The 58947-nt window shown below is 43.0% G+C and overlaps 2 protein-coding genes across 2 annotated transcripts; one reads left to right on the top strand and one right to left on the bottom strand.

Moving 5' to 3' along the window:
• Positions 1–367: 367 nt before the first annotated feature.
• On the top strand, positions 368–7863 carry LOC311100116 (amyloid-beta A4 precursor protein-binding family A member 1-like; the record flags this gene model as incomplete). Its single annotated transcript, XM_084140871.1, has 12 exons — positions 368–2266; positions 2479–2646; positions 2793–2832; positions 3071–3216; positions 3886–3918; positions 4076–4159; positions 5229–5441; positions 5591–5770; positions 6010–6222; positions 6572–6691; positions 6865–7005; positions 7247–7863. 12 exons carry the CDS (start codon positions 368–370, stop codon positions 7316–7318), a joined length of 3309 nt encoding a protein of 1102 aa, XP_083996997.1. The 3' UTR covers positions 7319–7863.
• A 573-nt stretch (positions 7864–8436) lies between these two features.
• LOC311100115 (tight junction protein 2-like) lies at positions 8437–54529 on the bottom strand. The gene is made up of 24 exons (XM_084140870.1): positions 54380–54529; positions 36333–36471; positions 29236–29289; positions 28295–28419; positions 28066–28168; positions 24652–25372; positions 24397–24500; positions 24004–24157; positions 22925–23036; positions 20948–21090; positions 20691–20775; positions 20389–20539; positions 20139–20247; positions 19814–20033; positions 14774–14958; positions 14443–14538; positions 14139–14218; positions 13734–13944; positions 13383–13483; positions 10272–10499; positions 9939–10040; positions 9521–9793; positions 9191–9276; positions 8437–9015 (listed from the first exon to the last, which is right to left on the bottom strand). Exons 3-24 carry the CDS (start codon positions 29278–29280, stop codon positions 8856–8858), a joined length of 3594 nt encoding a protein of 1197 aa, XP_083996996.1. The 5' UTR covers positions 29281–29289; positions 36333–36471; positions 54380–54529; the 3' UTR covers positions 8437–8855.
• Between the last annotated feature and the right edge of the window lie 4418 nt (positions 54530–58947).

Below are 58947 nucleotides of genomic sequence, written 5' to 3'. Positions count from 1 at the left end.
ATCTATCAGGATCTTGTGTGTGTGCGTGTGTGCATGCGTGCTTTGTACTTTGTAGATGTGTGGGGGATTGGCAGATCTCAATATTTTCCTTTTACCGAAATGGAGGATAGAATTGACATTAACATGGATATTGGGAGAGTGATACATAGATCTACTTCATAACCACAGGGGTGCTCTCTCACTCTCACAATCACAATCTCCTGTTTGTAGACATGCCTTCCTGATCCTGCTGTTTCACCCATAACCCCTGAACTATGACCTATCTGTTCACATTCATTTCCTCTCTCCCTGCAGGCAGTGTTGTGAGTGGTGTTTCCTAGGAGACGGAAGGACCATGTTCTAAAAATAAACAGACCACAGCAGAGTGATGAGCTACAAGCAGAAGGGGGAGGGGCTAGGTGATTCTGTGGTGGGGGAGCATAAGGCTTCACCTGCTCACAGAAACTGGCAGCCCAATGGGACAGCAGGAGGAGGGGGGGGAGGAGGAGGAGAAGGAGAGGGGGTCACTGTCCGGAGAAGTTGGAGACCCTGCCAAATGCTCGGTCAGGACGGGCAGGATCCTCACCATCATCACCACCACCATCATCATCCTCCTATTCCGCACCAAGGCTCGGGCCGCGGCCCCGCACGGCACCGTAGGCGCACTCCCTCAGGGCAGAGCCCGTCCAGACAGGGGGAGGGAGCAAACATGGAGCCTCCTCGCCACACCCAGCCGCCCCGCTCTGGCGTGGGCCGCTACCACCGCCAGGGAGAGCCCAGGGTCAGAGTTCACAGACCGCTGCTGAGAGACGTCCAAGACACCCACGACCCGCCGTTTCAACAGCAACGGTCATCTGGCGGTCCCCTGACTGAACAGAGAGACATGACTGGTCCCGCAACAATGAAGCAGCAGCACCCACCACACACTCGTCCACCCCACCACACACAGGACAGTGGAGCACCTGACATTACTGCTGGTACCTCTCTTACCCCCACACACCACACACCATGTCCTCCTGCCCCTGATCCCCCTTCCCAAGACCTGCCACTGCCCCTTCCCAACATAGAGTCTCCCCAGCCTCAGGAGGATGCAGAGGAGGAAGAGGAGGAGGAAGAGGAGGAAGGGTACAGCTCATCCATAACTCAGTCTGTTAGTACTCAAAGTGGATTTGACAACCAGACAGACCTAGAGAACCAGAGGGAGGGGGGCCATGGAGAGGGGGACCTAAAAGAGACAGGTCTGGGAGAAGAAGACAAAAGAGAGAGGGATCTGGGAGAGGACGACCAGGAAGATGGAACAAATGAGCACTGTTCTGACACTGAGAGTGCTGCCTCTCTAAGCATGGAGGCTCCACCCTTGAGTTCACCTCCTTACCAATCACCACCCACCTCTCCATCCCCATTCTTGCCCCATCCACTTCAGTCTGAAAACTCTGACCAATGTAGTGACGAGTGTAGCCCAAGCCCCATCTACGAAAATTACATAATGGCTGATGATGAGAGCTGTGCTAATTCTCCACTGTCCCACCCCAAATCCTTCACTTTCACCGACTCGTATCCTAAGACCTATGCAGAATTTTATAATGAGTCCTACCCACAGGCAGAATCTATCACAGAATCCTACACAGAGCCCTACGCAAAATCCTACCCCCAGTCCTTCCCTGAACCCTTGAAATTGATTAATTATCCAGACAGAGAGCCCCACAGGAGATCTGATGAGCCATATTCAGAACCCTACCCAGAGCCCTACAGTCGTAGGCAGAGGGAGTATGTTTATAAGGGAGCTCCAGACACTGATCCACAGCCACGTGCCTCCTGGCCAGGTAGGGATGTGGGGCTACCACATACCAGCCCCCATTGGCAGGGTTGCTCAGTCGGCTCAAGACTGCACCACTACGATGACACTACGTCTGACGGGGAGGGCGACAGCCTCAAAGAAAGCCCCAGCTCCCAAAGCCTGGGGCCACCTCCCAGGAACGTGCAAGGTGAAGCCCAGTCAGAGCGTCCCAGCTCTGTGCAGCCTGGTTCAGGTGAGTTCCAGGATGAGCAGGCCGGGATGGAGCGCCGACCTCCAGTGGAAGGCCTTTCAGAGGACAGTGTCATAGGTTCAGGGGATGCTATCTCTCTAGCCATCAAGGACATCCGAGAGGCCATAGAGGAGGTGAAGACTAAGACGGTGCGATCGCCGTACACTCCTGACCAGCCCACAGAGCCTGTGTGGGTGATGAGACCGGAGGTCAGTCCTACTGAGGACGAAAACTCCCCAGAGCAGCCACCGGGAGGCGATGTGAGTGTGAGTATGAGCCAGCTCTGGATCACTACAGAAATCACTGTTTTGAAATGTTTACATAGTGGAGTAGAATGGACGTTAGTCCTATTATTGCATCAGTGATAAGAGTGAACTCGGTGGTAATAATGTTATCTACTCTGATCTGTTTAAATGTGCCACCAGAAATCAACTGATGTTTAATCTCATGTATCTCTTAATCTGTCCTACAGCCTGTCTCTCAGTCTCCTTCTCACTATACCCCAGTTCCAGCCCAAGTTCCAGCCCCAGTCCGAGTTCCGGTGCCAGTCCCAGAGCCTGTCTGTCCTGTGAGGGCAGAGTCCTCCAGAACACACCAGGTTCAGCAGAGGGAGACACCTAGGATACAATCCATTGAGGAGGTAAGCGACTGCTCTGCACTGTCACATGCACCACTGTGAAAAGAGATGACTGAGGTTTAAGGAAGTGCTATTCTACTGTTACTGTCATCATCACCATCACCATTACTGATATATAATAGTAATATTCCATTCTATTTTCATTTCAGATCCAGAGGCATATGCCGGCCTTCCCTACATACGTGGAAGGTGAGTGTCTCAGTGGTTGGGGGATCATTAGTGAGAAAGAAGAAGGAGTGTGTTTTTGTAGAAGCTTTGCTGTGGTATAAAATGCATTTCAATTACTTGATGGAAAAAGTTAGGCATCAGTGGCATGTTTTCGCTCACTTTCTTTTTCACTCACTTTTGATTTAGTTTTCACTCAAATCAAAAGTCATTTATGATGACTATTGATTGTAGCTAACCTCAATGACCGTCTTGTCCACAGTCCCAGGGCCATGTGACCCAGAGGACCTGATCGATGGCATCGTTTTTGCGGCCAGCTACCTGGGCTCCACCCACCTGCTGTCAGAGAGGACTCCCACTAAGACTGCCCGCATGCAGCAGGCCCAGGAGGCTATGAGCCGTGTCAGGGTGAGCCACACATAGGGGTCATATCAGCTAGGACCGAATACTCTTCCCTCATTTTCAATTCTCCTTCCCTCACTTTTCCATCTTTTAAGTGACCACTGATCAGGCAGTAAGATTTTTGAGAGATAATCATTCTCATGTCCTTAGTTTCATATAATTATGTGCATTACATTTTTACTAAATAGCTATTGATAGATCTGCCAAATAACATTATTTAATGTCCATAAAGAAGCATTGAAGAATGCCTAGGGCATCTGTCTGTTAGTCTATGTTGTTAACACATGCAGTCTGTTTGTTTCTTGAGGGATGTTAATGTCACATTGATAAAGGGGCAACTTTTGAGGATGTTTGCTTTATAACCTCTGGGCCAGTAACTTTTGTCAGATGTGATAGACAGCTAAAATCACCACCTGCCCACACAAGGCACGTGTGCGCGCACACACACACACACACACACACACACACACACACACACACACACAAACACACAGCCCTAATACTCCATAATATCTCAAATGGGATGGCCAATCTTCTGTGAGCCAATCGAGTGTCGTCCATACCCTTGCCGCAGCTTACTGTTTTTGACGGAGCACTGTCTCTCTCTGTCTCTCTCTGTCTCTCTGTCTCTCTCTGTCTCTCTCTCTCTATTTATTTTGCTATTCCATATGGCAGGCCGCACAAAAGCAAGCTAAAAACAGAAAGAAGGTACAGTGACAGTGCTATGGCTGTATCATATTTTTCTACTGTCTGTTCTGTGTCTTTCTTTATTATTATAAGTAAGTCATATTTACTGTTTGTCTGTTATGGTTGTTTGAATGTCTTATGTTGTTGAAATTATGCTCTCATCTCCCTAAATGTGCAGACTGAGGGTGAGATTCCTTCCTCCACTGAAGTGGATCTCTTCATGTCTACACAGAGGATCAAAGTGCTGAATGCAGACGCTCAGGTAAATAAATACTGTATAGGACTGACCTTTACATGGACTCACTCAAGGATAGCAAACACTATGTTACAGGTACCAAACAATCGCTATAGTATTAGTAATCCAAACACTAATTGGGTCGTTCCATGAAATGAGTGCCTTTTGCGTGTGTCCCTTTTGATATTTTAAGTAGAAATTGTGCACTAATATTGAATGTTAAAAGCCTGTTATATTAAATGAAGTGAGCTTTAATATAGACCACATGGAGAATTCAATAAATGCTTGTGCCAAAATTCTGCATTTTGACATGTCCCTCCGTGCACCCTCTGTGACTTCTAGAAAGATCTTAACCCACTTAAGCCCAACATTTCTCAAAGTTTTCACCATCATTGTAAAGCCTTAATTATTTTATTGCTTTGACAAAGTAATTTCTGAAGATTATTATTTATTTCACTTGTTTAGTGATTCATTTACATCTGCCCCTCATTTTAAGGTCAACCCTGTTATGTGAACTGAACTCTCGTTTTAATATGGTGAAACTATTCCTTTAAAAATATTTTTTCAAAAGAAACATTGAACATCTAATAGTCAAATTATAGTGTTAAAGCAGGTGAGCTGGTTTTACCCTTTGTCCATTTTCTGGTGTTTTGTGGTAGAAAACTGAGTGGGTCGAGCATAACACGTCAACACTATTACCCATAGATAGACAGGCTAGAAAAGTTTTAATTTCCTTTTTTTGCATTCAATTGCCCCTCCCTGTTGTACACAACAATCTTCCCCTGTCACGAGGGGATTTATTGCTGATTTAAGATGAAATTGTCAACCCTGTTATGGTCAACCCTGTTACTTTATTTGACACTTAATAGGCACTTACTATAGTAACATGTTTTTTTATGAAGTTGAACGTGCTCTTAATGACAATGTTAAAATTAGGTGAGAAAATGTTTTTTGGCACCGAATTGGTGGAACGGCACAGTTATCAAACTTACCTCTCCACATACACACTTAAACTACACCCAGATACTATACTGCCAAAAACCTATCTTTCCCTCTACAGCCACATAACCATGTCCTTATCCTGTGTTTCTAGCAGGAGTCCATGATGGACCTGCATCTGAGGACCATCTCATACATCGCTGACATAGGCAACATGGTGGTGCTGATGGCCAGGGGGAAGATGGTACGCTCCAGGAGCGCTCAGGAACATCTGAACCATACCACTGACCACTCTGACCACACCAACAGCCCAGCCAGCGACGACCGCCGCCAGTACAGGATGGTCTGCCACGTGTTTGAGTCTGAGGATGTAAGTGTGTTTGTGTGTTGTGCTTGAGTGTGTTTACAAATGATCTGTTTGACTCAGACACAAGTGTGTGTATGAAGGAACTGTATGACGTACAACGTGATATGTGCATTTCCGTATTCATCCAGTGTGTTTGATGCCACTCTGTCCAGGCCCAGCTCATAGCCCAGTCCATTGGCCAGGCCTTCAGTGTGGCGTACCAGAAGTTCCTGCGGGCCAATGGCATCGACCCAGAGGACCTGAGTCAGAGGGAGTACAGCGACCTGCTCAACACTCAGGACATGTACAATGATGACCTCATCCACTTCTCCAAGTCAGAGAACTGCAGAGACGTGAGTCAACCACCAGGTGGCAGGCCATTGTTATGTGCTTAGTATTTTGATATGGGATTTTAGACCTAGTGGCCTATTACTCCTAAAACAGTGCGAGAGGTAGACTTGAAATACACATAGCCCTTCTTGTTAATGTAATGCAATGCTAATTAAAAGCATGAAGACATTCAAGTGAACAGTTGCCTTGACCGTAGTGGTGTAAGTAGTGGTATATCTGTTATGTGTGTATCCAATCGCAGGTTTACATTGAGAAGCAGAAGGGAGAGATGCTGGGTGTGGTCATAGTGGAGTCAGGCTGGGGCTCTATCCTGCCCACCGTCATCATCGCTAGCATGATGCATTCTGGGCCGGCGGAGAAGTCTGGTCGACTCAACATTGGTGACCAGATCATGACCATCAATGGAACCAGTCTGGTTGGACTGCCCCTCTCCACCTGCCAGAGTGTCATCAAGGTTTGCCTTTCTCTTTTGTCTCTCAGTTTGTGTTCTTTTACCTTTCTTGAAGCCTCTTTCCCTCGTCTCCCTGCCTTTCTTCACCTTCTCTCTCTCTTTCTGTGTCACTGCAGCCCAGCTGTGCATTTCTGCTGAAAATGCAAATGCACTCATCTTGTGGTCAGGCAGACAAAGTCCATCGTTTTAAATCTAAATCTAGTATGCCCCTCTGCAACCTGGCACACATTGAAAACAATTCACTTTGACTGCTTGACCATACAGTGCTGCAAGCATATTCTTTCCCTCTTCTCTTGGCTGACTCCTCCTGTTATAATCCACCCCTAATCTGTCTATCTCTCCTCCTCACCAGGGTCTGAAGGCCCAGTCCAAGATGAAGTTGAACATCGTCAGGTGTCCCCCCGTCACTATGGTACTGATCCGCAGACCAGACCTCCGATACCAGTTGGGCTTCAGCGTACAGAATGGCATTGTGGGTATCATGACAATAAATAAAAAAGAGAGGACCCTTAGCTTTGAGTGCTCTGCTTCCTGTACTATTGCACATTTTTAAAGTAGATTCAATTTCTTGTAGTTGTCATTTTTTATATAGATTAATGTCATTTTCATTATCAGCTGTTTGTGTCCCTCCCTCCTCCTGTACAGATATGCAGCCTGATGAGGGGGGGCATTGCTGAGAGAGGAGGGGTCCGTGTCGGTCATCGCATCATTGAGATCAACGGCCAGAGTGTGGTGGCCACACCTCATGAGAAGATTGTTCACATCCTGTCTAATGCAGTGGGAGAGGTACGAATACACACCTAACAGTAACATGTAATACAGTCCAGTGTCCGAGGTCAAGAACTTAAGTAAATACAGTCATGAGTAATACTGATTGAATCTGTAAATGGCATTACAATTAATTTATGGAATTTTATTGAGTTGAGATGGAATTAACTGTCAATCCAAAACGGCTGGAAAACTCCATGCTCCGCTGTGTTGGAGGTCTTTGATCATGCAACCTGTGTGTTTTTTCATTGTGCTGCAGATCCACATGAAGACAATGCCTGCAGCCATGTACCGTCTGCTGACTGCCCAGGAACAGCCTGTCTACATCTAAGACTGAACCTGGGACTTGCTCTCTCTCCCTCTCTGGACAGAACTCTCCATTCCAGTTCACATCAAGAGGATTTTACTTCAGTTTTTATTTAATTACAAACATTTATCAGCCATGTATTTATAGATTTTTCACATCATCTCACTGTTTGTTTGCTTGAAAACAAAGTATTTTCATGCATCTCATCTCTGACTTGCCTTAATCTGAATCTGTTATAAGACATGAATGACCGGTGCATCTCTGAAGTAAAACGCCACAGATTAATTTACTAGGCAGAGTATAAATGGGATGTGTCTGATCAATAACCAAAGATAACTGAATTTAAATGTGCGTATTTAGGTTGAACGTAGAGCAAGGAATACCTTTGGTCTTTCAGGATCCTATGAATGTACTATACATGCAAACTGTCTCCTTGGGGGCATGGTAATGCAAATGATGTGAGCTTCTCATTGGACCAAAACCACTTAAATATAGCCTTGCATGTAAAAATATGCAACTCTGCAAAACAAAGGCAATGTCCTTAGATGTTGCAGCTATGCTATAATTTGCACCTGGTTGAATGAACTCCCAAGAAGCCATCCTGCCTGAGGCTGCATTAGAAACACACAACACTCTCACCATTATTTATAGAATGAACTAAGACATGACACAAATGAAAGTTTAAAATCTATTTATTTATATTTGTTTGAGAAAGTTTAAAACTAGACTCACTACAGTTGATTTCAGCCGCATGAGGATCATGAATCAAATAGTAGATAAATACAGATGCGTAGAACTAAGCAACAGACATCACAGTATCACTTTCCTGATACACCCTGGTAAAACAAGAGACTGTCCCCTCTTTAGCGTATATATAATGTATATGCCATAAAAATGTGATTGTGTCTCAGGTTGTATGTATGCAGCTAATACAGAGAAGTAAACTGCCATGTTTTGCCCATTACCTCTGACAGCCTAGTGCTGACTGCTTCTTTGTTCTTTCAGTGATCTGACACTGTTACACTTTCAGAGCTAAAGGCACTTTGTATGTGCTGATCTCTAGTACTAAAGTACACATACACAAAGGACAGAATGTCCAGGTGTACAGTAAATCAGAGGGTATGCAATGCATGATTTAAAGAATAAAAGGACACTCTCCACCACTAGACACAGAATACCCCATGTCTGTCCAGATACGTTTATTTCAATGTAACAAATAATGCTTAAGATTTATAACATGTAAAAAAAAAAAAAAGATATATAAATACATTTTTGGGACAGATATGACTGAGGGGATGTGGTTGGGGGTGAACATCAAACACCACCCATCAGGGTAGACATCGTGGGGTTGGGAGGTTAAAAGGCAGATACGCCATCCACACAGTGAGGCAAACAGTCAAGGTAAGGACACACCTGAACGGGATATATCGTCCTGCCACTAGGTGGGGCCACAGAACAGGATAGGCAAAGGGATAGGTTGTTTGAGTAACCACAGTGAGGGCCTCCCTGATTGGGTGAGCACAGTGAGAACAGTAAGGTGTGACAGGTGGGTCTGTCTGTCCTACATCTCAGTGTCTTTGTATTTCTGGGGGTTGCTGTAGTAGCCTCGTCTGGTCTGGTCGGCAAGCTGTCTGCGGTACTCTTCCTTATCGTCGTCGTAGTGACCCCTGCTCTCAGAGTACGGTGGCCTGGAGGACTGGGGCTCTGGGTTGGAGCTGGAGCTGGACACACAGGAGAGCGAGAGAGACATTTTCGTTCATTCAGATTGTTGGGCATCAAGTCTGTAAAAACAAAAGCATTCAACACAACCTGAACCCAACCTATGACAGGCAGTGGAAAGTTAAGTAAAAATGCTAATTTGTGTGGTGACCGACAAGGTTAAATAGATTAACTTACCCTATTGGCTGTGGGCGGTTGTGGTTGGGCTTTGGTAGTTTCACTGGGACTGCATAGATGTCTGGGTGCTTCTGGGCTATTTCCAGCTACAGTCAGAAAGCAGGAGGAGGCCCAGTTATGCCAAAGCACATACTGTACATTACAAACATAAGGCAACATATGCACTTGAATATACCTTTTGGTACTTGCAATAAAACGTTTATCAGAATATATGAAATGATCACACTCCCCTGTAGATCCATTTGGTTCTGTTTATGAAGCGTTACATCTTACCATTGCACAAGCATTACTTTCTATCTATTCACCAAGTTTTCCACCAGTAGTACTGACCCGTGCATGCTCGGCCTCCTGGAGCTCCAGCATCCTCTGGGCTCTGGCCAGGTGGTCCATCTTTTCGAAGGCCTTCACCTTGCCAATGAATGAGTGGTTGGCCGGGTCCTCTCCACCCTTGACACTGTGTTCCTCAGACGACTGGCTGAGGGCCTTCAGGGTGGGCTTAAGGGCCACGGGGGGCGGGGCGGGCTTGGGCCCCCCGGCCGCGTCACTGCTAATGGTGCTGCTGGAGTGGGAGTCATATCCCCCGCGAGACTGCACCCTCACCTGCTGTAATAGAAGAGGATATTATGGTCATTTAGCAAGCACTTATATAACCTTAGTATTCTAAGTCTTATAAGCAAGCACAAGATGTGGTACAGGGTTTGGGGTTGAGGGGATTGAGAGTTGAGGGTGGGGTTCAAGGGGGTCTTACCTTGGGGGGCTCAGGGACGAAGGAGGGGGGTGGGCTGGGGTCTCTCAGCACCTCTCTGCTCCCTGATCTCCTCATACGAGGTATGGGGGCAGGATGGGGTCTCTATAGGTGGGAGGGATGTACATATACATATGTCAACAGATATACATACAGACAGTATGTCAACAAACACAGACTATGTCAACACAACAAGTCAAGATTGTTGACTGACAATGAGAGATTGACAGATTAATGGAGTACACTTGAGAGAGACAGATGCCAGTCTCCATCTCTGACACAGAATGAGTGATTGACAATGAGGGATAGTGATTGACAGTAGTAAAGCCCACCCACCTCCTCTGGTAGTACGGGCTCTGAGGAGCGGCTGATGGCCGACACCGGCTGATGGGGCTCGTCCATTGGCTCGTCCAGCTCGTTGTCGGTGTAAGCCCCGCCCTCGTCAGCCGTGTCATCATAGTCGCTGGTCAGTCGACTGTCCATGCTCAGGTAGTCGGCGCTCATCGCTGATAGGTACGACATGCGGTCATCATGGATATCCAGTTCCTCCTCCGAGCCGTCCAACTGAAATAAATAGAGAGAGAGAACGAGACAGAGAGAAAATAGAGAAGACCGGAGATGAGAGAGCGAGAGAGACGCAAGTAGGTGTGAAATCGACACTCAAACACACTACATACAGTACGTAAACTCACTGTATATATACACACTACCGGTCCAAAGTTTTAGAACACCTACTAATTCAAGGGTTTTTCTTTATTTTTTAAAAACTATTTTCTACATTGTTGAATAATAGTGAAGACATCAAAACTATGAAATAACACATATGGAGTCATGTAGTAACCAAAAAAAGTGTTAAACAAAACAAAATATATGTTATATTTGAGATTATTCAAATAGCCACCCTTTGCCTTGATGACAGCTTTGAACACCAGCTTGATGAGGTAGTCACCTGGAATGCATTTCAATTAACAGGTGTGCCTTCTTAAAAGTTAATTTGTGAAATGTATTTCCTTCTTAATGCATTTCAGCCAATCAGTTGTGTTGTGACAAGGTGGGGGGGGGGGTATACAGAAGATAGCCCTATTTGGTAAAAGACCAAGTCCATATTATGGCAAGAACAGCTCAAATAAGCAAAGAGAAACGACAGTCCATCATTACTTTAAGATATGAAGGTCAGTCAATACAGAAAATTTCAAGAACTTCAAAAGTTTCTTCAAGTGCAGTCGCAAAAACCATCAAGCGCTATGATGAAACTGGCTCTCATGAGGACCGCCACAGGAATGGAAGACCCAGAGTTACCTCTGCTGCAGAGGATAAGTTAATTAGAGTTACCAGCCTCAGAAATTGCAGCCCAAATGAATGCTTCACAGAGTTCAAGTAACAGACATCTCAACATTAACTGTTCAGAGGAGACTGTGTGAATCAGGCCTTCATGCTCGAATTGCTGCAAATAAACCACTACTAAAGGACACCAATAAAAAGAAGAGACTTGCTTGGGCCAAGAAACACGAGCAATGGACATTAGACCGGTGGAAATTTGTCCTTTGGTCTGGAGTCCAAATTGGAGATTTCTGGTTCCAACCGCCGTGCCTTTGTGAGACGCGGTGTGGGTGAACGGATTATCTCCGCGTGTGTATTTCCCACTGTAAAGCATGGAGGAGGTGGTGTCCAGCATGGCTACCACAGCATTCTGCAGCGATACACCATCCCATCTGGTTTGGGCTTAGTGGGACTATCATTTGTTTTTCAACAGGACAATGACCCAACCCACCTCCAGGCTGTGTAAGGGCTATTTTACCAAGAAGGAGAGTGATGGAGTGCTGCACCAGATGACCTGGCCTCCACAATCCCCCGTTCTCAACCAAATTGAGATGGTTTGGGATGAGTCGGACCGCAGAGTGAAGGAAAAGCAGCCAACAAGTGCTCAGCATATGTGGGAACTCCTTCGAGACTGTTGGAAAAGCATTCCAGCTGAAGCTGGTTGAGAAAATGCCAAGAGTGTGCAAAACTGTCACCAAGGCAAAGGGTGGCTATTTGAAGAATCTCAAATATAAAATATATTTTGATTTGTTTAACACTTTTTTGGTTACTACATGATTCCATATGTGTTATTTCATAGTTCTGATGTCTTCACTATTATTCTACAATGTAGAAAATAGTAAAAATAAAGAAAAACACTTGAATTAGTAGGTGTTCTAAAACTTTGGACAGGTAGAGTGTGTGTGTGTGTACACACACACACACACACACACACACATACACACACAGAACAAAATTATAAAACGCAACATGCAACAATTTCAAAGATTTTACTGAGTTACAGTTCATATAAGGAAATCAGTCAATTTAAATACATTCATTAGGCTCTAATGTATGGATTTCATACGACTGGTCACAGATACCTTTAAAAAAAAAGTAGGGCCGTGGATCAGAAAAGCAGTCAGTATCTAGTGAGACCACCATCTGCCTCATGCAGCGCGACACATCTCCTTCGCATAGAGTTGATCAGGCTGTTGATTGTAGCCTGTGGAATGTTGTCCCACTCCTCTTCAATGGCTGTGCGAAGTTTCTGGATATTGGCGGGAACTGGAACATGCTGTCGTACATGTCGATCTATAGCCTCCCAAACATGCTAAATGGGTGACATGTCTGGTGAGTATGCAGGCCATGGAAGAATTTTGGCATTTTCAGCTTCCAGGAATTGTGTACAGATCCTTGAGACATGCGGCCGTGCATCATCATGCTGAAACATGAGGTGATGGTGGCGGATGAATGGCACAACAATGGGCCTCAGGATCTCATCACGGTATCGCTGTGCATTCAAATTGCCATCGATAAAATACAATTGTGTTCGTTGTCCGTAGCTTATGCCTGCCCATACCATAACCTCACCGCCACCATGGGGCACTCTGTTCACAACGTTGACATCAGCAAAACGCTCGCCCACATGACACCATACACGTGGTTTGCGGTTGTGAGGCCGGTTGGACATACTGCCAAATTCTCTAAAACGACGCTTATGGTAGAGAAATGAACATTCAATTCTCTGGCAACAGCTTTGGTGGCCATTCCTGCAGTCAGCATGCCAATTGTACGCTCCCTTAAAACCTTAGACATTTGTGGCATTGTGTTGTGTGACAAAACTGCACATTTTAGAGTTGCCTTTTATTGTCCCCAGCACAAGGTACACCTGTGTAATGATCATGCTGTTTAATCATCTTCTTGATATGCCACACCTATCAGGTGGATGGATTATCTTGGCAAATCAGAAATGCTCATAAACAGGGATGTAAGCAAATTTGTGCACAACATTTGAGAGAAATCAGCTTTTTGTGCGCGTGGAAAAGTTCAGCGATCTTTTTTTTCAGCTCATGAAATCAACACTTTACATGTTCCGTTTATATTTTTGTTCAGTGTATATGTATTAAGTATAAACATAGAGCTTACCTTGCCCTCACAGATCCACACAGCCCGCTCCTGCTGTGCACGGATAGAGTCTTTCACACTCCCGTACCACCCGTCATTGGCTGAATTCAGGTCAACGGTCGCTGTGTAGGGAAACAAACCAGAATGATTGGCACAACAGAAATAGGAGTAATACAGCTTAATCATAGTTTATTCCTGAAACAATGTGGCCTCAATAGACCAACCATAGTGTTCAGGCCTCATAATACTAGGGATTCACCTGGGAAGTAGCATCAGTGCCACGTACAGTGGAGCTAAAAAAAGGACAGATAGTCAAGGTGTGTGTGTGTGTGTGTGTGTGTGTGTGTGTGTGTGTGTGTGTGTGTGACTGACCAGTGAAGAGGTGGGAATAGTTCTTCCTCAGTTTGACCGCCTGCTCGTAGAGTTTGCGGGCGCTGCGATTGGAGCCGGGCACAAGGCGGTTTCTCATCGTCTTGATGCCCACCTTGCTGTCCGGGTTTAGGAACACCACAATGGGGTACCACTGGGTGTAGTTCAGGGTGTCCACTGCCTTGGGAGTCACGTCCAGCAGGGCATGGTGGTCCTGGGGAGACAGGGAAGGAGAGGGTCAATGTGAGAGGGAAGCTGGAGAAGATGATAGTGAAGTGGAAGAGTAGGGTGAGGAGGTGGAGGATGATGACTATGGTGATGAAGGTAAGGGGTGTATGAAGATGATGATGGTAATGATGATTGAGGTAAAATGATGGGGAGGATGAAGATGCTGGTGGTGGTGTTTACCTGTTCGATGATCTGACGAATGGTATTGAGTCTCACCACACCGGAGGACTTCTCAGTGCCTGCATCCTTGGCCTCAGTCTCTGTGTGGGCAAACAAAAACACATCAGCTTCTCACCAATACTACAGAAACACACATGATCATAGAAGCAATAAGGCAGCGCTCAATTTAGCGTGCCCGGTCAGCGCAGGGTGAACAAATGTGTTACTATTCCATTGAAAAAAAAAAAAGATAAATCGAGTGCACCTAACGTAAATACATGATGCACCTTCATTCACAAGCAGAAGTAAGGAACATCATACTCACTAGCTATGACAAACTCCTCAGGCAGGTCGTTGGCCAGTTTCTCATTGACTGCATCTGCAATGGGCCCGAACACAACCACTGGTCTCCTGAAGCCAGCTGAGGATCAAAACAGACACACAGTATCTCATATCTGTAATATAGCTCTGGTTAGACATGATATCTAGTTTGTCTGTGCATGTCATTATGGGAAAGTTCCTAATAATTTCATAAAACATTCAGTTGATAGTTAAGTTCAATCGAAAGTTTAGAACTTATTCTGTTCTATGCAGTGAAGTGGCTCTTAGACCACACCACAACAGGAGATGGGAGTCTTTTGCGTTGGGAGACGTACCTTCTCGTAAGACCACCCTCTCGTAGGCAGGGAAGCGAGTGGTGACTGGGATGGCAGTCAGGTCCTCTCTGCTCTTACGGAGGTCCTTCTTCTTTGCCGCCCTTTGACCCCTCAACCTCCAGAAGTCTCCTCTGTCATTGGCTGTTCCTCTCTGGGCATTCTGCACATTTGACATTTGTTCCGCCCTGATAAGCAGAGAACACCGGGAATCATTAATTAGCACTTAGTCTCAATCATTACACACACACACACAGATGTAGGATCTTAATTTGAGCCACTTTGCTAAAGCAGGAAAATAATCCTGCAGCAAAAGGAAATGTGAATTATTATGTGGATTATAATTAATGGACATGTTCGTAGGGGTTGATACATTTTTCGTAAAGTAAAATCTAGTCGGAAATTTCAAAGTGGAAATTACAAACTTCAGAAGGCTTTTTAAACCTCAAATTAGGGCTGCACGATTTGGTAAAAATATCTACAGTTGAAGTCGGAAGTTTACATACAGTGGGGAAAAAAAGTATTTAGTCAGCCACCAATTGTGCAAGTTCTCCCACTTAAAAAGATGAGAGAGGCCTGTAATTTTCATCATAGGTACACGTCAACTATGACAGACAAAATGAGGGAAAAAAAATCCAGAAAATCACATTGTAGGATTTTTTATGAATTTATTTGCAAATTATGGTGGAAAATAAGTATTTGGTCAATAACAAAAGTTTCTCAATACTTTGTTATATACCCTTTGTTGGCAATGACACAAGTCAAACGTTTTGAAAGACCCAGTCACGTTTCATCTTCAATGCCCTTGCTGATGGAAGGAGGTTTTCACTCAAAATCTCACGATACATGGCCCCATTCATTCTTTCCTTTACACGGATCAGTCGTCCTGGTCCCTTTGCAGAAAAACAGCCCCAAAGCATGCTGTTTCCACCCCCATGCTTCACAGTAGGTATGGTGTTCTTTGGATGCAACTCATCATTCTTTGTCCTCCAAACACGACGAGTTGAGTTTTTACCAAAAAGTTATATTTTGGTTTCATCTGACCATATGACATTCTCCCAATCCTCTTCTGGATCATTCAAATGCACTCTAGCAAACTTCAGACGGGCCTGGACATGTACTGGCTCAAGCAGGGGGACACGTCTGGCACTGCAGGATTTGAGTCCCTGGCGGCGTAGTGTGTTACTGATGGTAGGCTTTGTTACTTTGGTCCCAGCTCTCTGCAGGTCATTCACTAGGTCCCCCCGTGTGGTTCTGGGATTTTTGCTCACCGTTCTTGTGATCATTTTGACCCCACGGGGTGAGATATTGCGTGGAGCCCCAGATCGAGGGAGATTATCAGTGGTCTTGTATGTCTTCCATTTCCTAATAATTGCTCCCACAGTTGATTTCTTCAAACCAAGCTGCTTACCTATTGCAGATTCAGTCTTCCCAGCCTGGTGCAGGTCTACAATTTTGTTTCTGGTGTCCTTTGACAGCTCTTTGGTCTTGGCCATAGTGGAGTTTGGAGTGTGACTGTTTGAGTTTGAGGACAGGTGTCTTTTATACTGATAACAAGTTCAAACAGGTGCCATTAATACAGGTAACGAGTGGAGGACAGAGGAGCCTCTTAAAGAAGAAGTTACAGGTCTGTGAGAGCCAGAAATCTTGCTTGTTTGTAGGTGACCAAATACTTATTTTCCACCATAATTTGCAAATAAATTCATAAAAAATCCTACAATGTGATTTTCTGGAGAGAAAAAAATCTCAATTTGTCTGTCATAGTTGACGTGTACCTATGATGAAAATTACAGGCCTCTCATCTTTTTAAGTGGGAGAACTTGCACAATTGGTGGCTGACTAAATACGTTTTTTTCCCCCACTGTAGATGGTACAATGATTCTCTACACTATAGTTGCTTGTTTTGTCACAAACAGAAATTAGCCGAACTATACAATTTTTAGCAACCACAAAATGGCTACCCCCACTGTACACCTTAGCCAAATACATTTAAACTCAGTTTTTCACAATTCCTGACATTTAATCCTAGTAAAAATTTCCTGTCTTAGGTCAGTTAGGATCACCACTTTATTTTAAGAATGTGAAATGTCAGAATAATAGTAGAGAGAATGATTTATTTCAGCTTTTATTTATTTCATCACATTCCCAGTGGGTCAGAAGTTTACATACACTCAATTAGTATTTGGTAGCATTGCCTTTAAATTGTTTAACTTGGGTCAAACGTTTCAGGTAGCCTTCCACAAGCTTCCCACAATAAGTTGGGTGAATTTTGGCCCATTCCTCCTGACAGAGCTGGTGTAACTGAGTCAGGTTTGTAGGCCTCCTTGCTCGCACACGCTTTTTCAGTTCTGCCCACATATTTTCTATAGGATTGAGGTCAGGGCTTTGTGATGGCCACTCCAATACCTTGACTTTGTTGTCCTTAAGCCATTTTGGCACAACTTTGGAAGTATGCTTGGTGTCATTGTCCATTTGGAAGACCCATTTGCGACCAAGCTTTAACTTCCTGAGTGATGTCTTGAGATGTTGCTTCAATATGCCATCTATTTTGTGAAGTGCACCAGTCCCTCCTGCAGCAAAGCACCCCCACAGCATGATGCTGCCACCCCCGTGCTTCACGGTTGGGATGGTGTTCTTCGGCTTGCAAGCCTACCCCTTTTTCCTCCAAACATAACGATGGTCATTATGGGCAAACAGTTCTATTTTTGTTTCATCAGACCAGAGGACATTTCTCCAGAAAGTACGATCTTTGTCCCCATGTGCAGTTGCAAACCGTAGTCTGGCTTTTTTATGGCGGTTTTGGAGCAGTGGCTTCTTCCTTGCTGAGCGGCCTTTCAGGTTATGTCGATATAGGACTCGTTTTACTGTGGATATAGATACTTTTGTACCCGTTTCCTCCAGCATCTTCACAAGGTCCTTTGCGGTTGTTCTGGGATTGATTTGCACTTTTCGCACCAAAGTACGTTCATCTCTAGGAGACAGAACGCGTCTCCTTCCTGAGCGGTATGACGGCTGCGTGGTCCCATGGTGTTTATACTTGCGTACTATTGTTTGTACAGATGAACGTGGTACCTTTAGGCGTTTGGAAATTGCTCCCAATGATGAACCAGACTTGTGGAGGTCTACAATTTTTTTTTCTGAGGTCTTGGCTGATTTCTTTTGATTTTCCCATGATGTTAAGCAAAGAGACACTGAGTTTGAAGGTAGGCCTTGAAATACATCCACAGGTACACCTCCAATTGACTCAAATTATGTCAATTAGCCTATCAGAAGCTTCTAAAACCATGACATCATAAAGGCACAGTCAACTTGGTGTATGTAAACTTCTGACCCACTGGAATTGTGATACAGTGAATTATAAGTGAAATAATCTGTCTGTAAACAATTGTTGGAAAAATTACTTGTGTCATGCAGAAAGTAGATGTCCTAACCGACTTGAAAAAACTATAGTTTGTTAACAAGAAATCTGTGGAGTGGTTGAAAAACAAGTTTTAATGACTCCAACCTAAGTGTATGTAAACTTCCGACTTCAACTGTAATTGCGATTTTTGGGGCCAGATATTGCAATTGCGATTATGAATTGCGATTTTCAAACACTTGGGTGAAAACTTGGTAATTCCATCAGGTTAAACCTACTGTCAGGGTAGAGAACATCACTTCTAAAATTGAGATCATATGAATTATTACATACTGTGCCAACTGAATACAAAGCCAAATTAAACAAATATTTTCAAAAATTGTTATAGGCTACAGAGTATGATAATAGATATGATTATTAAACCTACATATAAGCACAGCATTAATTCATGAATTAATTAATAACATTATGAGTTCCTATTTTACCATTATGAGTTCTTAAGTAACCTAAGTTAATTATTTATTCAGGCAGCCATAGGCTGCAGATGGAATAGGAGTCTTATGATTGTGTAATTATGTATAAGTAGGCTCAATCATTATTATATAATTGAAACTATAAATCAAAGTGCCTTAAAATCATGTAACACGTAGCCTACCGATTGCAAGGTGCAGCCTGTGTCCAAACATTGGAGTCTAGTCTAGTAATTCAATGCGACATGCTTCAATGTCTACCTTAAACGTGTTATACAGTGTTGGGATGGCGACTTGGGAGAAATATGTGCGAGATGGAATCTTGTATCTCCTCTCCAGCTTGTTTATCCTCTCTTGAAGCTGTCTTTGCGGACTGTGTAAATAGGAACCATGTCTTTGGCTATGTGATGGGTGATAACCTCTGTGACTTCTATGTGTCTGTTTCTTTGTAGGCCTTACATTTGAAAACGCATCTGCAATCAAAGCCTGTTTAACGTAGGTGGTTGGTTGTGGCTTTGCTGCTGTCGGGGCGTTTAAAAAATATATATTGCAATGGTCGTAAAGTAGGGGATGGTTATTCTTCAAATGATAGAATACATTGGTTGTGTTGCTTCTTGTCGCCGCCACAACTCTGAGGCACTTTTTGCACAACACTTCCATTTGGTTGACATCGGTTTGCCTGTAGCCGAAATACTGCCATACCACTGAAGATGCGTCCTCCTTTGGCACCAAATCGACGTTCTCGTTAGCACTAGCAGCACTCATGTTTCCGACACACTGAGGTAAAGCCACAGAGTTCCTAAACCTCATACTGTATTGTCTTTGGTAAAAGCCCTTTCTCTCCTCACCAGCATCTACCTGCGCGCTCTAAGTGGGGACGCTTGTGATTGGCCAGCATGTGCATGCCATGCAGAGAGTGAGAGACCCCGCTTGTGATTGGTCAGCATCCTCTGTGCATGTAGAGAGATAATTAACAGAGTCTAGCGCATCTCATTGGAGGAGGTACCGTAGTCTAGTTTTCGTTGTATTAATGGAGTGTAAAAAAAATAAAAGCAATATGGATATCGCACATGTCAATATCGCAATTTCGATCTGAATTCGATTAATCGTGCAGCCCTACCTCAAATACACTACAACTTCTCCTGCAACAGGGTGATAAAATTAAGATATTACATCTTTACCCGCACACACACACACGCACACACACACACACACCTGCTCTTGTTGGGGATGATACCCTTCTCCAGCAGCTGGTTGTCTTTGTCAGTGCGGATGGCCAGCCAGTTGCCCAGCTTGCCATCGTAGAGTGTGTCTGTCACCTTGAAGATCTCCCCTCGAGAGAAGGGCAGGCTCTGGGGAACCTCTTTCTCATACTCAAAATGGGTCCTGATGAAGAACGAGTCCCCCCTGCCCGATGCCAGGATGTCCTTATAGACTGGAACAGAGGACAGACACCACAAACATCAAACCACTTCACCTGCAACATGACCTGAAATAATGACAGATTTGTCTTTATCTAGAGAGTGAAGGCGTTACTCACCATCAGGTTTGCTCTGAGCCAGGATGGTGACATCATCTCCCTTTGGAATCTCCAGCAGGTACAGGACAGCATCCTCACGCACCATGCCCCTGAAGTCCATGTTATTCACCTGACAGACACAAAGACATCAGAAGACATAACATTATAGATCATATGTAAAGCACTCATGAACAGACATGAGGAATTTCACAAACATGACAAACATTAAAAAGACACATGAGACAAAGACATGCTACTCATATAGTGACACCTTCATGATCTGGTCCCCAGTGTGAAGACCCTCCTGTTCTGCAGGACTGTCCTCCTGAATGCCTGCGATGAAGATTCCCACATCGTTTCCTCCCGCCAGCCTCAGCCCCACGCTCTCTCCCTTCTGGAAACGCACCATCACCGTGTTGGGCCTGGACAACACACAATCCATTTAAGACAAACGGCAAGTTAATAACATTTATATTGATAATCTACATTAGAGTATACTACTCTGTTGAGTTAATAGTGAGTCTGTACCCTAGACCCATTCTCTGTAGATTTGTTTGTGGAACCAACACTCACCCGTATATCTCCTGATCCTCTATGCTTGGCCTCAGTGGTACCTTTGGGGCAGCGTGGACTTTTGGGGCAACAGTTACTACCGGTGCTGTAAAAGCAAAATGGAAATTCTAGTGAGACTCATTGGTGATTTTATGCTGCTTTCAGCATTGCTACAATAGATGTGTAAGTTAACTGATGCACTGCTTGTATAACAGATAAATGTGATAATGGAAATAAAAATAGTCCCAGATTCAGTTATTCAAAGTCATTGTGCTTACCTGGGGGTGTTTCTGGGCGGGGTTCCTCCCTCTCTGCTGGCAGAGGGGGCGTGTCCTCCACAACTCTATCCGGCTTTCGCGCCGGCATGGCGAACGGTGTCGGCATAGCGCCCATTTTAGCCAGCCTGCTGGGAGGTTCCTCCCTGATTGTAAAACACACAGAATCCCATGGTTCTCAAACAGTACAACACAGCTACAGTATGCTTTCATCTTCTCCGAAACGTCATAGTGATGGAGTAAAGATCCTCAACGTAAATATCATCTGAACTTGTCAGGAACTTGTCAGCCTTGTCATGACAATACAGTTGAAGTCGGAAGTTTACATACACTTAGATTGGAGTCATAAAAATGTTCAACCACTCCACAAATTTCTTGTTAACAAACTATTGTTTTGGCAAGTCGGTTAGGACATCTACTTTGTGCATGACACAAGTAATTTTTCCAGCAATTGTTTACAGACAGATTATTTCACTTATAATTCACTGTATCACAATTCCAGTGGGTCAGAAGTTGACAGTGCCTTTAAACAGCTTGGAAAATTCCAGAAAATGATGGCTTTAGAAGCTTCTCATAGGCTAATTGACATCATTTGAGTCAATTGGAGGTGTACCTGTGGATGTATTTTAAGGCCTACCTGCAAACTCAGTGCCTCTTTGCTTGACATCATGGGAAAATCAAAAGAAATCAGCTAAGACCTCAGAAAAATATTTGTAGACCTCCACAAGTCTGGTTCATCCTTGGGAGCAATTTCCAAACGCCTGAAGGTACCATGTTCATCTGTACAAACAATAGTACGCAAGTATAAACACCATGGGACCACGCAGCCGTCATACCGCTCAGGAAGGAGACGCGTTCTGTCTCCTAAAGATGAATGTATTTTGGTGCGAAAAGTGCAAATAAATCCCAGAACAACAGCAAAGGACCTTGTGAACATGCTGGAGGAAACAGGTACAAAAGTATCTATATCCACAGTAAAACGAGTCCTATATCGACATAACCTGAAAGGCCGCTCAGCAAGGAAGAAGCCACTGCTCCAAAACCGCCATAAAAAAGCCAGACTACGGTTTGCAACTGCACATGGGGACAAATATTGTACCTTTTGAAGAAATGTCCTTTGGTCAGATCAAACAAAAATAGAACTGTTTGGCCATAATGACCATCGTTATTATTTGGAGGAAAAAGGGGGATGCTTGCAAGCCGAAGAACACCATCCCAGCCGTGAAGCACGGGGGTGGCAGCATCATGCTGTGGGGGTGCTTTGCTGCAGGAGGGACTGGTGCACTTCACAAAATAGATGGCATCATGAGGAAGGAAAATTATGTGGATATATTGAAGCAACATCTCAAGACATCAGTCAGGAAGTTAAAGCTTGGTCGCAAATGGGTCTTCCAAATGGACAATGACCCCAAGCATACTTCCAAAGTTGTAGCAAAATGGCTTAAGGACAACAAAGTCAAGGTATTGGAGTGGCCATCACATAGCCCTGACCTCAATCCTATAGAAAATGTGTGGGCAGAACTGAAAAAGCGTGTGCGAGCAAAGAGGCCTACAAACCTGACTCAGTTACACCAGCTCTGTCAGGAGGAATGGGCCAAAATTCACCCAACTTATTGTGGGAAGCTTGTGGAAGGCTACCCGAAACGTTTGACCCAAGTTAAACAATTTAAAGGCAATGCTACCAAATACTAATTGAGTGTATGTAAACTTCTGACCCACTGGGAATGTGATGAAAGAAATAAAAGCTGAAATAAATCATTCTCTATACTATTATTCTGACATTTCACATTCTTAAAATAGTGGTGATCCTAACTGACCTAAGACAGGGAATTTTTACTAGGATTAAATGTCAGGAATTGTGAAAAACTGAGTTTAAATGTATTTGGCTATGGTGTATGTAAACTTCCCACTTCAACTGTATATGGTACAGTACATAAGAGTGATCCATACTGCAGGTGGGAGCAGAGGGAGACTGTTTACCTGGGTTTGTCTCTGAGCCTCTCATTGGAGGAGTGGGAGGACAGGTCTGAGTGGGGGGCCCGTCGGTCATCCTGTGGCGAGTAGGAGCGGTAAGACTCGATCTCTGAGATATCTGGAACACAAAATATTACCAACATCTAGTTCATCTTCAGACAGATCACCCAAGTCATGCTTCATACATGTAACACTAACTCGACTTTTCCCATAAGAAACGTTACATTTGGTATTAGTGGAGAGAAACAGACAAACACAGCAAACCTCAGACAGTTACATTCTGGCAGATACCTGACACACAGACAAGCACCCCTGTTCTCAATACACAAGCTGCAGTTCCAATCATTGACAGCACATTTATTTGCTACATTTCAGACCATAACATAATGAAATTCAGTCATATTCAATAAGTGGATTATCGGGGGGGATTATATTCCCCTGCCAAGCGCTCACACACCACGTCCCTGAATGGACCAAAGTGGGTCAGAAGTCCCCGGGTGTGTGATAAGGCCCCCCTCAAAAGCTTTGAGTCAGCGCATCGCCCCACCCTCCCATTTAATTACACAGCCCAATCATAACCTGCACTTTGATCACGTGACAAATATACCAAAATAGAGCCAGTAGCCATAGAGACAGCCAGGTGAAACTGAAGAGAACAGATTCTCTTTTCATGCATTATTTCTATAGAAATGTTAAATGTAATTGATGGAATATACTAAATGTCATCAACAAGGTGTCTGTTTGGCTGACATGCATGGGTATACCGTTTCATATTCTATCTCTATACCAATGACAGGTCGGGTGGAGGGTGAGTAAAGTTGAAAAAAACTTTATTATCCCTAAGGGGAAACTTGCCAGAATCAAACAAAAACAAAAGACATTGCAATAAAACCAGACATGGACAGGACAATACACAACAGACAACATACATTTCCAAATCAGCAGACAATACAGGAGGTTAAAACACTAAATGAAAGACTTATACAAAGCACTGGGACCGTTCTGAATCTGTCCACATAAAAAGTGTTTTCCTTAAAAAGGAAAGGAGATGCTGCCACAGAGACTGAGACTGGAGGGTCTCTCACCATCGAGCTCAGAGTCGCTGTCTGCCAGGGGAGGAATCCTGATGAGGACCTGTCTCCTGTCTCTCTGCACCACCAGCTGCAGCTTTCCTCGAGACTTCTCAATCAGCTTCCCTGCATCGCTCAGAGACAGGTTCTCTGTCACTGTACCATTGATCTGACACAGAGTGAGAGAGAGAGTCAAATCACATTCACAGTGTATGGTAGCAATCGCATTATATCTGTAGCCCACTGTCCGAGACGGATCAATTATAAGATATGGTGGGGGGTGGGGGGGATAAGTCCCATTATAGTTTTTTGCCAACAAAACATGCAACTTTTGAAGAGGCAGCAGTGAAACAATGCTTCCCCCAGGTCAGAGATTAAACAGTGGTCTGTATGTGAGGCCCTTCCTACCTTCAGTATGATGTCTCCCTCCTGGAGGTTGCCATCCCTGCAGGCCAGACCTGTGCTTGTCATCTCCTTAATGAACAGCTGACTGCCCAGACGCAGACCATACTCTATAAACACACACGAAAACAATTGTGTAAACATAAAAACATGGTTTAACTAATAGTAAACATTTAGCACAGGCAGTCTTAGAGGAATGAGCATAGTGGAGCTATAGCACTGTAAATATGGAGTGTTAGTACAGTATGTATGTATGCAGACCTTCATTGGGCCTGTTCTTCAGCAGCAGCACACTGAGGGGTTTCTCCAGGGGCTCCTGCTCCCGAGGGGGGCGGGCCATGGGGACTGGCATGGCGGCGGGGGAGGGTGAGCGGTCCAGACGCTCCCTGCTCCCGCTCCTCTTCATCTGCTCTTTCCTGTGGTCGCGGTCACTAGGAACACGTTCACGGTAACTCTCAAAGCTGTGGTCGCGACCATGGCTGCGGGCAGGACTGTGACCGGCTCTGTACCGCAGGTCGGGGCTGTTGGTGCGGTCCAGAGTGCGTTCACTACGGAAACGCCTGTCGGGGCTGGGGTCGCGGTCAAGGGCCCGTTCACTACGGTAACGCCGATCGGGGCTGTGGTCACGGTCAAGAGTGAGGTCGCTTTTGTAGCGGCGGTCAGGGCTACGTTCACGGTCCAGAGTGCGACCCATGCTCCCGTCTCGTCTGTACTGCCTGTCTGGATCGAGGTCCCTCTCCATACTTCTGCCTCGGTCATCTCGACCGTAATCACGGTCAAAGCCCCGTCCCTGGTAGCCAGCGTCTGTGTAACACCCCCTCTCCTGGCTGTGGTCGCGGTCTTGATGACTGCTGCGTTCGCTGTACACACTGCGGCGGTCCTGATCGTAGTCATCGTTGTAGTCGTTACTGAAGACGCGGTCATCAGGGGAAGGAGCGCGTTTCAGCAGGTTGACCGGAACCTTCCTGGGCCTCTTGACCGTCTGTGAAAAACAAAAGACCACATCAGGCAATGACTGAACCATCAGGAATCATTTACATTGAGTGCATTGAGACCAGGGTCTCATTTTCAATGGTGCCCTGAGGACAACAGATTCATGAACCCCCCCCCCCCCCCAAAAAAACAAAAAAAACAAACAACAACTATAGGTTACCAAAAAAATTAAACAAGAGGCTGCATGCTCCTCAAACAGTGGTTGATGCGTGGAGTAAAATAAGTGTTTTTATAAGCCCAGACATCTCTATGCAATCACGTCTGAAAGCAGAGTTTTGATGGTTGCCACTAAAAAGGAGGAGGATCCCAGCTGCTACTATAGTTATTTCTCAGCTGCTTGTATTTGATAATGGGTCATTCTAATTTGAAACTCATTTTACATATTAGTAAAGACAAGATTACATTGAGAATTGTCTGATGGGTGAAAATATGAACACTTGATGAGAGAACAGTGTGCAGCCTGAGGCAAGGAACAGAGCTCAAGCTTTTTTGCAACTATCTCAAATCATCAATAGCCTATAGTCGCATCATGCAGCCATATATGTTTTGATTTCTAAGACATTCTAAGGTTTGTATCATTCACAACTGAAGTCGCCAAATAACTCTAAATCTAGCGTATAGCGTTTAATAATATCCAGGAAACTAGACTTAACACCATCAGAAATCACAGTGTCCTGTCTGACAGATCATTCTCAAACCACTTGAAAGAAGCCTGATCCATGCCTATTTCAGTCAACCTTTGAATGAGAATGTAATGGTCAACAGTGTCAAAAGCCTTGGAAAGGTGTATAAATAAGGCAGCACAATAATTTTTAGGATCTAAGCAATTTAGCACATCTAAAACAAGCGTAGCAGCTGAAACGGTGCTATGTCCAGGTCTACCCTCAGATCCCAAACACCTTTACTTGAGTTCTAATTGTGAATCACAAGCATCTTTATCTTTTGCCACCATAATATTTTCACACACACACACACACACACACACACACACACACACACACACACACACACACACACACACACACACACAGTGTATTCGGAAAGTATTCAGACCCCTTCCCTTTTTCCACATTTTGTTACGTTACAGCCTTATTCTAAAATTGATTCAAAAGTGTTTTTTCCTCATCAATCTACACACACACAATACCCCATAATGACAAATCAAAAACAGGGTTTTAGAAATGTTTGCTAATTTATAAAAAATTAAAAACTGAAATACCTTATTTACATAAGTATTCAGACCCTTTGCTATGAGACTCAAAATTGAGATCAGGTGCATCCTGTTTCCATTGATCATCCTTGAGATGTTTCTACAACTTGATTGGAGTCCACCTGTGGTAAATTCAATTGATTGAACATGATTTGTAAAAGGCACACACCTGTCTATATAAAGGTCCCACAGTTGACCGTGCATGTCAGAGCAAAAACCAAGCCATGAGGTCGACGGAATTGTCCGTAGAGCTCCGAGACAGGATTGTGTCAAGGCACAGATCTGGGGAAGGGTACCAAAACATTTCTGCAGCATTGAAGGTCCCCAAGAACACCGTGGCCTCCGTCATTCTTAAATGGAAGAAGTTTGGAACCACCAACACTCTTCCTAGAGCTGGCTGTCCGGCCAAACTGAGCAATCAGGGGAGAAGGGCCTTGGTCAGGGAGGTGACCAAGAACCCGATGGTCACACTGACAGAGCTCCAGAGTTCCTCTGTGGAGATGGGAGAAACTTCCAGAAGGACAACGATCTCTGCAGCACCACCAATCTGGCCTTTATGGTAGAATGGCCAGACGGAAGCCACTCCTCAGTAAAAGGCACATGACAGCCCGGTTAGAGTTTGCCAAAAGGCACTTAAGGACTTTCAGACCATGAGAAATAAGATTCTCTGGTCTGATGAAACCAAGATTCAACTCTTTGGCCTGAATGCCAAGCGACACGTCTGGAGGAAACCTGGCACCATCCCTACGGTGAAGCATAGCGGTGGCAGCATCATGCTGTGGGGATGTTTTTCAGCGGCAGGGACTGGGAGACTAGTCAGGATCAAGGGAACAATGAATGGAGCAAAGTACAGAGGACAACAACCCTAAGCACACAGCCAAGACAACACAGGAGTGGCTTCGGGACAAGTCTTCGGGACATGTCCTTGAGTGGCCCAGCCAGAGCCCGGACTTGAACCTGATCGAACATCTCTGGAGAGACCTGAAAATAGCTGTGCAGCGATGCTCCCCATCCAAGCTGACAGAGCTTGAGAGGATCTGCAGAGAAGAATGGGAGAAACTCCACAAATACAGGTGTGCCAAGCTTGTAGCGACACACCCTAGAAGATTTGAGTCTGTAATCGCTGCCAAAGGTGCTTCAACAGTATGAAAAATGTATGCACTCACTAACTGTAAGTCGCTCTGAATAAAAGTGTCTGCTAAATTACTAAAATGTAAAAAATGTAACAAAGTACTGAGTAAAGGGTCTGAATACTTATGTAAATTTATTCTTTCATTTTTTTTTCATTTTTTGGTGGGAAAACATTTCTAAAAACCTGTTTTTGCTTTGTCATTATGGGGTATTGTGTTTAGATTGATGAGGGAAAAAAACGTTTGAATCCATTTTAGAATAAGGCTGTAACGTAACAAAATGTTGAAAAAGTCAAGGGGTCTGAATACTTTTCGAATGCACTGTATGTCAAACATACTCACAATTTTGGCTACTTTTCCACACTTCCTGAGGGTCTGTACAGCGAAGGAGTGTGGCACGCCGTCCATGGGAGTGGCGTTCACCTGCACCACCCGGTCATTATCACTACGAAACACAATTAACATATGAGGAAAAATCTACTGTGAGATATTCAAACTGTACACAAATTAGCTCCTCAAAATGACAGAACACTTGATGCATCATAATGACTGATTGACAGGAGGTACGTACAATAGCAGGCCATCGGCGGGCCCTCCCTGAAGCACATCAGACACCACTATGGACATCTCCCCGCTTTCCTCGTTGGGGTTGTCCCGGCCCCCAGAAACCGCAATACCAAAACCCATCTTGGGGTCCTGCAGTGGAGAGGACGTGTTTTAGAGATGCATTTGTATGGATGTGCGAGTACCTGTGTGACCTAGTCTGTTCAGGTTAGTGTGTTTCTGTGTACTTCTGTCCACATGAGTGTGTCCCTCTCCTTTTTGTCTGTGTGGTGTACCTGCCCCCGCACTGACCAGATTAGATTAGAGCAGAGATTTAACACCACATCTCCCCTCCCTCTCCCCTCTCCAATCTGTACTAAAAACATTCCCTGCTCCACTCCACTCGCGAGAGTTTGGCCGATAGTATCGCCATGTTAAGGTTGGTCGAAAATTATCTGTGATATGCCAAACAGTACCTATCCTGTAACAGCTAAAGGAGCATCACATTAGCCCGTTACAATCTGCTAGCTGGGATAGGGAGAGAGTATGACAGCTGGAAGTGGAAGGGTCAGTGATGTGGCGGTAAAAGCAGCTTCAGAGCAGAGTGAGGGGATGAGACAACGAGTAGGAGCTCCACACGATTAACTGTACTGGGCAGATGTGGCTGCATGCATGGCATTATTCCAGTCTGTGTGCTGTAGATGGGTGAACATGTACTAGAGTGCGTCAGATGTTCTGAAACATCTTAAAAAGCATCCACGGTGTATTGCATTGTAATCTGGTGGTGTAGCTGCGCATGACAATTATAATTCCATTCTGTTTTAGTTATAAAGTATGCATTGAAATGTGATACAGTTTCAGTGAAGAGTTGTAGTGTGTTATTGTTGCAGTACTTAAAAAAGGGATGTATTGTGTGGTAATCCAGTGTGGTGCTGTATGTGATGTGTATTGTTGTAAAGCTGGACTCACCCTCTGCAGCGTCACAGTGTACTGCTCCCACACTGTTTCCTCCATGACTGGGCTCTATGGGAGAAGGACACATTCCACAATGAACAGGAGATAACCATGTGTTTCTCTCATTTCAATAGGACACACTGAGGTGCACACTATTAGCCCAATCATGAGGGACCATTCCAAACATCATGCTCCAAATCTCATATGCCCAACAGAAAGGTCACATAAGATAGCATTCTGCTATACCCGGCACAAACAAACTCCATGTTCCCAACCAATACTCTCTGAGCACATGGTACAGTACACACCCACTAAATCAGCAGAATCACACATGGACTACTGCTTTCGCACACTGTCAGCTTTTCACCAACCATCCAATACAGTACACATACCAGTTGAAAACAGAAAACTTGACCAAAGTACCCACCCACATTTTAACCAACTTCACCACCTACTACACCCACCATGAAACACTTGTCACAACTACCTGTCTACCTGCTTATCGGTCTACCTTTCCACCCAGAGACCACCTGTCTAACTAGAGCCAAGATGGAGTCACTCACGAGCCCCTGGAGGATACGGATGGCCTTGTAGGTGTGGATCCATTTCCTGTGCAGGTGGAGGACAGTCTTCATGGTTCCTTCTCTGCTCCTCTATCTACCTCTACTGATTCTCTGCTCTGGCTGCCTGAGCTTCTGCCTGCTATGCCACTACCCTCTCCATTTCCACAGCAGCACCAGTGGTAGCAGCAACACCCTGCATTTATCTGCCTGCCTAGCTTTGACGTAAGCTGTATTCTGCTGGCCTACATTCAGCGCAAATCCCACCGTCCACAGACTGTAAACACACAATCGCAAACACGCCGATGATTAAATACAAATGCCCATGCACACACAAAATAATGTGCATAGATCCACCAAGATAATCGCACACAGACATACACTACCGGTCAAAGGTTTTAGAACACCTACTCATTCAAGGGGTTTTCTTTATTTTTACTATTTTCTACATTGTAGAATAATAGTGAAGACATCAAAACTATGAAATAACACATATGGAATCATGTAGTAATCATTTAGTAACCTTTGCTTTGATGACAGCTTTGCACACTTGGCATTCTCTCAACCAGCTTCATGAGGTAGTCACCTGGAATTCATTTCAATTAACAGGTGTGCCTTCTAAAAGTTAATTTGTGGAATTTCTTTCCTTCTTAATAAGTTTGAGCCAATCATGTGTGTTGTGACAAGGTAGGGGTGTTATACAGAAGATAGCCCTATTTGGTAAAAGACCAAGTCCATATTATGGCAAGAACAGCTCAAATGAGCAAAGAGAAACGACAGTCCATCATTACTTTAATCATGAAGGTCAGTCAATCCGGAATATTTCAAGAACTTTTAAAGTTTCTTCAAGTGCAGTCGCAAAAACCATCAAGCGCTATGATGAAACTGTCTCTCATGTGGACCACCACAGGAATGGAAGACCCAGAGTTACCTCTGCTGCAGAGGATAAGTTCATTAGAGTTACCAGCCTCAGAAATTGCAGGCCAAATAAATGCTTCACAGTGTTCAAGTAACAGACAGATCTGAACATCAACTGTTCAGAGGATACTGTGTGAATCAGGCCTTCATGGTCTAATTGCTGCAAAGAAACCACTACTAAAGGACACCAATAAGAAGAAGAGACTTGCTTGTGCCAAGAAACACAAGCAATGGACATTAGACCGGTGGAAATTTGTCATTTGGTCTGGAGTCCAAATTGGAGATTTTTGACTCCAACCGCCGTGTCTTTGTGAGACGCGGTGTGGGTGAACGGATGATCTCTGCATGTGTATTTCCCACCGTAAAGCATGGAGGAGGTGGTGTTATGGCGTGGGGGTGCTTTGCTGGTGACACTGTCTGTGATTTATTTACAATTCAAGGTACACTTAACCAGCATGGCTACCACAGCATTCTGCAGTGATGGTTGAGAGAATGCCAAGAGTGTGCAAAGCTGTCAATGCAAAGGGTGGCTATTTGAAGAATCTCAAATATAAATATTTTGGGTTACTACGTGATTCCATATGTTTAATTTCATAGTTTTGATGTCTTCACTATTATTCTACAATATAGAAAATAGTAAAACAAATAAAGAAAAACCCTTGAATGGGTAGGTGTTCTAAAACTTTTGACCGGTAGTGTATATGAATGAGGATATGCAAATGTACGTGTGAAAGCATTTACCTCAAATAGGGTAAATCCACTTGAATTCAATCACTTTTTGACATTACCCCTTTTGATTTAAACAAAACCTAACTTGCCAATTGTAGAAGTGCTCAGAAAGTGACTTTTGGGACCTGAACGCCAAAATATTCAAGAGATAAAAGTGCTCAAAGTTTACCTATTTTGCATACTCCACCATACCATGTTTTCATCACTGGAAAAGATAAACGGTTGAGATTAATATAATTTAAAAGCTTACAAAACAGGGATGTCAAACTATATTATAATTTATGGAAAATAATTATTTTACAATTGTCATTTTTTAAAAACATTTTTAAAGGGAGATTTCACAATATTTCAACTTCATATTCCTCATCTCCAGCACCACCCCAATATCAACATGTGAAAATGGTAAGTTTCTATGTTTTGCAGTGAAACAAAAGTATCTAAGTGTTTCTAATGACATCACCAACCAATTCATAGACAATTAGCAGGCAACTAGTAAGCAATAGCTACTCACAATTGGTCAAAATCACACGATGCAAACCGATGAGGTCACTGGAAGCACTTATCTTTCTCGTATGTTTTTTTACTACAAACATAGAAACTCACAATTGTCACATATGTTGATGTTGGGGTGGTGCTGGAGTTGATGAATATGAAGTTGAAAAATTGAAGTTTCCCTTTAACGTCAATTATCTAAAAACGCATGAACTCTGTTTACATATTTGCATACGTTGTAGCTTAGACCCTATTTTACATCATCTAACGTGTTCGTGTTCTGCCTGCCATTGGTTGAGACACAACATGCTCTTGAATACAGGGTGGGTGTCATGTTTTGGTTGATAAATGCATTAAAATGGGAATCAAATTGAAATTTAAACTTTCAAAATGGTACCAAAAAGATGGGAGGTCCTCACATCAGACAATGTTGACTTGAATGGGAATATTTGTTGTTTTAAATTATACTGTCAATCCTCCATAGGAAACCATGTGAAATCATAGAAATCTAGTTAATAGAATAGACATGAATATCTTCCATTTAAAAATATTCTCTGGTACTTTTGTATACCTTTTAGTCAGTAGTTCTGAAAGTAGCACTCACAAGCCAAAAGTGGTCCCTGAAAATTGCGTACAACATCACATATGTGCAGGTATATGCGCCATGTCATTGCTCTCTCCCGCTGCTGTGTCGACAGATGTTGGGCCCGCCCTGCAACCTCATTGGATATTGCTTGGCAGGCCTCTTGCTAGCTGTCACTCAAATGCGAGGGGCTGAAGCTCATTGGCTTGAACTCGAATTGCTAGGCGGCTGGCCCACGTGGGGGAAAATGTAGGGAAAATTGCACGGCATAGCTTCAAGAAAACAGTTGCTTTCAAACTAGGGATTTCGTGGCTAATTGAGGTAAAACAGTATTTCTGCCCAAAGCGTGAGGTTTAAAAAAAAGTATTTCTTAGTCACCAAAGTACAGGGGCATGTTTTAAAGTTAACATTCACTTGGTGGGTGGACCAGTAGTCATCTTAGTTTTTTGGTAGTAATTAGAAGTTACAATTTCTATTCAATTAAAATGTCTACCAGCTAACTTGCAGTGGTCTGAAGGGATAGGTCCAGTCTATGAATTATATTTCTATGTTTGAAATGACACACCTTCTATTCAAGAGAATGTTGTGTATCAACCGATGGCTGGCACAACACAAAAACCTCAGATGTGAAACGGGGTCTAAGCTACAACATACTGTATGCGAATATGAAAAAGAAAAATCAGATTTTCCGCGTTTTTAGATAATTGACCAATTTAGGAAGACAATTGTTTTGTACAAAAAATTAAAATAATTGTTTGACAACACTGTTTGTAATCATTTAAATTATATGTTTTGGCATTCAGTTCCAAAAAGTAACTTCTTCCATGGGCAAACATGTATGGAAGGTTTAAATCAAAAGAGATGCTGTCAAAAAGTGATTGAATTTAAATGGATATAACCAATCCTCACACATAAAAGCAAATGCTTTACACACATGCTTTAAAAACCACATGCCCCCCCCCCCCCCCCCACACACACACACACACACACACACGCACAAGCACACATGCAAGCACACACACAGCCAATCTGAGTGCAGGTTTTAACATTGACTTTGTGACCAAAGTGGAGCTGAATCCCTGCACTGCTGACATCTCCAGCCCAGGCTTATAGTAACAGCGGCATCACTCTGGCTGACATGGCAGGGTAGGGTAGAGGACAGATCATAGCCCACTTTTAGAAGTTGAAACTCACAGGACAGAACCGATGAAGAGTGGTCAGGGAGGACTAGGGTGTATTCATTAGTGCACACCATAGCAAACGGTTTTGCAATGAAAACAAGCATTTCTTATTGGACAAGTTTAGGTTAGCCCCTCCCCATTTGGTCTGTTTTCTTCTGTTTGGTTCCTAGTGAATACACCCCTGGACTATTGCTATGACTATATAAAATGAGTTTATATTGAGACACAGGTGTTCTACAAACTAGTAGAACTACTGTATATTGTAACCCACTCATGATTAAGTGTGATACAGAGGATATTGCCACACATCTGTGATAGAGAGAATATTGCAAAATGCACCATGATAAAAAGAGAAGAGAACACTGTGATCGGTCTGGATACTAGTTAGAAGGCCTGAAAATGGAAGTCACAAACACACCTCATCAATGAGGTACTGTTGGATGATGCCAAACATGTTCCCATTCATTGTACTTCTCAGCATATAAAAACAACAAATCCAACAAAGATTGGTTTTATTGAACATAAGTCACAGACAGTGCTATGGGGATCAGCTGAGGGACATTTGATTTCGGTTGAAAGATCGGTTGTCAAACTAAAACGTGCCTACTAAATGCAAAAATGTACCATGACAGAACAGACACACACTCCATCTCCCACAACACAGCATCTAGAACCACTCTAAACAAATCCTCCCCTTAAGCATGCACCTGACCAGCTGGCAGTGAGTGTGGCACTAGCTTCTAGTGGTGGGACAGAGACAACCCCACCTGTCTAGTCTGCCTGCTCCTACTGTCCATCTACCTCTCCTGAGCAGTGATGAGAACAGGCTACATGCAAGCCCAGCGGCACAGTGAGTCAAAGTGTCTTCCTCTGCTGTGTGATGTCATTTAGTTCACTGGCAGGGCTGCTGGCTGAATCTTGGCCTCCTGAGGGCATTACGCAAGAACACACAGTTTCACTGATGAGATTGAAATGTCTGAAATCCCACAGCGCTATCTTCATGTGAAGTGGCTTAGGAGAACAGATCCTTTATTCTTGCTCAGGCAAAACAACAGAACAACACTGCACACGCACTAGAATAAGACAACACAAACAACCATACATATCTGCTACAAAGCCTTACACAATACACACATGCCAGGTATGCCTATAACTCCAGCACTGCAATTCTATACAGTTCCCATTATGGTGTGGTTTTATCTACATGGTAGCCATCCTAGCCATCAGTCTAGTCCACTCTAGAATGTCTTGTTGTAGCAGTACGCCCTCTACTTGCAGTACAGCTAGCTGCACTACATGGACTGCACAAATGCACTCTATCAAATACACTGGAACAGATTTCAAGGGGTAACTTCTACCTACAGTACTCCATTAAAACCACTAGTAGGCTAGGACCTTAGAGAGCTATTTATAACTTGTCAGAAATATCCAGATCAACTAACCCATGTCAGCTAAAAAAAATTTTGCTAGGTTTTTTAGCCCATTGATTTTATTGTAATGTTTGAGTCACTCAAATATCACAAGAACACACATAACACATGGCAAAATGTGTAGAATTGCAGGAAATAAGCGTTCTACCTGCAAATGTTCTACCTGCCAACAACAGGGGGGTGAACACTTTGTCATGAACAGTGCTTGTGCCCATAGAAATAGACGTGGGGGAGGATGTTACCCAATGCTGGAAGAGGGGACTGAGTTAAAACGTTTTTTAAAGACTCAGTAAAACAACCCAGTAAGTTGAGTGAGTCAGAGAGCGCCGAAAGAGACGACAGTATTAGGATGTCCCAATTCAAGATGGGGGTAAGTGTCTCGATATTTTTTATCTCAATAAATACATAGACCTGTAAACGCAGTCCATTACCACAACCAACAACATATATAAAAACGCCCCCAACAAATGTTAATTTAGTATTTAAGCCAATAAAATAAAACATGCATTCATTATTGTTGGGAATTCTGTAAATGTTTTGAAAAAATGGATCCTTCTAGATTACTTTAATAACAGAGGCAGGGCAGTCAGTCAGTTCCAAAATGGACAGTATGATTGTTAGTGGTACAGTTTCAGTGTTGTAAAAAGGACAGGTATTTCAGTCTAACAATGAAAGCTGAATAAAAATATGAACATGCGTGTGTGTGTGTCATTCCAGTATCAGATTCAGAGCTGTCAAGTTATGTGGCCATCAAGTGTAGCTCCATATCATTGCATCAAAGTAAAGTAGATAACTGTGCTACTAGTAGCCTCGAGAAAACAGCACTTTCCAGTTGCACATGCATTCAGACCAACAATATGTTGTGATGGGTGGCCTGAATCTCCTAATATTCCTGGTTAAATATACATTGGGTGAGGTGAGTGGACCAGCAACTTCCAAATTGGGCTATGGGACAAAGGCCTTGGATACATACACTTTGTGAATGGGGAACATGAATAACCAAAGGACGATTCAAGGTAATAGATATCCAGCAGAGATTGTCCAACTGACTTTTAAACCATATCCTACTGCCAAAACCACTCTGGATTTCCTGTTTACAGAGTAGATCACAAAATGGTACTGTAGAAATCATACGTCCAACCACACACACTCACGGTCTTAGGGCAGAATAGGATGGGTAAAGGATACATGCACAAAGTGAGCAGAAATGATGACGTACCTTCAGAATAGCAGAGTAGCTGGGTGAAGAGAGTCGACGGAGACACAGGTACTGGGCTTCTTTGGTCCAGTAGAAGCTATCCCAGGAGCAGCTAGATCGGAACAGGTCAGTGTTGGATTGGTCAGTACTGGATGTGTCCCTGTGGGGAGAGACAAAAGGGCTTTAGATAACCATTACTCAACATTAAGATCAGAGTTCAACTTTGTATAAGGGATTGTAATTGTCAACCTATGTAAAATGTAGCTCGGAAGAAAAGGGTAGAAACTGTATGAAATTAATTTAATTCCACATTAGAGAATTATAATGGTGAGGGCAATTAAAGTGAGTGACACATTAAAATGTGAGAGATTTTGGTTCAAACACCATTCCATAACAGTCCACTGCATAGTAAACAAAGCCTGGACATTGTCACAAGCATATACACCGACAAACAAACATGAGTGCACATGCAAAGGCACAATCTAATGCACGTGCGCACACACACTAACTAAGAACAATTATTTGTATTGTAATGTTGGACCAATTAGCATTCCATGTACTGTTGCTTGGTAGGTCTGTGAATGTGTTAGTGTTGCTTCAGTTCCTCTCCTTGCCCCAACATTGGCTCGAACCAGGGACCCTCTGAACACAACAACTTCCTCCCAGGAAGCATCGTTACCAATCGCTGCACAAAAGCCATGGCCCTTGCAGAGCAAGGGAAACAACTACTTCAAGGTCTCAGAGCGTGTGACGTCACAAAATTAAACGCTACTAATGCGCAACGCTAACTAGCTAGCCATATCACACTGGTTACACATGTACTATAAATATACCTTATTTTATTGATTAACATCTGTATTATTGAACGTCGTGATATGGACGTGCGGCGACAAAGCATTTGTCATTTCTCTATTTGCACATAATCTCTTGCACATCTATCATTCCAGTGTTAATACTATTTGTAATTATTTTGCACTATAGCCTATTTATTGCCTTACCTCCATAACTTGCTACATTTGCACACACTGTATATATATTTTCTGTTGTATTTTTTACTTTGTTTTGTTTTACCCCATATGTAACTCTGTGTTGTTGTTGTTTTTATCACACTGCTTTGCTTTATCTTGGCCAGGTCGCAGTTGTAAATGAGAACTTGTTCTCAACTGGCTTACCTGGTTAAATAAAGGTGAAATAAAAATACAATGTTTATTCTGCCCATTGATTGAATACAAAAATCATAATAATCATACACAATTAAAAAATAGATTGCATTGGTAAGAGGGTAGAGGAGGGCGGAGGGGACAATAAGGAGACCCCAGTGTAGCTGCAATCTGTTTGCATTTGAGCCAAACATATGCTCTACTGCCATTTGGCCTCGTGTCAGAACAGGAATAAATACACTGAACAAAAATATAAACGCCACATGTAAGGTGTTGGTCCCATGTTTCATGAGCTGAATAAAAGATCCCACAAATGTTCCTATACGCACAAAAAGCTTATTTCTCTCAAATGTTTTACACAAATCTGTTTACCTCACTGTTAGTGAGAATTTCTCCTTTGCCAAGATAATCCATCCACCTGATAGGTGTGGCATATTAAGAAGCTGATTAAACAGCATGATCATTGCACAGATCCACCTTGTGCTGGGGTCAATAAAAGACCACTCTAAAATGTGCAGTTGTGTCACACAACACAACGCCACAGATGTCTCAAGTTTTGAGGGCGCGTGCAATCGGCATGCTGACTGCAGGAATGCCCACCAGAGAATTAAAATGCTAATTTCTTTACCATAAGCCACCTCCAATGTCGTTTTAGAGAATTTGGCAGTTCGTCCTCCAACAGGCCTCACAACCGCAGCCCAGGACCTCCACATCCGGCTTCTTCACCTGCGGGACCGTCTGAGACCAGCCACCCAGACAGCTGATGAAATTGGGTTTGCACAAAATAATAATTTCTGCACAAACTGTCAGAAACCGTCTCAGGGAAGCTAATCTGCGTGCTCGTCGTCCTATTCCAGGGTCTTGAACTGACTGCAGTTTGGCGTCATAACAGACTTCAGTGGGCAAATGCTCACCTTCAATGACCACTGGCATGCTGGAGAAGTGTGCTCTTCACGGATGAATACCGGTTTCAACTGTACCGGACAGATGTCCGGCGTCGTGTGGGCGAGCGGTTTGCTGATGTCAACGTTGTGAACAGAGTGGCCCATGGTGGCTATGCGGTTATGGTATGGGCAGGCATAAGCTACGAACAACGAACACAATTGCATTTTATCGATGGCAATTTGAATGCACAGAAATACCGTGACGAGATCCTGGAGGCCCATTGTCGTGCCACTCATCCGCCGCCATCACCTCATGTTTCAGCAATGCACGGCCCCATTTCACAAGGATCTGTACACAATTCCTGGAAGCTGAAAATGTCCCAGTTCTTCCATGGCTGCATACTCACCAGACATGTCACCCATTGAGCATGTTTGGGATGCTCTGGATCGACGTTTACGACAGTTTCAGTTCCCGACAATATCTAGCAACTTTGCACAGCCATTGAAGAGGAGTGTAACAACATTCCACAGGCCACAATCAACAGCCTGATCAACTCTATGCGAAGGAGATGTGGCGCACTGCATGAGGCAAACGGTGGTCACACCAGATACTGACTGGTTTTTAAATCCATGCCCCTACTTTTTTTTTTTTTAAGGTATCTGTGACCTACAGATGCAAATCTGTATACCCAGTCATGTGAAATCCACAGATTAGTGCCTAATGAATTCATTTCAATTGACTGCTTTCCTTATATGAACTGTAACTCAGCAAAATCTTTGAAATTGGTGTATGTTGCGTTCATATCTTTGTTCAGTGTAAATAAGTGATTGCTTTGACCAAATGCTCAGCTCGTGGTGTTTGCCTTTTCCTTTCCAACTAACTCCCAATGCCCTGACTCTAGCAGTGTTTAGCTGTGCAGGGAAACTATAGGCAAGCTTCTATCAGCATATGAGACTACACGATTAGGAAATCTCCAAACTGAGAATACTGGAATCCATGGATCTTGGGAGAATGAATAAAACCATTGTTGTGCATAGTGAATAACTGATCTACAACATCAACCTCAAAGTGGGTGAGGGATCACATAGAACTTTGTGACATCTGCTGATGTAAAAAGGGCTTTATAAATAAATGTGATTGATTGATAAATACTCACACACACAGAGAAACCTTTAAGGAGCTTCGTTGAAAAGTAACCACCTGACTGTGGCAATACGCTGCAAATAACAAGTTGTGTCCATAGACTAAAGAACGGTTCCATAATGAATCTGAGAATTGATCCGGTGATGACTGGACTGGGTCAGCTAAGGAGAGCCATGCTGCTCACAGGATCTCTGCTACATTCATCTGCTGTGCATCTATAGTCAACTCAAAGCTCTTTGACCTGAGCTGTAACTCATGACAACAGACATGCTCATGCTGTAGCATGTAGGCTAGTACCATCTGGTGAACAAAGCTGAAACATCTATACATTACAAATCATGGTTGTGAATCGCCTAGAGACATTCTGACACACACAACTGATTATTTGTAGTGCAAATGATTCAACTATTTCAGAGGTGCAGTAGATGCTTGTACTTGAATCCAGCAGAGTTAGGCTACATACTATAGACACTAGACCCACATTCATTTCACGCAAACACGCTCATACGCCACACATCCGCTTCACTCACCCTGGGGGTTTCCATAGTTTCCTCCCAGGCGGTAGGAGCTCTCGTTTGTTGAGGGGGACGATCCCCATGGCCGCCTGCATGATGGTAATGAACTTCTTAAACTTCATCTTTGAGCCCTCAGTTGTTTCTTCACTTACAACTGTATTACATACACCCCATGCTACTCACAACGGCTCCACTAACATAACTCACTTCCCTCCGCAATATTCTAAATGAAGCCCTGAGTACCAACCCTCTCTCCCACCACTGTGCTCACTGCCATCACACACACACACACACACTACACTGAACCCTAGCTACTACAGTCGCGATAACAAGCCCCGTGTCCCCTACCGTCGTCTCTGACAGATGTCTTTTCCCCCTCAGAGAAATGAAATGGACAACTACAGCCACGTTACGGGCGGTGGGCAGGCCCTGATGGGATGACAGCAAGTCACTCTTACACAATTCTGAAGATCTCTAAACATTACACTAATGAAAACGCTGCTGCTGCCGCCGGGATAATTGTGGTACTAAGCCCTGACAGATCATGTATGCACCCCGCCCCATTTTCCCATAATCCCCACGGAGGCTTAGTCCTCTGGCCATTAACACCCAGAGCCCCCCATCATCATCATCATCATCATCTCACACACACACACACACACACACACACACACACCTTACCATCCTCACAACATACCCTCTCCATCTCCCAAAAGATCCTCCATCTAGCACCCCATTTGCATTTCATTCACATGGGTGTATATATGTATGCCCTGTCACCCGCTGACAGCACGCAGCCATGTCCCGTAAGGGGAAATAAATAAATAAATAAATAAATAAATGCATCCACCGAGCTGCCAGCCAATGCAAACCTCCGGGCAGGAATTATATTGCAGCAGTTTGCACGTCTGGATTACCACTCTCTGTATGGCTGGTCAATGAGAGCAGACGATTTCACTGCCAAAGAGCATGGCACAGAAATCCCTGAGCACTCCAAGGGCCCCAAACCAGCAGCAAGCCTATAAATAACAATCTAAAACCCTCACTTTTTCCCAGAACATTACATTTACATTTTAGTCATTTAGCAGACGCTCTTATCCAGAGCGACTTACAGTTAGTGAGTGCATACATTTTCATACTTTTTTCATACAGAACAACAGTTTAATACATAAGGCATGGTCCCATAGAACCAAGTTCTTTATAGTAATCTCATGAAATATATTCCTAATATTAATCCATGTAGTCAGTAGCTCAGTTGGTAGAGCATGGCGCTTGCAACGCCAGGGTTGTGGGTTCGATTCCCACGGGGGGCCAGTATGAAAAATGTATGCACTCACTAACTGTAAGTCGCTCTGGATAAGAGCATCTGCTAAATGACTAAAATGTAAAATGTAAATGCGCACCAGTGTGAAGACAGTCTCAATGGAGGTGTATGCTCAACACAAAATTATAACCAACTCATCGCTATTCTGCCACAAAATTGGAAGAGACAATTAGTCTGTCTGCCTCCCAATAAAAATCATAAATGGCTTAAAATGATTAGTATAAATCGAAAAATGTGTCAGTTTCACTTAAAGTCAAAAGGTTTGACAGCAATACCGTATAAAATTCAAGTCAGTTGGGAACAGGTTTTTTACCTTGGCATCGGGTCTATGAACTGACATACAGTGGGGAAAAAAAGTATTTAGTCAGCCACCAATTGTGCAAGTTCTCCCACTTAAAAGGATGAGAGACGCCTGTAATTTTCATCATAGGTACACGTCAACTATGACAGACAAACTGAGAAAAAAAAATCCAGAAAATCACATTGTAGGATTTTTTATGAATTTATTTGCAAATGATGGTGGAAAATAAGTATTTGGTCAATAACAAACAAGCAAGATTTCTGGCTCTCACAGACCTGTAACTTCTTCTTTAAGAGGCTCCTCTGTCCTCCACTCGTTACCTGTATTAATGGCACCTGTTTGAACTTGTTATCAGTATAAAAGACACCTGTCCACAACCTCAAACAGTCACACTCCAAACTCCACTATGGCCAAGACCAAAGAGCTGTCAAAGGACACCAGAAACAAAATTGTAGACCTGCACCAGGCTGGGAAGACTGAATCTGCAATAGGTAAGCAGCTTGGTTTGAAGAAATCAACTGTGGGAGCAATTATTAGGAAATGGAAGACATACAAGACCACTGATAATCTCCCTCGATCTGGGGCTCCACGCAAGATCTCACCCCGTGGGGTCAAAATGATCACAAGAACGGTGAGCAAAAATCCCACAACCACACGGGGGGACCTAGTGAATGACCTGCAGAGAGCTGGGACCAAAGTAACAAAGCCTACCATCAGTAACACACTACGCCGCCAGGGACTCAAATCCTGCAGTGCAGACGTGTCCCCCTGCTTAAGCCAGTACATGTCCAGGCCCGTCTGAAGTTTGCTAGAGTGCATTTGGATGATCCAGAAGAGGATTGGGAGAATGTCATATGGTCAGATGAAACCAAAATATAACTTTCTGGTAAAAACTCAACTCGTCGTGTTTGGAGGACAAAGAATGCTGAGTTGCATCCAAAGAACACCATACCTACTGTGAAGCATGGGGGTTGAAACATCATGCTTTGGGGCTGTTTTTCTGCAAAGGGACCAGGACGACTGATCTGTGTAAAGGAAAGAATGAATGGGGCCATGTATCGTGAGATTTTGAGTGAAAACCTCCTTCCATCAGCAAGGGCATTGAAGATGAAACGTGGCTGGGTCTTTCAGCATGACAATGATCCCAAACACACCGCCCGAGCAACGAAGGAGTGGCTTCGTAAGAAGCATTTTAAGGTCCTGGAGTGGCCTAGCCAGTCTACAGATCTCAACCCCATAGAAAATCTTTGGAGGGAGTTGAAAGTCCGTGTTGCCCAGCGACAGCCCCAAAACATCACTGCTCTAGAGGAGATCTGCATGGAGGAATGGGCCAAAATACCAGCAACAGTGTGTGAAAACCTTGTGAAGACTTACAGAAAACGTTTGACCTGTGTCATTGCCAACAAAGGGTATATAACAAAGTATTGAGAAACTTTTGTTATTGACCAAATACTTATTTTCCACCATAATTTGCAAATAAATTCATTAAAAATCCTACAATGTGATTTTCTGGATGTTTTTTCTCATTTTGTATGTCATAGTTGACGTGTACCTATGATGAAAATTACAGGCCTCTCTCATCTTTTTAAGTGGGAGAACTTGCACAATTGGTGGCTGACTAAATACTTTTTTTCCCCACTGTATAAAACAACAATTACATCAATCTGTTCGTTTCAATTTAAGCTGTTATATAAGATACTTGCTACAAAACGAATGCTCAATATATTGGGCACTGAACAGTCAGCCTTGTGCAGACTCTGCCACGAGGAAACAGAATCAATAGAACATATTTTCTGGTACTGTCCATCGGTGGCTTGCTTTTGGAGTCAGGTCCAGGAATGGTTGTCATAATATCAGGGTTCAGATGGACCTGCAAACTGTATTGTTAAGGGATCTGAAAAACCACGATCAGTTAATGGTCAGACATGTGAAAAGATTCTGGGGATCAGCATTCGCATTTTCAATATCTACCCATTGTTCCTCTTAAGTGCATTTAACTATATGTTGCAAGTAAAAGCCCTGAGTACAGCAGGAGTTTAAAGGACCAAAGAGTTGTCTGCAACAGGTTTTCATTTTTGCCATAGAAAACTGTGATACTGGTATCGTCACAGCCCTAATGTTTCACATCAAATAACATTTCCCTCAAATCAAAACTGCTAGTGCTCAACATAATCTACATAGCTGCAAGGTGATACAATTTGACCGAAGCCTCTGGTAGAGGTTGGTTCTTTGCATTGCTAAATGCATTTACACTAGTTCTCTTTTTTACTTATTTAAAAAGTAAAAGATCCATTCTGTATCTTAAACACAAGCCATGCTCAATCCAAAAAATACCATTTGGATCAGTACAGGTAAGCCTATTGGCTTGGCCTATTACTCACACCTGAACACACCGCCAACTGTTCAGAATTCAGATGAGAGAAAATAATAAAAGTTGCTTCAAAAGGAATCCAAAATAGACTCGTGGATTTTCTTTCTAAATTTGTTATACAAATATCAAGACTGTCTGGGAGTGGGATAATCAAAATGCAGCGGATAAAAATTATATTCCTTAAAGGAATACTTCGGGATTTTGGCAATGAGGCCCTTTATCCACTTCCCCAGAGGAAGACGAACTTGTGGATACCATTTTTATGTCTCTGTGTCCAGTATAAAGGAAGTTAGCATTTGCTCGCGAAACTACCTCTAACTAGTGTTAGCACAATGACTGTAAGTCTATGGTTTCTGCTAGCATGCTAACTCTAGTTAGCAATTGCACTAGTGCTAGTTAGCAACCTTCTTCAAACCACATGCAAAGCGATAAAAATATCCCTTTAACTAAGTTAATTCTACTATACTGTAGAGTGATTTCTTGCGAGTTGTTTAATCCCATGTTTTGGTTTTCTTTATGACTTTACATGAGCAGTCGGCTTCATTGTGACCCTGTCCCTCACCACGTGCAGTATTACCATAGTATTTTGCTTGATCTGCTTTCACATTATGCAATGTACATACAGTGGGGAAAAAAAGTATTTAGTCAGCCAACAATTGTGCAAGTTCTCCCACTTAAAAAGATGAGAGAGGCCTGTCATTTTCATCATAGGTACACGTCAACTATGACAGACAAATTGAGATTTTTTTTTCTCCAGAAAATCACATTGTAGGATTTTTAATGAATTTATTTGCAAATTATGGTGGAAAATAAGTATTTGGTCAATAACAAAAGTTTCTCAATACTTTGTTATATACCCTTTGTTGGCAATGACACAGGTCAAACGTTTTCTGTAAGTCTTCACAAGGTTTTCACACACTGTTGCTGGTATTTTGGCCCATTCCTCCATGCAGATCTCCTCTAGAGCAGTGATGTTTTGGGGCTGTCCCTGGGCAACACGGACTTTCAACTCCCTCCAAAGATTTTCTATGGGGTTGAGATCTGGAGACTGGCTAGGCCACTCCAGGACCTTGAAATGCTTCTTACGAAGCCACTCCTTCGTTGCCCGGGCGGTGTGTTTGGGATCATTGTCATGCTGAAAGACCCAGCTACGTTTCATCTTCAATGCCCTTGCTGATGGAAGGAGGTTTTCACTCAAAATCTCACGATACATGGCCCCATTCATTCTTTCCTTTACACGGATCAGTCGTCCTGGTCCCTTTGCAGTAAAACAGCCCCAAAGCATGATGTTTCCACCCCCATGCTTCACAGTAGGTATGGTGTTCTTTGGATGCAACTCAGCATTCTTTGTCCTCCAAACACGACGAGTTGAGTTTATACTAAAAAGTTATATTTTGGTTTCATCTGACCATATGACATTCTCCCAATCCTCTTCTGGATCATCCAAATGCACTCTAGCAAACTTCAGACGGGCCTGGACATGTACTGGCTTAAGCAGGGGGACACGTCTGGCACTGCAGGATTTGAGTCCCTGGCGGCGTAGTGTGTTACTGATGGTAGGCTTTGTTATTTTGGTCCCAGCTCTCTGCAGGTCATTCACTAGGTCCCCCCGTGTGGTTCTGGGATTTTTGCTCACCGTTCTTGTGATCATTTTGACCCCACGGGGTGAGATCTTGCGTGGAGCCCCAGATCGAGGGAGATTATCAGTGGTCTTGTATGTCTTCCATTTCCTAATAATTGCTCCCACAGTTGATTTCTTCAAACCAAGCTGATTGCAGATTCAGTCTTCCCAGCCTGGTGCAGGTCTACAATTTTGATTCTGGTGTCCTTTGACAGCTCTTTGGTCTTGGCCATAGTGGAGTTTGGAGTGTGACTGTTTGAGGTTGTGGACAGGTGTCTTTTATACTGATAACAAGTTCAAACAGGTGCCATTAATACAGGTAACGAGTGGAGGACAGAGGAGCCTCTTAAAGAAGAAGTTACAGGTCTGTGAGAGCCAGAAATCTTGCTTGTTTGTAGGTGAGCAAATACTTATTTTCCACCATAATTTGCAAAGAAATTCATAAAAAATCCTACAATGTGATTTTCTGGATTTTTTTTTCTCAATTTGTCTGTCATAGTTGACGTGTACCTATGATGAAAATTACAGGCCTCTCTCATCTTTTTAAGTGGGAGAACTTGCACAATTGGTGGCTGACTAAATACTTTTTTCCCCCACTGTATGTACAGTGAGCTCCAAAAGTATTGGGACAGTGACATTTTTGGTTTGTTTTGGCTCTGTACTCCAGCACTTTGGATTTGAAATGATGAAATGACAATGGAGGTTAAAGTGCAAACTGTCAGCATTCATTTGAGGGTATTTTCAGCGATATCGGGTGAAACGTTTAGAAATAACAGCAGTTTTTGTAGATAGTCCCCCCCATTTTAGGGGACCAAAGTATTGGGACAAATTCACCTAAAAATGTGAAGTTAAGTATTTGGTCAATATCCATAGCACGCAATGACTACATCAAGCTTGTGACTCCACAAATTTGTTGGATTGGATGCATTTGCTGTTTGTTTTGGTTGTGTTTCAGATTATTTTGTGCCCAATAGAAATGAACGGTAAATAATGTAGTGTCATTTTAGCGTCACTTCTTTTGTAAATAAGAATAGAATATGTTTCTAAACACTTCTACATTAATGTAGATGCTACCATGATTACGGATAATCCTGAATGAATCGTAAATAATGAGTCAAAGTTACAGAGGCATAAATATCATATGGTATGGGCAGGCATAAGCTACGGACAATGAACACAATTCCATGTTATCGATGGCAATTTGAATGTACAGAGATATCGTGACGAGATCCTGAGGCCCAATGTCATGCCACTCATCGGCCGGCATCACCTCATGTTTCAGCATGATAATGCACGGCCCCATGTCGCAAGGATCTGTACATAATTCCTGGAAGCTGGAAATGTCCCAGTTCTTCCATGGCCTGCATACTCGCCAGACATGTCACCCATTGAGCATGTTTGGGATGCTCTGGATCGACAGCGCGTTCCAGTTCCCGACAATATCCAGCAACTTTGCACAGCCATTGAAGAGGAGTGGGACAACATTCCACAGGCTACAATCAACAGCCTGATCAATTCTATGTGCCGCGCTGCATGAGGCAAATGGTGGTCACACCAGATACTGACTGGTTTTCTGTATCTGTATTCCCAGTCATGTGAAATCCATAGATTAGGGCCTAATGAATGTATTACAATAGACTGATTTCCTTATTTGAACTGTAACTCAGTAAAATCTTTCAAAATTGTTGCATGTTGTATTTATATGTGTTTTTGTTCAGTATAAATGGAGTGTCTCGGATTTACGTACAGAATAATACGAAATGCTTTGAGACCAGTTTACGTAATGATGTCCCTGACTCTGAGTAAATTCACTGAGACATTCAGTCAACATCCCACAGTTGAGAACTAATCTAAGTAAAGCGTGCAGTGATTGAAGGAAATCTTTTAGTAAATGAACGCACACAGATAGCAAAGCTGAAGCTATCACGATGAATGGTGATGAATCTCATTCTAAACCTGCAGCATTCAGAACTGGTCATGACTCCGATCAAAGAAGGCCTCACATTAACACATATATATTCAGTTCTTACAAACATAGTCTGGGCAAGTATACTGAAATAAATGGAGTAAAAGGAGATGATAAAACAAGAGAAAAAAAGAGCGATGGAAGAGGATCAATAGATATTTTCTCCACATGGTGTGTAGTGAACCTTATCTCAAAGTGATATTTTGACTGGGATTTGTTATTCTGAATAATGTCTGTGCTTTGGGTTAGACACACCCATAGCCCAATAAATGGACTAAAGGAGCCTAACATTACTCCTTATAGTCCAAGGACCTTACATGTTCTGTTAAAAAGTGGAATTGGCTCTGGAAGCCAAAACAGCCAAATACTCTAGGGCTGGGCGGTATCCCGTATTTTACGATATACCGGTATTGATGCACAGAGCGATTTGGGTTTTTACTTCACCTTCTATAACACTATTTGAATGTTTGGTTTGTTAAAATGTGATACATCGTGTGTAACGCCCATTTTTATAATTTACTTCGCTACTTGAGTCATCACTCTCTGCTGTCTCTCTCTCCATGCTGCTTTCCACACACACCTAGCCCCGCCCCGTCACTCAGGGAGCACATTTGCTGTTCCTCGACCACGAGACACTTGCGTTCAGTCTGCATGGTTAATGCAGCACATGCAACAATGTTGAAGACAACGATGCAGTTTTCACTTTGCTTCTTAATATAAATCCACTAGTGTTCTATAATTACACTATTAGTTTGTGTTTCTGACATCTGCAAACAGCTAGTTTGTCTTTTCTTAGCAAGTTGGGCCTAAATCTTGTTAGCCGCTATAGCTAATAACATTTACTGAGTCAGAGCAAACGTAATTAGCTATACAGCCTGATAATACCAGTGATGGTGTAGACCTAAATCAGCATGTTGTTTGTGCAACAGTATCTTCTAAAAGAGGAATACGCGAAGCAAGAATATGTTAGCTACAGTTGAAGTCGTAAGTTTACATACACTTAGGTTGGAGTCATTAAAACTTGTTTTTCAACCACTCCACAAATGTCTTGTTAACAAACTATAGTTTTTGCAAGTCGGTTATGGCATCTACTTTGTGCACGACACAAGTAATTTTTCCAACAATTGTTTACAGACAGATTATTTCACTTATAATTCACTGTATCACAATTCCAGTGGGTCAGAAGTTTACATACACTAAGTTGACTGTGCCTTTAAACAGCTTGGAAAATTCCAGAAAATGATGTCATGGCTTTAGAAGCTTCTGATAGGCTAATTGACATCATTTGAGTCAATTGGAGGTGTACCTGTGGATGTATTTCAAGGCATACCTTCAAACTCAGTGCGTCTTTGCTTGACATCATGGGAAAATCAAAAGAAATCCGCCAAGACCTCAGAAAAAAAAACATTAGACCTCCACAAGTCTGGTTCATCCTTGGGAGCAATTTCCAAATGAAGGTACCACGTTCATCTGTATAAACAATAGTACGCAAGTATAAACACCATGGGACCACGCAGCCGTCATACCGCTCAGGAAGGAGACGCGTTCTGTCTCCTAGAGATGAACGTACTTTGGTGCGAAACGTGCAAATCAATCACAGAACAACAGCAAAGGACCTTGTGAAGATGCTGGAGGAAACAGGTACAAAAGTATCTATATCCACAGTAAAACCAGTCCTATGTCGACATAACCTGAAAGGCCGCTCAGCAAGGAAGAAGCCACTGCTCCAAAACCGCAATATAATATAAAATAAATATAATTGGTCATTTAGCAGACGCTCTTATCCAGAGCGACTTGCAATAAAAAAGACAGACTACGGTTTGCAACTGCACATGGGGACAAAGATCGTACTTTTTGGAGAAATGTCCTCTGATCGGCTATGAAAAGCCAACTGAGAGACCTGAGCCCTAGGACCATACGTCGGGACTACCGGCCGTGGTGACTCCTTGCTGTCCCCAGTCCGCCTGGCCTTGCTGCTATTCCAGTTTAAACTGTTCTGCCTGCGGTTATGGAACCCCTACCTGTCCCAGACCTGCTGTTTTAAACTCTAATGATCGGCTATGAAAAGCCAACTGAGATTTATTCCTGATTATTATTTGACCATGCTTGTCACTTATGAACATTTTTGAACATCTTGGCATGGTTCTGTTATAATCTCCACCCGGCACAGCCAGAAGAGGACTGGCCACCCCTCATAGCCTGGTTCCTCTCTAGGTTTCTTCCTAGGTTTTGCCTTTCTAGGGAGTTTTTCCTAGCCACCGTGCTTCTACACCTGCATTACTAGCTGTTTGGGGTTTTAGGCTGGGTTTCTGTACAGCACTTCGAGATATTAGCTGATGTAAGAAGGGCTATATAAAATAAAATTGATTGATTGATTGATTGGACTGATGAAACAAAAATAGAACTGTTTGGCCATAATTACCATCGTTATGTTTGGAGGAAAAGGTTGTGGCAAAATGGCTTACGGACAACAAAGTCAAGGTATTGGAGTGGCCATCACAAATGTGTGGGCAGAACTGAAAAAGCGTGTGCGAGCAAGGAGGCCTACAAACCTGACTCAGTTACACCAGCTCTGTCAGGAGGAATGGGCCAAAATTCACCCAACATATTGTGGGAAGCTTGTGGGAGGTACCTGAAACATTTGACCCAAGTTAAATAATTTAAAAGGCAATGCTACCAAATACTAATTGAGTGTATGTAAACTTCTGACCCACTGGGAATGTGATGAAAGAAATAAAAGCTGAAATAAATATCTCTCTACTATTATTCTGACATTTCACATTCTTAAAACAAAGTGGTGATCCTAACTGACCTAAAACAGGGAATTGTTAGTAGGATTAAATGTCAGGAAATGTGATCAACTTAGTTTAAATGTATTTGGCTAAGGTGTATGTAAACTTCCGACTTCAACTGTACATTAATTAGCTAAGAGAAATCATTAAATGTAGCCAAAGAGTATTGTGTCCCGTAGGAAACACTTATCAACACTTTGGTTCCTACCCTGTCACAATAACTCCTCCCTGGCATTTTCATTCATTGTGATGTCAAACACTGTGGCAGTGTGGAAATGATCTCAAATGAGTGCAGGAAATTGATAAATGATTTTTGGTTGAAGTTGAATTGAACAGTATAAAACAATCTAAAAGGAGAAAGACCCATTGAAATCACTTTGAATGTATGTGTTGCCACCCTAGGGTCAGGCAATACACAAAGCAAATTCTGAACCTGTATTATTCAAAAACATAAAACAGTCAAATACTGTCATACAGTCCTCTTTTTTATTTTCTATACCGTGATATAATATTTTGGCCATATCACCCAGCCCAAAATACTCCCATCTAAACTTGAATCGATTCTTAATTGCGGTAAGGTTCTAGAAACATACATCCCTCCCTCTACTTTCATATCTCATCACAAATGCAAAATACACAATTACTGTACACTGTTTTAACCGGTTTTAACACAGTTGCAGCTAACATTATTTTTCAGTGACAACAGGTTTGTGGCATCAGGTGTTCGAGACACAGATAGCTAATTAGCACCATAGACATTAAAAGCAGATCAGCACAGGTAGTCCACTCAGTCTTCCGTCTGTTTCCGTAAACAAGTGCGGCAACATGAAAATATGGCCGTGTGGGAACCCTAAACCTATCAAAATGTTTATATCATTAGGATAGTAAGAAAAGCCATGCGTGAAACATAACCGTTAAATTAGAGTCTCCTGAGTGGCGCAGTGGTCTAAGGCACTGCATCGCAGTCCTAACTGTGCCACTAGAGATCCTGGTTCGAATCCAGGCTCTGTCGCAGCCGGCCGCGACCGGGAGACTCATGGGCGGCGCACAATTGGCCCAGCGTCGTCCAGGGTAGGGGAGGGAATGGCCGGCAGGGATGTAGCTCAGTTGATAGAGCATGGCGTTTGCAACGCCAGGGTTGTGGGTTCGATTCCCACGGGGGGCCAGTATAAAAAAAAAAAAATGTATTCACTAACTGTAAGTCGCTCTGGATAAGAGCGTCTGCTAAATGACTAAAATGTAAATTAGATCTGTAAACGTTACGACTATGAATGAACATTTACACGTTCAATTCTTACTTTACGTCTCCCTTTACTCAGTTACATATCTTTTTTTTATACTTACAAACTTTTGTCAGGAATGCGGCATCTGCAAAGGACATTAACCGAATGTAACTAGTCCAAGTTAGCTAGTCAATCAAGCAACTCTAACCCAGACGTTAGTTGCTTTGCAGCGTCCGGTTTAATTTCCAAAATAAAAGCCTAGAGCTTGTTTTAGAACGGTATTCGATAACGACGTTATACCAGTAGATAGCGTAGTATAGGCTTGGGCCTTCAGCAAATGACTTATGTGAGAATTAAACTATAAAGACACAGAAGAGCCTTGTCTAGAATAACTGGCTGAGCTGCAAAATAGAAAGTAAATATGATTTAGACTAGGCCTATTCCACTATCTAAATATGCCATGCTGTTGTGTGTTATTTAATGGCCATATAATGGCCAAATCTATTTTTATAGCTGTGTGGGGCTACTGTGGTGATCATGTAACCTAATGAATCACACTGTTTCCAGTATTTGGGAGCACTGACTGTAGGCCTTATTAGGCATTTTGACTGTTGTATTTATGAATTCCACTCTGTATGTAGGCTTGTTATAGCCAATGTTTTATTTAGAGGCTATATTTAGAGGCCTGCGAGATAGGGCCTCTTTTTAAGCGGACCCCTGTAATAAAAACTGTTATAAAACACAAATACAGCTCTATAATTATTCCGCAAGACACCAGTACCCAAAATTATAGACTAAATTGCAATGCCTACAAGTTGAAGGCCTATTTTTTAATTTGGATAGGCCTAAATTAAACATTGAATTATTAGTGATAGGCTAAAGAACTTGATAATTTTGAATACACACATGGATTTCAATAAACAAATGGATAAGACTGTTCTATTCTCTTTGATTTAGTTCCTATTGCAACTCAGACAAATTACAGAATGGATGACATACTGACTGACTGAACTGAATGAAGGATGAATTAAATGTTCAAATATGTTGGAATGATGAGTTGCACGCATCATGCATGCTCTGCACTTTATTTGGCTAGTAGGCAAACAGGCCTACATTAGGGTATAATGACTATGGCTGCATGCCTCTAGAAGGGCATCTTCTGAGGCTGAGGGGTGCTTTTCCAAAGGCGCATGGTGCTGTGGTGCTGCATGGAGATCACAAGCTCTTCAACTGGGCAGCAGTGTCGCGATGGAGGGAATAGCCTATAAGGAGACTACCTAAGACCACTGCAACATAGTTATTGTAAAGTGTGGGAATAAGCTTATGCCAGACTTAGCCTCCGTTTAACCTCTCCCTTGATCATTTCAAAGTCCATATGTTCATGACCCGATTCATATAAATCATGTCAAATTATTTTAAATTCCTACAGAATATGCTTTGGCAAGATTAAGTGATGAAATAAATGTCAAATTGTTCTATAAAAACTATTTTGAGTGGCAAAGACTCCAGTGGTCATACATAATTCAAAGATTCACCAAACATCTATTATTATTATTATTCTGTTTAATTATTCCTGGTATATACTACTGGTTATGATTGCAGACAGAGCCCAGAGAATGGGATGGTGCAATATTGAATTAGTCATATTTTGATAAGGTGCATGCATTGGGATGTTCACGTCACCCAGAGATATGCCCATGCTGTAGAGATACACCTAGCGGACTGAAACGTCATTGTTGTAGGCATAATACAGCTAGTGCCATCTAGACTTGCGCTGGCAAACAAATCCATTACATTAGCTACCTAAATGTGAAGTAAACTCAAATGAGGAGTAATAGAGACTTTTAACTTTGAAACGTGCAGGATACTGCTTTCCGGCTTCCCTGACCGTTTAAAAAAAATACTGTTATGCTTGTTTGTGTAGCACTCCTCACAGGCCATTTGGTGTACGTTTTTTTTGTTAGTGAGATTAAACTGCCAAAACTCTGAAAGGTATTATTGTATGACAGAATTGCAACACAAGATTTGTTCAAGCCTAAAATTTAAGTCCGTAATCTTAACATGGTGTTTGTATGTTCACAGATGAAACTTCGATTGACGTTTCATGCATAGCTTTTCTTACTATCCTAACGATACGTACGTTCAACCTTTTGGCAGCTATTTGGCTCCATACTTATGCTTTCAAAACGCAACACAAGCAATGCGTATAAATGTGCATCGGCAAACTCCCCCATACTGAAGAAGCCTTCATCCAATGACTTGTGTGTATTGTAATGGCACCGAGTCATGATCAAGGGCTAGAAACACCCATAGCCACACTCAATGAAAAATACACCAGTTAACATTTACAGTATAATTATAAGTCAGTATAAAATACGTTTTGGTTACCCAGAAAAGCAAGAGTGGATGAATAGTTGAATACGTCAACTATTAGACATGAACAAATGGAAATGGGTCAATAGTAACAACATTGAGTTGAGGCCTCCTCAGAATGTAGGCCAAATCGTAACGTTTCTGTAACAGAATAGCCCTCGTGAGTGGGCTACAAAGGACAAACACTGAGGCCGCCCAAACCTGATCAGTTATCATTTTAATATATTATCAATAGTTCATGTTTTTCTTTATAAATAAAGCGCATGAGATGGCTATTGAATACGCGCAACAGAGAGGCTACTGTGAACAATGGTCAATGCCCAAATAAGGCAAGAGAAGCAAACAGAGAGACTATAGGTTACATTACAAAAGGCAGTTTCGAAGTTTGACTTACCTAATGGAAATTCTGGATATTTGGAAGTTTGCTATGGAAAACCACAATCAAAAACCGAATTATAGTACACCAGCAGAAGGTGAGTTTTGAAGTAACAAAAAAATCAGTTACTTTTCCGTCAATGCTTTGCGTTTCCTGGTTTTTGCAGGTATGGGCGTGGCGTTGAAACAGCAGGTGAGTCGCGCACACCGCCGTAGCCTACCACGTGACCATACGTGGGTGAGTTCAGTTCCGCCCAAGGGCATGAGTCACTCCTCAAATGTACACTTATATAGCCCACTTTCCGTTAGGATTTCCACACTCCCTAGTGAATTGTACAGAAACTGAATGTCAGCTCATTAATATGTAAGGTGAGACAAAGCCTACTCACTTCTCTCAATCACACACGCCTTAGAATTCCAAGTAGGGCCTAATCCACACTGAAACTGTATGACTCATACCTGGGAAGTGGAACATAAAAGGAAACTCATCCTCCACTCAACACATTTTTCCTCAACCATGACCACACTTCTCCAACCCCTACCTACATGTTATCAATAGGTTACAATTTTAATACAGTGCTTCTACTTCTGGATTGATTGCTGTTTGGGGTTTTAGGCTGGTTTCTGTATAACCTCTTTGTGACATCTGCTGATTTAAAAAGGGCTATATAAATAAATGTGAATACCTCTCTGGTAGGTTTGACCCATATCATGTATATGGAGGACCCTGTGGCATATCCAGATCCCCCTCTAGCTTTTTGGGGGCCCTAAGCGAGATTTGTTGGTTGGTACAGTGCATTCGGAAAGTATTCAGACCCCTTCCTTTTTTCCACATTTTGTTACGTTACAGCCTTATTCCAAAATGTATTAAATGAATAAAAATCCTCATCAATCTACACACAATACCCCATAATGACAAAGCGAAAACAGGTTTTTAGAAATGTTTGCAAAATGTATTAAAAATACAAAACAGAAATATATGTTTTACAGAAGTATTCAGCCCCTTTGCTATGAGACTCAAAATTGAGCTTAGGTGCATCCTGTTTCCATTGATCATCCTTGAGATGTTTCTACACCTTGATTGGAGTCCACCTGTGGTAAATTGAATTGATTGAACATGATTTGGAAAGGCACACACCTGTCTATACAGTGGGGGGGAAAAAGTATTTAGTCAGCCACCAATTGTGCAAGTTCTCCCACTTAAAAAAGATGAGAGAGGCCTGTAATTTTCATCATAGGTACACGTCAACTATGACAGACAAATTGAGATTTTATTTCCAGAAAATCACATTGTAGGATTTTTAATGAATTTATTTGCAAATTATGGTGGAAAATAAGTATTTGCTCACCTACAAACAAGCAAGATTTCTGGCTCTCACAGACCTGTAACTTCTTCTTTAAGAGGCTCCTCTGTCCTCCACTCGTTACCTGTATTAATGGCACCTGTTTGAACTTGTTATCAGTATAAAAGACACCTGTCCATAACCTCAAACAGTCACACTCCAAACTCCACTATGGCCAAGACCAAAGAGCTGTCAAAGGACACCAGAATCAAAATTGTAGACCTGCACCAGGCTGGGAAGACTGAATCTGCAATAGGTAAGCAGCTTGGTTTGAAGAAATCAACTGTGGGAGCAATTATTAGGAAATGGAAGACATACAAGACCACTGATAATCTCCCTCGATCTGGGGCTCCACGCAAGATCTCACCCCGTGGGGTCAAAATGATCACAAGAACGGTGAGCAAAAATCCCACAACCACACGGGGGGACCTAGTGAATGACCTGCAGAGAGCTGGGACCAAAGTAACAAAGCCTACCATCAGTAACACACTACGCCGCCAGGGACTCAAATCCTGCAGTGCCAGACGTGTCCCCCTGCTTAAGCCAGTACATGTCCAAGTTTGCTAGAGTGCATTTGGATGATCCAGAAGAGGATTGGGAGAATGTCATATGGTCAGATGAAACCAAAATCAACTCAACTCGTCGTGTTTGGAGGACAAAGAATGCTGAGTTGCATCCAAAGAACACCATACCTACTGTGAAGCATGGGGGTGGAAACATCATGCTTTGGGGCTGTTTTTCTGCAAAGGGACCAGGACGACTGATCCGTGTAAAGGAAAGAATGAATGGGGCCATGTATCGTGAGATTTTGAGTGAAAACCTCCTTCCATCAGCAAGGGCATTGAAGATGAAACGTGGCTGGGTCTTTCAGCATGACAATGATCCCAAACACACCACCCGGCAACGAAGGAGTGGCTTCGTAAGAAGCATTTCAAGGTCCTGGAGTGGCCTAGCCAGTCTCCAGATCTCAACCCCATAGAAAATCTTTGGAGGGAGTTGAAAGTTTGTGTTGCCCAGCGACAGCCCCAAAACATCACTGCTCTAGAGGAGATCTGCATGGAGGAATGGGCCAAAATACCAGCAACAGTGTGTGAAAACCTTGTGAAGACTTACAGAAAACGTTTGACCTGTGTCATTGCCAACAAAGGGTATATAACAAAGTATTGAGAAACTTTTGTTATTGACCAAATACTTATTTTCCACCATAATTTGCAAATAAATTCATTAAAAATCCTACAATGTGATTTTCTGGATGTTTTTTCCTCATTTTGTCTGTCATAGTTGACGTGTACCTATTATGAAAATTACAGGCCTCTCTCATCTTTTTAAGTGGGAGAACTTGCACAATTGGTGGCTGACTAAATACTTTTTTTCCCCACTGTATAAGGTCCCACAGTTGACAGTGCATGTCAGAGCAAAAACAAGCCATGAGGTCAAAGGAATTGTCTGTAGAGCTCCGAGACAGGATTGTGGCGAGGCACAGATCTGGGGAAGGGTACCAAAAAATGTATGCAGCATTGAAGGTCCCCAACCACACAGTGGCCTCCATCATTCTTCAATGGAAGAAGTTTGGAACCACCAAGACTGAGCAATCGGTGGAGAAAGGCCTTGGTCAGGGGGGTGACCAAGAACCCGATGGTCACGCTGACAGAGCTCCAGAGTTCCTCTGTGGAGATGGTTGTCCTTCTGGAAGGTTCTCCCATCTCTGCTGCACTCCACCAATCAGGCCTTTATGGTAGAGTGGCCAGACGGAAGCCACTCCTCAGTAAAAGGCACATGACAGCCCGCATGGAGTTTGCCAAAAGGAACCTAAAGGACTCTCAGACCATGAGAAATAAGATTCTCTGGTCTGATGAAACCAAGATTGAACTCTTTGGCCTGAATGCCAAGTGTCATATCTGGAGGAAACCTGGCACCATCCCTACGGTGAAGCATGGTGGTGGCAGCATCATGCTGTGGGGATGTTTTTCAGCGGCAGGGACTGGGAGAAGAGTCAGGATCGAGGGAAAGATGAACGGAGCAAAGTACAGAGAGATCCTTGATGAAAACCTGCTCCAGAGCGCTCAGGACCGCAGACTGGGGCGAAGGTTCACCTTCCAACAGGACAACGACCTAAGCACACAGCAAAGACAACGCAGGAGTGGCTCTCGGGACAAGTCTCTGAATGTCCTTGAATGGCCCAGCCAGAGCCCGGAGTTGAACCCGATCAAACATCTCTGGAGACCTAAAAATAGCTGTGCAGCGACGCTCCCCATCCAACCTGACAGAGCTTCAATACAGGTGTGCCAAGCTTGTAGCGCCATACCCAAGAAGACTCGAGGCTGTAATCACTGCCAAAGGTGCTTCAACAAAGCACTGAGTAAAGGGTCTGAATACTTATGTAAATGTTATATTTCCGTTTTATTTATTTTTATTTGCAAAAATGTCTAAAAACCTGTTTTTGCTTTGTCGTTATGGGATATTCTGTGTAGATTGAGGGGGGAAAAACTATTTAATCAATTTTAGAATAAGGCTGTAACGTAACAATTTTTGAAAAAAGGGGTCTGAATACTTTCCGAATGCACTGTATGTTGATAGCCTGTTGTATGTTTCCATGATGTCAGATGCTTTTCTGCATATGAAAATCATGGATGGGTTCATTGTATTCAAACAGTGTATATTGATAGCATTGGCCAGAAAAGTCCATAGAAGAGTGTAATAGTTTAGTGGTCTCCAAACTGTGATCCACCAGAAGCCTTTTGAATTTGCCCGTGCATCTCCAGATAACGAAAACAATGTTTGAAGCCACAACAGCCCATTCCTAAACCGTGGCCCAGGAGGACTTGGCTGTGGATCACCAGGGCCCAGTTTTTCAAAGATTATCTATCCAAATTTCGGCTATCGGATAGGATTAAATGCACAGGTATGTTGATAGCCTTGCTAGAATGAATAAAACGGGAGTCCCCATTCAAGTAAAAATTGTTTAACTCAGTTACATAAACAGATAATGTATCTTTTCTATGTTTAGTTTTCACTGAAAAAGCTTCTATATGGAATATTGATAGCATTTGCATCTATTCATAACATAATCCTAGATGAGGAAAGAAACAAGAGATCATGACTGATCATTAATAGGCCTACACCTACATGAAATACATTATAAAATGTGTGATCATGAAAGGAAGACACTTAAAGTGATCTGGCATAATCACAAGTCTTTAGCTACATAACATAAGCCTTCGATGGTATTCTTTCACCATGGCAT

The sequence above is a fragment of the Coregonus lavaretus genome (genome assembly GCF_964263955.1).
Source record: "Coregonus lavaretus genome assembly, chromosome: 24".
NCBI lineage: Eukaryota > Metazoa > Chordata > Actinopteri > Salmoniformes > Salmonidae > Coregonus > Coregonus lavaretus.
This window is presented reverse-complemented; position numbering and strand designations above follow the sequence as displayed.

Excerpts from the sequence above, each read along its gene's own strand:
- LOC311100115 (XM_084140870.1), bottom strand. The coding sequence starts at position 29,280 with ATGGAGGAAACAGTGTGGGAGCAGTACACTGTGACGCTGCAGAGG. Across the intron at positions 20,034-20,138 it reads GGCTCAGAGCAAACCTGATG|TCTATAAGGACATCCTGGCA; the intron begins GTGAGTAACGCC and ends CCTCTGTTCCAG. Across the intron at positions 10,500-13,382 it reads TGTGGATCTGTGAGGGCAAG|TTGGACGGCTCGGAGGAGGA; the intron begins GTAAGCTCTATG and ends TATTTATTTCAG.